Below are 72,089 nucleotides of genomic sequence, written 5' to 3'. Positions count from 1 at the left end.
TTGTCCCGTTTGAGCGCTGTTTTTTCTATATTCAGTGTGTTACTGCAGCAAGCTGCTCGTGCTTTACCACAGGAGCTACTCTGTGTGGAAGCAGGTGAGAGTAACCTCGTGCTTTACCCACAAAGTAACACTCAACGTCGGACTGTCATCCTAGTGGCGACGACAACTGATCGCGTGAAGGCCAATACTGTCAAATACCAGAAGACAAACTGCTTCCCAAAAACCTACTCTCTAACCCCTGAAACCACCAGAAACCGTCAGCTGATCGCCCGCCCAAACAGAGCTAACAAACTTGCTACAGTGGCTAGCGACTATCTGTATTGGCGTCCAAACAGAACAAAAGCAACTAACTGAATACGAGCGACACGTGCGGAGTACAAAACTCACAGCAAGAAGAACAGTCGGAAATGGTGCCATTGAGTGCTTTTCTTTTTTGGTCTGTGAAGCCGAACAAGTAATGTAGTACTTGGAGCAAAACAGAAAAAAGAACGAATCGAAAAAACGGGAAGGAAAGGCGACTAAAGAGCCCAGGAGCTAGCCTTCTGCCAACACGTACAAAAACAAGACAGAAATACGGGCTTCATGGCTCTCGAAAACAAATCGAAAAGATCGAGGCTTAAGAACAGAGGGAAAATAAGACATTCGGTCTCCGAGGACCCCTGCGAGGCACAATAGACGGTCTTGAAAGAGGAAAGTGAAGAGGAGTGTAGGACTCGGCTGAGGCGGATTAGAATTCGACGCACTGGCTGCAGCTAATGGCGGGTATCGCGGCGGCTGCGTACAAGATTCTTCGAGGAGAGCGAAATGCCCCGAACATTTTGCCTTACACCCAGATAGTAAAGTGGTGGGTGGAAAAAATATTATAAGCGTATAGCGAATGGCTGAGAATGGTTCGCACTCCAGTGCCATGATTTATACGCTGTGAATGAAAGCTCCCGAGCCCGTGCAATGAACTACCACCAGAACTGCTCGGAGAGCTATTCACTTATTCAGGCGAGAAACGAGGCCTATACTGAACAGAAGCGAAGATTTCCTTCTTTTCTTTGCGGGTGGGCTCCTTGTTTGAGGCTCTCAAATTTTTAACACAGCTTTTTCTACCTTTTTTGACTGACGTAGTAGGGCATCCGTCAACCTACTTCGACTTGTCCGCCCGGCATGAGCGGCCTTTGTGCTAGCAAAGCTTGAAAGCTTCCCTTAAAAGCGACGACACTAAAGTTTAAATTTACTTCTATTCAGTCTTTAAATAAATGGTTTTGAGATTATTAGTCGGGAATTTCTTATCTGAGAAAAGACAAAGCAGAGCCAAAATGATGACTGGCAAGGCTAAGTCCTTTTTTACACGTTTTTCTTGTGCGTCTCGTCTTGCCTTTTGTTAAACATGTCTTTCTGAGCAGTGTATGCTTGCTTAACAAGAACAAACCTCTGAGCACACTGTTCCTGCTCGCTTATTTTCAACTCACACACGCCTCTACTTCGGGTGCTATTTGTTCAAACACTCAAACAATTTTTATACCGTGACCTCACCCTCAAAGCGCTTTTAGTCCAGGCGCTGATATGTATCGAGAAACACTTATTTGCATCGAGAAAAATAAAGGCCGCTTGTCGTTTTTTTTTTGTAGAAAATAAAACGACTTAATTAGAAGCCGTCTTTCACTCTGGTATCTCCATTGACCGAATGCGAGTGGACTATTGCGTTGCCCGCACCCGTAATGACAGGGAGACGCGGACAGACAAAGCCTTGGCCATAGAAAGAGACCAGTAAATTGATTGTAGGTTTTCTCTTCTCAACATATTAGTACCTCCAAAAGGCTTAGTTGGAAACTTGCGCGGCTCGCCCATTGTGCAATATAGTACCGTAACAATGACAAGTGAGGGTGTTCATACGATTCATATCGTATTCATGGTATTCATCGTATTCAAGTGAGGGTGTTCATATCGCCGAGCGTCCACTTTTTACAACGGCAGCGGCACATGATTTCAGTCTTTCCCGCAAAACGTGAGCGAAAAATTATTGCGCCAAACCTTACTTTATTGTGAAAGCAACTTCAATGAAAAGCTAGGAGTCCTCCCGTGACAATTATATAACGAGCATGGTATTGTTCGTGCGTCTGTAAGCGACAAGTGCCTGCGCACGATATGACTAAATTAGGCTATGTAATAGGCGCAGTCAATGAAGCGTATTACCGCAAATCCAGCTTCGTAGCTGAAGCAGAAAGAAAACTTTAGCGTAAGGCCGCAACCAGCTGTAACAAATATGATTCAACTTGAGCCTGCCGCTAAAACCAGAGCAAACTATAAAAAAGTAGTACAGTAGAGATATATTAGCTTTTCTTTGCAATATCCCCCTTCTTATCAACCCAATACAATGTGAATGCAAATACAAAAGTAAAAACAACCTTATAGAACTTCAACGCAGTCAGTAACTTCGATGCAGACAGACCAGACGATTGTTAATCGACCAGATTTAAGGGGAGTCCCCAAGGTAGAGTAAGTTCTGCCAAGGAAAGTTTGACATCCACCTAAATGCAGCCAACGGCTACAAAGGAAAGCTTTACAACTTTCTGAGAGACTTCGCAGTTGAAAAAAAATTCGTCCTGGTCCAGGAATCAACCTGGTCCAAAAACTGTCTTGGTCCAGTTTCTGCGAAAGCTGTAGAGCTTTTCTTTGTTGCCGTTTGGCCGCATTTAGGTGGATGTCAGACTTTTGTTTGCTCACCGGACGATCGTACAACATAAACCTGCCTATAACGCCATTGTACCTGGCATCTGTTCATTTGTAAGCGGGCCTCGTGGAATCGCTTTGCATTGCGGCAAATACATTACACTGCGGCAAAAAATGCATTGCAGCAAAACCCACATTCAAAAGGCTCGCTTCAAAGCAAAGCCGTGACGTACTCTGGTACAAGTACTCATGTACTTTGGCTACACCTATGGCGCCGCCCATAGCCCAGGCGTAGCTTATGGCGTAAAAACACAAAAATAAAAGTTTTGCGGTACGCGACGTGGTGATCGATCCCTTTGCCAAGTGTCATTGCTTAATTGTTAGGATTGCCGGAATGGTGTTCAGGGGCGTACTCTAAGAAGAAATACCATGAAAACCTTTTCCGGCTGGTGGAGCTATTTTCATTATTATGTGACGCTCCCACGAAAAATTAGGGAACAGGTGAACAAGACAGTACTGATACACCACACGGAATGATAAACATTGTGCACTTAGTTAGGGTAGATTGCCCGAGAACCACCCCACGGGCCGAAAGATTACTCCTGCAGATATACTCAGAGCGCTGACTCACAGATTTTCCACTGAGCCGCAAAGAATAAAATATGCTTTGCGAACCGCGATACAAGCAGGAGGCTACTTGTTCAGTTTGGTGCTATATATCTTTTCATCGGGGAAGTAGAAAACATTTGAACCTCCTTGAATAACTTTGAGCAGGATGTTACCAAAGCTAGTGTTAAACCGGCGCCATCACTGCTTGTTATCCTTCAAAATAAAAGAAAAACTTCTTTTAAGATAGAAAGCGGGGCCAGTTCGTTATTGTATTTTTGTTCTGCACAGCGCAAAAGAGACGAACAGTGAAAGAAATAAGACAAGGAATGGCACAGGAGTACCCACACCGCGCTTGTCTTATACTTTCTCTGTCGCTTCTGCCCCAGCCCCTTCTTTGTAGAATCCACAAGGGGACTTCTTGTTCCGGCTTCTCCAAAGTAATTGTGTTCTACTGCGAAGCTGTTACCCTGTCGTTGATCGGGAAATTTTGTGTCGTAAATAAAAATTATAGTAGTGGCTTAGCTCTGCTATGCCAGGATATACGTAGCGTGAGCTAGGGTGAAGCAATCCAGTCCAATCCAGTCCAGTCCAGTCCAATTCAGTCTAATCCAGTCCAGTCCAGTCCAGTCCTGTCCAGTCACTGCTCCTCGCGCATGCTCAGCACGGCTCTTCACGATCCACTAGAAACGGCTTCAGGCGGCTCCGGTGGAGTGTCAGACGTGGCTACTGCGCAATTGAGGCGCACACCTGAGCACGCACCAGCGCCAGTGCGTCTGCCACGGCTATGGCGCAACACAATCCAACACAACCCACTTTATTCCAATTCAATCCAAATCCAATCCAATCCAATCCAATCCAATTCAATCCAATCCAATCCTATCCTATTCAATCCAATCCGATCCAATCCAAGCCAAGCCAAGCCAAGCCAAGCCAAGCCAAGCCAATCCAATCCAATCCAATGTCCCTCGCGCTTGCGCAGAACGGCCCTTCACGGCACACGCGAAACTCCTCAACCTCGGCCAGTGTAGCTTACGCTACAAAAAGCCACTCCGGATCGTACGTTGTCGCCCAAGACGCTGAACGCATGTGTCAAGCTAATCAGGCAAGCAGCATAGAGCTCAGTATGTGTGTAAGGCACCCGTGAACAATGGGATCACCCCCCCCCCCCTTAAGTCTTATGGCGAATATTAGTTTTTCAGCTGCTCTCAAAACGTGAACGGGACTTACGTAAGTCGAGGTTTAGCGCATGCGTCAGGACCCACCATATTTCACCACAGAAGCCGAGTGCAAGCGACAAACACGCCGATACAACGAGAAGCATTTCATAGCTTCCCCCATCAGCATGCGTAGTGGTTTACGACGGCTGCGTTGTACATCACCTTCCGCAGGAAAGGATGGCGTCCAATTTATGTAGGAACGAGCTCCTCCAACTGGCGCAACACCCTCCCAACAAACGTTGTGCCAGGTCATGTGCAGTGACAAGCGAGCTTTACCGAAGTCTCACTCCTGTAAAGGGTACTCCACCGCATTAAGAGAGTTGATGTGGCGAAACCCGCACACAGACATGAGCAAAAAAAAAGTGATAGGGCGTGCGTCGCAGGGCTCTGCTCAATCTTTGATATTAAATATTACCAAAACAAAACAGCAACGTTCTTACTTGTTATTCTAGAGCCCAGCTGGTAACAGCGCGTTTGTGAGTTTGTTCTGTGCCCGTGTTGCTGCAACGATTGGCGTAACCAAGTGAACCGATCATAGGGGAGAAAGACCGGTGAGCCGCGTGAAGAGTAAAGCAGATGGAGGTACAGGGCTATCATACGAGGAAAACAAGGGAGCAGAGTATAAAAAGCCGCAGAAGGAAAGCGGAACGCCTCACGAGAAGTGCCCCACAACGGTTCACTGCTAAGACATGCCGCCGCAGTAACGTCGCATAGTTCATTCGCTGATGACTGCATCCGTAAATATGCAGTGAACGCACCCACAAATACCGTAATTGATGTTCTTGTCACCTGGAATGCGGGACCACTTTCGCCTCAACACGCTGAATTTAAACTCTTTCACCAAGAACGCAGAAGTTTAGGTAAGCAGGCGAAAGAAACGCAGGTACTGCGCTCGTAATACGGACCGTAGCTTAGCCCCGAGACTAAGAAAGATCCCTCGGTTACGAGAATCGCCTACAAAAGTATGCCGAACGGAAGCTAGAAAGAAAATTCTGCAGCAACATCACAAAAGAGAAAACCTTCGAAGGAGCTAATGCCCAGAGGAGAAAGAAAGGGGCCTAGGGGTATCTTCAACGGGCCGATTCTAGATTTGTCTCCCTCGACTGCAGCGCTCACTGACTTCTCGGCCCAGCCTTGCCGCAAGCTGTGACGATCTTTCGTCGTCCTTAGCGCACGATCGCCATCATCATTCGTCTTCTTTGGCCGCATCCCCCGCTGGCCACGCCGTAGCGTCCCGCGAGCAGGCGGTCTGGCCACTTGACTTTTTATTTTGGAGTTGTTTGACTGTTTCCTTGCTTTGTTTTGAAAGCAGTGACCAGAAAACCCCCGCAATTGAAGGGAACCGAGTTTGGGCAATTGTATCAATATACAACCGATCTTTCATCTTGAATAGGTCGAAAGAAGAGACACTCTGAAACGAACGGAGCAGGATATTTTAGGGCTTCCCAGACACGCAGCCACAAAAAGTTCGTAAAAGGCATACGGGGTCGGGACACCAGAAAAAGAGGAAAGGGTTATAGGACTAGACGGACTAAGACCAACACTAGAAGAAGAAAGGAGAAATGACAACATAATGGCAGGAGATCGCTAAAATGACGGCGTGAAACTGGGGCTGCAAGGAAAAACAAGGCAAAGTTTCTCAGGGCACCGGATCAAGCGATTACGTCTCCGGACGGAAAGAGAAAAAAGCAGTCGATCCAATATGACACATTGAAAACGGCCCCAGGAAACCGCCTCTCTTTGCTGTATAACGCTCACACAGATGGGATGGACTAAACCGTTTCCTGGCAGAGAAATATAGTAAAAGCGGGCAGCTTTACACGCTGAACTGAATCGTAGTTGCGGAAGAAGGGGAGTGCCGGCCTCTGCGGAATACCAGAAATGAAGTGGAAATAAAGTAACATAATTGCAGCGAACTAGCGTTCAGTAACTCTAACTCTTACTTACACTTATATGGGCCTGTTGTGCGTTACCGCAACAAGTAGTAACTTTGCGTAAACAGCGTGACCGAAATGCTCAAAAACTTTCAAGTGGAAAAAAATGTTCAGCAGCAGCATTTTTTTTTCCTTTCACCTGTTTTTTTTTACCAACACGCCAACTAAATGCCCAAAGTTACACAAATACACTCATCCACAGTCCACGGGGGTACAGGCATGCTTGCCCACTGCTGTTTGCTGCCTTTGCCATCGACAATTTTTGCAAAAAACTACCCGTATCAATTCAAAATGATGGGGCGGTGACTTGTGGATTGTGGATAACCAAAAACAACATAGGTATAAAATTAGCGCCTAGATCTCGTAACTTTCAAGGCATCCTGCAACTCCTTGTGCAACTTTTTTCGATATCTTAAATGCTTTCAAAACGTAGACTACCAACACGTTCACTACACAGATGAGGGGGTCGAAAAGTACCTCGGCCAAAAATTACTGCTCTATGCTTAGTAAGTAAGTAACTAAGAAATTTCTCGAAATATTTTTCTCTCTTTCCCGGTCTTGGCGTTCTTCGACCGCTGGAATGATGTCATTAGAGCGGTGTAGCGGCTGCTGGTCAGCTTTCCTTTCGTTGCAGCAATGAACGCATTCAAAAGCCAGTTTAAGGAAATGTTCGCCATCCCGCCGTGCGAAAATGGATGTCCAGCGAAATTGTTGTAACCAGTACGAATGCTAACGGGGGAGGGTACGAACTGTTTCTCGTCGACTGGCGGTCTTGTCGCTTGCGTTCGGCATCTTTGGTGGCAAATGCTGGCTCCTGTCTTGCCTGATGCATGCGCTCAACGTGTTGGGCAAGAACTGCGCTATTTAGTGTCACTCGTCCTGCCTAGCCTTCAAATGTGATCTGCAAACATAATATTTACCGGGACACGTAGTGGTGAGAGGGGGATGCAGGGAGGTCTCATTGTTCTCATGCGCCTTATCATCCGTAAAGCGGTTTCTATGCTTCTTCTCTGGTGTTTTTAACGAATAATGAGCTGTGTGCTGTTAGTCTGATTAGCCGGACGCATGCGCTCGACGTCTTACGCAAGAACAGCTCGGTCCTGCCGGGGTTTTTTTGGTGCTGTTGGTTTGTTTACGACGTTAAATTTTCACGACAACAACTAGGGGCAAACAGCTTCGCTGGGAAAAAACAATTCACGAAAGCAAAGCCGAAACGCATGGCGTATTTGCTACGACGTGTAAATCAAGCAGTGCCGCTCAGTGCTTGCGCTAACTATAGCTTTCGCAGTGCGGCAGCACTGCGAAAGCTATAGTTATAGCTACAGACGGAAAGCTATAGACGGAAAGTAAAGGGTGAATATAGATGCGAAAGCTATAGATGCGAATCAGATCAGATCAGCTCAGATCAGATCAGATCCGTCGTAATCAGATCAGCGGTAATAAACAACCTTTTTTTTATCACGCGAGGCGATGGTGTGTTTCATGCCGAGAACGCTAATCCAAACGCATCTCGACAGCTGTCGGACATCTCAATTTACGCCTTTTCTAATGTCACTGCCGACACACCTGCATTTAGCTAGAAGCTTGTAGCGTTACCGAAGTGAGGTTAAAGTTGGTTGAAACGAGAAGGTGGGGTGTGATTGCTCAAGCTGATAACCGGGTCAATCAGAGCAAGAGTAATATGCAAGAGCGTCGCATGGTGGGTAGTTTAAATGCTTCTATTCGACGACATTTTTAGCTACGGTGGACAAATTTGTCGATTACTCCACTCTTTATCATATCCTCTCTCTCATCTATTTTCGACGAGAACACTTTCTTCATTTGCCCTTGAGCACGCCCCCTTCCCTCTCGTATATTTGGTTATGAAGTCCGCCCTTCAAACGCTGTCAATTCATTTATTCTGCGCGACGTAAAGCGTCGTGAAAGTGTTTGTTGATGGGCGTTCAGGAACTGCGCTGAGGCAACTTTCGTTTCCGACATCTTTTAGGTGAAACTTACGTGGCTAGGGTTTAACGTATCTTTTATGTCAGAGAACAAAAGCTCTGGAAGATTTACTTGTCCTTGATGGGCGATGGTTCGATAGGGCAAGCCGTTGAAAACCGAACGTCCCGGTGTGTGTTTTAGCAAAACATTACCACCAGTGCCCAACGCAGTTTGAGACGTCATTTCAAAATCGAGATTACACGTTTGTGAAAAAACAAGATTGAATGAATGAAATGAATGAATGAATGAATTAATTAATTAATTAATTAATTATTTAATTAATTAATTAATGAACAACGAATGAATGAATGAACGTTCAACCACTTGGATATGCATTTTTACTAGAGTACTTAGTAATAGGCACCATTTTCAAAAAGTATTCTGAGAAGATTAGTTATGAAGAAGCAGTAATTTCATGATGACTAGACTCAAAATAGAAGTATTGGCTTGTTCGCAAGTGTTTTTATAGGTGGCCACTGTGAACGCTCACAAGAAATAAACCTTGCTCATTCCTCTCACTTAATTTTGTGTCACCCCCACGTCATGGGCGGAAACGATTTGCTGGTCATCCACCTCCACACATCGGAATAGCTTACGGCTCTTTTTCTTTATTTATTATTTTAGTATACGCTTAGACGTGGCCGATGCTACCTACGTTTGTCGGTGCATTGAGAATCGCTTGGTCTTATTAGTGGCTGTAAGCACTAGAAAGTTATTGGTAGCCAAAACGCTGTGTTCGTGGAAAGGTATGTATAAATACAGAGCAAGTGTAACTACACAGAAAAATCTGCTACATGTTCCAATTTAAATAATATGCACACAAAAAATTTTCATAATGCGAGTTTACAAAAAAGTGTTGCACAAGTTGAAGTCATGTATAAGACAAAAGTCAAGGCACAGCTCGTGCAGCCGAATACAGAAACTTACTTGTAACACGCCTGCAGATAGTATACTTCAAAAAGAAAGCAACCAGTAAATTATTGTTTTCCTTAAGAAATATATAAAATCGTTCAGAGATAGGTCACACTGGTAAACCACAAAACTCAGACACTGTAACCATGAAACTCAGCTCATAAAACTAAACCAAAAAAGTGTGCAGAAACTCGGCGTATTTTGTACTACTACGTAGCATTCACAAGACACTTGTCTAGAGTGCGAGTTCTTTACAGAAAAATGTGGCTATAACTGCCAAGAGACGTCGGAATATTTTATTTTTATAAGTTTTTTTTTGTTTCTTTTCACCAACAAAGTAAATATATACCATAACAGCGACAAATGCCTTTATGTAGCTAAGTATTGATTTTTTCGAAGAAGCAAGGCGTACTCCATAGTTGTCCCATTTGCGATGTCTTTATACACATTTCCAACGTGCCTTTGTTAACTTGTTTTGTTTTGTTTGTTTGTTTGTTTGTTTGTTTGTTTGTTTGTTTGTTTGTTTGTTTGTCTGTTTGTTTGTTTGTTTGTTTGTTTGTTTGTTTGTTTGTTTGTTTGTTTGTTTATTTGTTTGTTTGTTTGTTTGTTTGTTTGTTTGTTTGCTTGTTTGTTTGTTTGTTTGTTTGTTTGATTGTTTGCTGGCAGGCCTAAACAAACATGAACACAAATGGGCATGCCTACGCTGACACGCGCCATTTTGTTAATTTTGGTGGTGGTAATTGCAATAGTTCTTGCTCTATTTGTTAGCGTTGATGTTTGGTGGAGTAACACTTCCTGTTGTTGCATTACTGTTGCCGCCGCCATTGCGCCTAACAAGTTTATTTCAGTCTACACTCTCCGAAGTTGTGCCCATCAGGGAGACAGGAGAAGGATAAAAGATATGTTTAATTACGACCTCGTTGGTGCATGATGGCGACAGCGATTGCTTGGCTGTCCCTCGCAAAGCCAGTTTTTTAAAGTGAAAGCTTTTAAGTGGGAACGATGGCGTCCGTTCATAAAACTAAGGCATTTCCCTATCGACCGGTTGGTCAACCGAAAAGCTCTGACAAGATCTCTTGACATGCGGCGCTTGTGTGAAACCTGGCTTCCTTTGTGTCAAAACCAATACTTGAAAACCGCGAAAAAAAAGGTTCTCCATAAGACAATACACGCCTCAATAATGAAGAAGGAGTACAATAGTACGCTTTTATCTAATAAACCATGTATCGGTATGCGTTTAGACCGTACGTCGATGCGTTTGCTTATTGCGCGAGAAACCATCGCATGCGTTCTTTTGGGTCATTAAAGGTTTGATGAACGATTGTGCGCCCTTTTGAAGATTCTTTAGGCCCATTTTTGATAGTTTTGATTTCTCACATCAAAACATTGGTGTTTCATTCAACTTTTTTTAGGAAGGAATGGAAAAGGTTTTTTGCTTTATAAGCACGCTAGACCGCGTCATTCGCCAACTCCACAAATTTTATCACGCTGGTTGGTCTTTCTGGGGTGTTGTGTAAAGCCCACTTGCGGCGATTTTAAGAGTGTACGAGGCTTGACCCTTCCTGAAGGCCTTCACGCGGGTCTTTTGGTGTTACTTATTTATTTATTATCTCGAACTAATTCCACGGGGCCTAAATCCTTTTGAAGGCTTCCGCGATGGCTTATGCGGTTTTATTAATTAGAGGGAAAAATTGGGGATAACAAGCAAATTCCTGAGGGTGCCACCATAAGTGTAGCCTGTAAATAGTCACGCAGGAAGAAAGCTATATCAACGACGTAGGCGGACGAGGAACGTAAGAACACGTAAGAAAATTTTTGAGAGTGCCTTGCCTTGCAAACGACGCTACGCATATAATAGACCTTATTTAAATAAATACTCGCATGATGGCGACACTTAGTTTCAGCTCGCAAAAATAAAGAATAATTGAGATTATCTAAACAAGGCCACGATAAACATAAACTAGGGTTTCCTTGTTGTATTACCAACCATAGTACAGATCTTAACAGGGTCAAAACTTCTGCTATTTGACCGAAGGTCTTAATTCACGATACTCGCGTTGACGGTGCGTGGTGTAAGGACGCAAGCTAAAGCCTGAGCCGACCACTTGCAAGGAGATATTAACGCAAAGGCTTTCTTAGTGGGACCTATGGCGTCTTGTAAAAAAAACGAATGCACTTCCCCATAGACCGTTTGGTAGACCGAAAAGCTCAGATGAGACGTGTGGACACACGGCGCGTGCGTGAAACCGAGCTTGCAGTGTTTCAAACTGGTTACTTTGAAATCTCAATAAAGGAATGGTTAGAGATAAGACATACAGTTGAAAGAGGATTGATCGGTCGACAAAAACTTTCCAGGACTGTCTTAGAAATTAGGCGATGCAACCCCCAAACTTAACACACACACTCATCGATCCTGAAGAAGGAACACGAAAGTACAGCTTTATCTCATATACCCCAGCCAAGGATATTAGCTGTCTGCATTGCCAGAAGTTTTGTCTTTCGAAACTTTAGGCAATGGAGACAGCCAATGTCCTTCCAGCAGGGATCGTCATGTCGGCGTAATATTCTGAAGGCAAAACGTTTTTCGCGTCGTGCCAGTGAAAGCACGAGAAAGTAGCAAGAAAGTACCAAAGTAGCAAAATAGCCAACAGCAAAGTCCTATCGCAATACAGGAAACGAGATTCAAGTTTGAACCCAGGGTGTATGTGTTTGTTGAAGGAAAACTAAAACAGATATCGATCACGCTTGCAAGCGCGCACTGAAGCGTAAAAATCTTCTTCGCTTGCTTCAGGTGACAAAATGAAGATAGTCTTTCGACAGGGAAAGCAGAATGCAGAAATGGACGTAGTCTTTACGTATTTCTTCGCGGTCAGCTGTAGTCGCCTTTCGGACCATGGCAGAATTTATCGACCATTACAAGCGATTCGCTCCTTGGAGAGCCCATCAGCGTTTCGCCAGGGGAAAAAATGCTTGTCCCTCTCCGCATCATCGGCTGCAACACACCAGCATAGGACAGATTTGAGGTGGACAAAAGTGGTCACGGTAATGCGCTGGTGTCAGCAACGTTGTCTGCGCTACTGCACGGGGAAGCAGAGGAGTTTGATATTGTTTTTTTTTATGGGCGTAGCTCACTTTTTTTAAAAAAAAGAACCTATAACGTGCGTCACTCAATGTTCCTTCCAGTTCAAACATTCCGAAAATTTCCTGGAAGGTCGGTCTCTGGTCATGGTTGCCCGGCCACGCCTTGCGCTATTACAAGAGGTGTGCGTTTCCCCATTATTTAAAAAGTTTGCCGCGATAAATGGCCCTATTTTATCGTCAAATAAAGCCATTTCACCAGAAGGCCGATTTTCCTGTTACGTGGATTTCTCGCTTCACTCACTTTCTTTTAAAGGTACTATGCTCGGGAACAAGTTAAAAACGGCAATAGCACATGTATGGTATTACTCCGCCAAAGCGACGGACCCGGATGTCAACGGGCGCGCGCGTTTTGAAAGGATATTGCTATGAATTCGTGATATCGCCTGCTTTTTTCTCGCCTAGTTTATTTGTCCTCACTGCAGTAGTTTATAAGCACATCAATCCATAAAATGCGGGAAACGGCTCGTGCCATGTTCAAAATACTCACAGTAACGCACTACTTGCGCCGCGCGGTGTAACATCCGGATGCGGTGATGAGGCACAGCGGCAACGTTATCGTGTTTTGCGGTCTGTCGGATTTTTTGTTCAGTTTCCAGCCGTTGGGTGCCAACTTGACCTTCGATTCAAAGTTAGTTCAGAGAGCAAATGGTGGGTAAAGTGGGGAGAGTAATGGCGATCAGATGGGGTAAGGAGGGAGTAAATGGGGGAGTAAATGGGGGGAGAGTAAAGGGGGGACTGCAGTGATGGAAGACGGAAAAGCGAGTGGGAGACGAAAAGGGAGTAAGGGAGATGATGGGTCCTTCAAATGAAGTGGAATGGAGGTAGGGAGGAGTATTGATTAGGGCTACGGAGAGGGTAGGAAATGGGAAAACAGGAGGGGGCAACCAACGGAAATCAGTCCCGATTCCAAAAGAACGCTGATGGCGTCACGCCGACAGTGGTCCGAGAAGAGTCTTGCATGATACTTTCCTGTTTCATACGGCTCTTCTTCCATACGGCTCTTCTATAAGGCGGAACTACAAGCTTAAAACAACTCTAGTGTTAAAAATTATTTGCTCTTAAAACTTCCGCCGTCGGGAATCGAAGCGGCGACGCCGTGGTTGTATGTTACTGTGCGGGTAATGATCGTGGGTTTGTTCATTTGTAACGTCGCTTGACTCCATACTCAAATCCAGATGATAGTTGCAACAAACCTGGGTTAAGAACACCAGGAGCTATCATGCTGCGCAACACTGCGCCTAGGAGACGCAAGAATTACGTGTAACCGCGGGACAAAAAGTGCAAGGACAGCGAGAGACCAGATAATTCCTAAAGATATGATTTTGTTCGCAAGGGAACGCAATGCCAGATGAAGGGCCTCCAGATAACCAGCGTTCCCGTCGCTTTCAGTCGGCTATACGGGGAAGCAGATCGGTAATGCCTGACACGTTACACATTGAGGTGTATACGCCCGTGGTCGTAAGGTATCACCACCAAATCTTTTGTTACGGCGCCGCGAATTATTTCATTTATCTCTGTACGTCTACCAATAAATGGAGAAATTTAGCGAAAACTCTAATACAGTCCTGATATCTCAGCTGTTAGCGCGCCATTTTTTAAAAACTAACGTTCAAAATCACGCATAGCACGCTACATATTTAGCCAGTTTTTATTTCTTCTCACTCCGCTTATTTGTTTATCTATTAATTGTTTTTTATTGTTTTTAAAGCCTACTTATTTATTCACTTACTCTCACTCCGTGAATTGTATTACCGTATTTCCGAACAAACATCCTAAATAAACGTGTTAGCGAAAACAGACTCCTGGCATTTCACGCGCGTGGGCGCCATTTTTTAAACCAGCGCACAAACTCACGCAAGGAGCATTGCGTATTTAGGCCTAGTACCGCGGTCGCATTGTATTACCGGCCATTCATTTATTCTCGAAAGCGTGAATTATTTTCATAGTGTCGCTGTAAAAACATCAATTAATAGACGAATTTAGCGAACACCCACATCCTATTTCAGGTCCGATAGCGCCATTTTTAAAACCAACGCAAAAAGTCAAAAATATTCCAACTGACAGACAAAACCAAACAGACACCGACAAAGCCAAAGCGGTGCAGAACAAAGTACAAGTCCATAACGCAGTGTAGTCCGCGCACAGTACGCAGTGTGAACGAGTCCGTGGGCCGATGATCCCTCATAGAGTCAACTCGGAACAGAGTTGATGGTCGCGGACGTCGGCCCAGCCACCGCTGAGTTTCGGAATCCTGTAAAACTTGGGTGGGGCGGCTTGCAGCGCCTTGATGCCCTCCGATCCGAAGCCGCCCTGAGGGATGGAATTGAGGGCCCTCTGCAGCAGTGTACCGGGCTTCCTTTTGGGTTGGGGGTGCATCCCACTGGAACCAAAGAGTGGAGGGGGCGCGTTTCAGCAATCACTCCAAAAAAAGTGGCTCAGATTTAACGCTTCTAAAAAAAATTAGCAGTGGCTTAGCTCGGCTATGCCAGGGTATACGTAGCGTGAGCTAAGGTTTAGCAATCCAATCCAATCCAGTCAAGTACAGTCCAGTCACTGCTCCTCGCGCGTACGCAGCACGGCTCCCCAGGTGCCACGCGAAGCGGCTATCAAGCGGCTCCGGCGCACCGTCAGACTTGGCTACTGCGCAACGGAGGCGATCAGCTGGACATGCGCTGGCGCCAGTGCGTCTGTCACGGCTATGACGTCACTCCTCCGAAATGCGCAGACTGGTGAATGTGCAGATCCAATTCTACACACCCGTACTCCAATACAATCAAATCTAATCTATTCCAATGCAATCAAATTTAATCCATTCCAATACACTCCGATCCGATCCAATCCAACGATTCAATCTAATCTAATCCAATGCTTCTGGCGCTTGCGCAGCACGGCCCTTCAAGGTCCACGCGAAAGTACTCAACCTCGGCCAGTGTAGCTTACGCTACAAAAAGACGATAGTCGACTGGTGCCCCTGCCAGGTAAATACCTCCCTTTTCTTTCACGCTTACCTCTCATGCCGTTCCTCTCCCGTCTCGTTCCTCCCAAGATGAACACGCTAGAGGTTTGCTCAAGTCAATTTAAATTTACCGCGTTTTCACTGCGCCAAGTCGGGTGCCTCGATGCCAGCGCTGCCGTACGGCGGAGGCGCGCGTGAATCGAGGCACCCTACTACGAAGTTTATGGAACCACGAGGCGCTACTCCACGAGCGTTCCAAGCGGAACGTGGAACCTATCTAGTGGAACCTTTCATTGCTGTTGCCGTTTGATTTCTGAAATGTCGCCAGGAGCTATAGCGGGGCGGACAGCCGCAGGCGACGGTTTTGTGTAGTTGATGTAGCATTTTATTTGCTCTCGCAAAAACCAAGCATCCGTGAATTTTTTAATAACGAAACAATGCAGATATCGCTTATGTATTGATTTGCTGCCTCATATTTGCGTAATGTCTTGTTCTTGCTCAACAATGTTGACAAGTATGAACATTCACACCGGACTTAGACGTTTAGATTTGGCTGTGGATATATAAGACTATTGTGCAGCTTCTGTTTCAATTTGGCCGGGTGACTGAATCAAGTCACAGACAGACAGGCAGACAGGCAAGCAGACCACAATTTCTGCGTTTAAGTAGCCCAAGAAAGACTGTCGTGTTTAATCGCTATCCCGAGCAAAAGCGAAGACTGTGTACAGAGTGTTTCGTGCAAGCTGGCGAAGCATTCCACGGTTAACATTATAACAGAAATACAATAGAATCTCGATGAACGGAAACAGCTTAAACGGAACTGCCGCTTAAACGAAACAGCAGCCTGTAAAATGTTTGGTTTTGTATTCAGATAACGTAAAAAAAAACTTTCGGTAATCGGAACTAAAATTTCCGCGTCATCGCGTAAACGGCACCGAAACTGGAACTTCTTATCAGGCCGATTGCTGTGAGCGTCAGCTGCTGAAGATTGTGATCTTCAAGTTGCAGTTTCAAGGTCTCAAATAAAACAAATGGATGCCTTTTACCGCGCAGTGACTAATTGTTGTCAAATAAACTTCGTGAATGCTGTGCCTAAATCTCTTGTAGTTTTTTTTTTTTTTTTTTTTTTTGCTTTCTGAACTTCACCTGCTCCATTCACCTTCTAGTGCTTAGTGTCCCATGAAATGGTATTATAACAGTGTGTATGCACATAAATTTACACTTTTGCAAATCCCTCGCAGTAAGCAAAACTCCTGTTAAATGGAACCAATTATTTCGGTCTCTTGAAGTTCCGTTTACCCAGAGTCTAGTGTATGTGGGTTAAACGATTGACAACCAGAAAGAGGCAAATGGCGAAACCTTCGCGCCAAATATTTTCAGTAAAACGCCAGAACTTTTCACAGCCTTTCCGGCTACTTCTTTCATTCGGGGTATAGCCGCAACATGTCGCAATAGTTGCCCGCAGGCAGTGCAGCAGCTTCGCGCGGCAGGAAGAGATCATGTCTGCACAACCCAACTTCCTTCTCGTAGCACGCCTTGTTGACTTCATTCGGTACTGACACGAAATCATATCATCATCACATTTTATTTTCTCAAGGACCCCGCAAGGGGGTATTACATAAGGGGTGGATATAACGAGTATAAAAGAACGTTTGCCACATAAGCGGTTGATACACAGGATATAAAGAACATTTGCTACCTAAGGGGCGGGTTAAGTTTGAGAAGCCAATTTTTACACCACTCTTGAATGCTATTCAGATCGTTTTTTAGGGTTACTTGATCGGAAGCATTAGCTATTGTATGGTAAATCACGCAATCGTCGACGAACATGAGGATTTTGCAAGACACAGTTAGCGGTAGTTCATTTATGTAGACGAGAAAATAAGGGGACCGAGGACACACCCTTGCGGTACTCCTGACGTTACTTCGAGAGGTTCAGAGGACTAGTTATGTACGTGCACGAATTGAGAACGATTAGCCAAAATGATTTAATTCATTGTAGCACGTTAGCGTCGAGATTTAGCCCGGATAACTTCTGTATTAGTTTACTGTATCAAATTCTTTTGCGTAGTCAAGAAAAATGGCGTCAGTCTGCAAGTTTGTGTCAAGATTTGTATCTATGTCGGGAAGAAGAAAAAATCAAATGGATCATATTACATCGCTGCTTTCGCGGTGGTGCTGCTTCCTGCCATGACACAAACAAACAGCACGCGCGAATAGAGTCGACATCAGTGACTGCGCCGGCGGCAGTCTGCTTAGAAAAGAGAGCAAGATTTCCCTGTTCCTACGGTGCATCACTTCGTCATACCATGTATTTGGGAACACGCGGGAAAAAGTGGCATATTTTCTCGCCTGTCTCCGATGTGGTAGACCCTGCTCACACTCAGGCTCACGGCGAGGCTTCCAGGTGGAAAGCACGTGCCCGCTATGCCAGTCAGCGTGAGATCCCAGTTGTAGTCGTCGTACGTGCAGAATGCCTGCGACCATTGGAAGCCGGGCAATGAAACTCCTTGGAACAGCGGTCGAAATATAAAAAAGAATTGCAGAACAGCGCTAAAAAATACGACCATGCACTCCATACGGATGGTTAAAGGAGCCACGTAAACTAAAGGCAACTTTCTTTAGTTTGATATACGTAAGCTTCACGACCTCACTCAACTCTATTTCACCCACGAAAGACGTTTGCCCCTTCTGGGCTGGGGCTGTTGGCGTCTCCTGCCGTCGTCGTATATATAATCGTCGTATCACGTAGTCACGGCACTAACACACCTTGAAACTCGTGTACGCCTCGCGCTAGAACGTAACGCCTACTACAAAACACCGGAACGCTCGTTTACGCCTGCCGCTGGAGCGCTTCGTTGATTGTTTGTAGGGTTTAACGCGCCGGCGCAACGCAGGCGATGAGGCGCGCCGTAGTGGAGGGCTCCGGATTAATTTGGACTACCTGGGGATCTTTAACGTGCGCCGAAACCTCGTACACGCCGGCGTTTTTGCTTTTCGCCTCTATCAGAAAAGCGGCCGCCGCGGCCGGGAATCGAACCCGCGACCTCGTGCTCAGCAGTGCAACGCCTTAGCCACTGAGCCACCGCGGTGGGTTGGATCGCTTCGTGACGCGTACTTAAACACCGGAACACTCGTTTACGCCTCGCGCTAGAAAGCTTCGTGCTTCAAAGACAAGTGACTGTTACAGCAAAGCTGTATACCTCTAACCCCCAACGGTTTCATCTCCGTTGGCAAAAACGCCAAGGCGCCAAGAATACACTTGTACACGACATGCTTCGCCCCTCCACAGGTTTCTCTTTAGTGGAGATGGCCGTGGTTTTTTTTACCGAAAAAATGCAAGAAGTGTTAAAAAAACTTTTAAATTTCGTGGTACAGTGACGTGTTATGGGCAGGAGTGACATCATATGGGCCACCACTGTAAACATAATTTGAAGTATGCTAACTGCACGTTGACATTCAAGTGATGCGATGAAACGAGGCCACACTTCAATCTTCCGGTCATGTGTCTTATACGCGATGGGTTAGATCGCCAATAGCACAGACAAGATTCTGTGACATCATACCAAAATTGCTATGACGTCACAGTGCTCTGACATCCGTGCTATGACGTCACGGAAAGTGGCTAAGGAGTCGCCACTGCTTCGCACATTTTCTTTAATATCCAGTATTTGTTCGAAATTTGCGATGAAATTGGTATCATTGTTTTTGGGACAAAGCAGTTTTGTAGTGAACCAAACTTCTATTTTGTCTTCACTTGCCCCTTTAACCAGCGAAGATGTAACGTGCTGCCGCTGTTTACCAGTGTGTTTCGCTCTCTACAATGCGCCGGTTCCACTTCCAGTGTCACCAGTGGCGGTATTCTCGTAACTGTCCCTTTTGAAAACGTCCCTTTTGCATCCCTTTCATCGTGACGTAACTTCCGGTTAAGAGGTGGACGTTAGCAGCGTGGAGGAAGGTTGGCAGTAGGTTTGCCGCACTTGCGTTACGTCACTTCCGGTTGTTGGCTTTTAGCCAATCAGGGCTCGCCAAAATGGACACTTTTGAAAGGGACGCAAAAGGGACAAAACTCGAGAATACCGCCCCAGATGCGAGCGTGCATCTACGTCGTTTATAAACCTAGCCAATCCATCTCTCCTCACTTCTAAATCCTCCCCAACCTGCTTTTTTACGCATGCGCATGTGGTTGCGCAGGAGCAGTTTTCTGCGTACACGAAGCTACCGCATTTTTCTTTGACATGGCCATTTAAAGCTTCGCTTTAAAAGACAGGGACACAGCAAATGCAGGAAAATGCTGCGAAATTCTTCGTGCATTAACAAATACGTTGGCCTGATCACACCTCTGAAGGTTATGCACCGGTCCCCACGCCCAAAAGCAAGATTCGCCAAGAGTTTCAACACATAAACTGTGATGTTATTGCTAGCCCGGGAGGTGGCGCCCCATTGAAGTTTTAAGAAGTGGGGGATCACGAGAGAAAAGTTCTTTGATAATACCAAAGGGAGTGGATTTCTTTTTGAAGTCCGGACGGGCTACGTGCGAACAAAAACGCTTATCCGCGAGCCGGCACTGGAAGAACGGTGCGCAGGTTGCCGGCAGGGAGCCAGAAACCATGCGACATATCGTAACGGAGTGCAAAGGTCCAGTCCTCGGTGAGGAAGACATCCAGCTTCCCGAAGCCCCTGGCTTTAAGGGTAAAGGGAAAGTAATTTGGACAGCAGTAGCGGTTAGTAAAATAAAGTTAAAGTGTTGGTGGGAAAAGAGCAGAGAAGAATCCGAGAAGACATACGAATAAAGAAGTCAGACTAACATGAAAATTTCAAAAAGGTTTTTTTTTTTTTTTCAATGGCGAGGAGATTGTGCACTGGCGTTACGACTAAGGTCGCTGTGTAACGCCACCCCGTTACAAAGGAGAAGCCAACAAGCATAGTCATCATCATCATCATCAGGTAAATGCAGTTTCAGTGCATACTCACGTTGGAACAGTTCCGTATGGCCTGCCAGGTGTCGCGGGTTATGATGATGCCTAGGTTGTTGGTGTTGTTCTTCCACAAGCGGAGGTCCACCTGCACATCAATTGTAGAGCTGCTTTCAGTAATGTCTGTACAGGGCATGCCAGAAAAGCGATAGAAGGCACCAGACGTCTTGCCGCAACCGGTGCCTGATGTGTTGTGTGCGCGTGATTCGGCCTCTTCCGAGAGGAGCGCGATGCATAATGATGATGGTGCAGGGCAGCCAATGATGGCGATGGGCGTTCCAGTGGTGATGATGATACCGCTACAAATGTACTTTCCTCTTTGATGGAAGCTATCAAGTTAGTCCTCAACGCGATATTGCAAAGTCAAAAAATATAGTTCCAGAAATGGACCATCAATACAAGTTTGCTCGAGTCAAAGGTTGCTATGGGGAATAACAAAAATGAAAACTGCGCGTAATTATACTATTATATTGTAAGAAACGCCGATAGGGATTCATTGTCTAAAGGCTCTTCCTAGGTTCATTGTACGCTGTTACCGGACGGTGCAAGACGCCGGCCCGTACGGATTGTCTCGAGTTGGCTGATGCTATCCAAAAAGCACTACATTCACAAGGACACAGCGTCATTTATTTTTCTCTGGTAGCAAAGAAAACCAAAAAACGTTGCTTATTCTCATATTTAACTATGCGCTGGAAAATGAAGGGAATGCAGGAAACATCGGATCACCTCCTCTATCTGGAACAATGAGAGCCAATCCCAGGCAATTCTAGCCAGTGAAAACCTAAGCTTGCGATTACTGTCTGAAACAAGTGTGAAAGTAACGACAATATACGTTTCACAAGGTTTAACACGGAAGCCAATTTTCAGTTTTTGTCGGACTGCGTTAGTGTTAACACGGAGTCAGCATACTGGCAATCACTTTTTTTTTTGTCTGGATTAAGCTGCCTCCCCAAAAATATTGGATTTAAACAGGTTCATGTAGCGAGCGGGTAATTTAATAGCTGTTCCTTTCCATCCCCGCTGCGCTGGTCACCGTTATTCTGACTGAGGAAAAAAGCCAAAACATTTCCGCATCGAAATTTCTCCGCACGTTAAAGATGCCTTATATAGTGGTCCAAATTGATCGTGACCCTTCCCAGCGACACGCCCTCATAGCAAAAGTGTACGTTCGGAAAGTAACAATTCAAGAACTTTAATTCCGATCATCTAAATGCAACTAAATCTCTAATTATTGCATTGTTTCCAACCAAACAACATTAAAGAAACCTATGAATTGCACAGCCTTTCGAAGAAAGCAAAGTTGGGTGTTGTCTTCAGTGCTACATAAAGTCTACATGGGCTGCAACTTATGCGTTAAAATGGCAAAATAAGCCCGAAAACCGGCATTTTCCCAAGCTGAATGGTTAGCATGAAATACAATATGGCGATTTTTCTGACTGTCACAAAAAAATTGTCATGTTCGAACGTTTGCCGGAACGTTGTGTGCTATGACGTCGTATACTCTTCATCTCGCGAAGAGAAGAAATTACCAGTGGCTTAGCTCGGCTATGCCAGGATATACGTAGCGTGAGCGTAAGGTTCAGGTGGTTATTCTTATCTTTCTTGGTTGTGTAGGATTAGCTTGATTATTATGCCTACTGCTGCTTCAATGACACATACACGGTATACGCATTATGTGACACATGTTATCAAGCGACTTCGGCCCAGCATCAGACTTGGCTACTGCGCAACGGAGGCGCACAGCTGGGCACGCGCCGGCGCCAGTGCGCCTGCAGCTGCTATGACGTCACTCCTCTGGAATTGCGCAGACCGGCGAATGTGCAGACCCAATCCTCTACACACATGTACTCCAATTGAATTGGATTTCCAATCCAATCTAATCCAATTGAATCCAATCCAATTCAATCCAATGCTCCTCGCGCTAGCGCAGCACGGCCCTTCAAGATCCACGCGAAACTACTCAACTTCGGCCAGTGTAGCTTACGCTACAAAAACCGGTTTTAAATTTGGCCTATGACTCCTCTTCGTCCGAACAAAGAAAACTCTCGCCTGCAAGCATCTCGCCGGCTATTTTGCCAGGATACGGGAAAATATCATGAGCCCATTCGTAACACCGTTAATCTTGCTCTTGGCGCATTATGAGAAAAATGCCATAGGGCAATTCGGCGAGAAGATGTTGGGTAGCGGTGTTGCGTAAGTTTTGCCAACATGCCTTTTTCTAGCCCGACTGACCGGAGTGCTGTTAAAAAAGACACTAAAGGCTGAATAAAACGTTGTTTTAAATGAAAGATCATACATTTCTTAGTTCTCTCGGTGTTTTTTTTTAACGAGTCACGATGCTTTATTTCCTGAGAAATAAGTAAATAAAGCTGGCATTTCTTTCCCTCGTTTTTCTGTAATATTTTTTTGTGACGTAGTAGACATTGCGTCACAAAATTGGAGCGACGCATGCCGGTGCGGCCCAAAGAGTGAATGGTTGGCGCTGTGGCACTCTCACGCCGACAACGGCGGCTTTTACGTCTCCAAGTCATGGCCGACCTCGACAACATTTCCCCGTAGAAGAGGCTGGCTTGGACTTCTATTATTTGCCACCTATGCTTTTAAATGCTTGAGCGGCGGGTATGCCTGCCTATACCGGCCTCCCAGATCCTATCGAGCCGGCTGCGAGCAAAGCCTCTTCTGAAGTGACAAGCCAACAAGTAAGCATAAAGGCACAGGACGCGGATCGTTCAATGTTCCCTCCCCCGGTCATTGTACCCTTGTTTAAGCATCGTGCTATGTCTATGCCCATTTTCATTTGATTGTAAGCGATGAGGCGCGCCGTAGTGGAGGGCTCGGCATTAATTTTGATCACCTGGGGATCTCTAACGTGCGCCGAAATCTCGTACACACGGGCGTTTTCGCTTTTCGCCTCCATCAGAAAAGCAGCCGCCGCTGCCGGGAATCGAGCCCGCGTCCTCGTGCTCAGCAGCACAACGCCTTAGCCACTGAGCCACCGCGGCGGGTTCTAGGCCCATTTTTGTTTGCAACTCGACAAATGATCACCACTCCTCCGAGCTGCGGAAACGGTTTGAAAATTTATTTCACAGCTTCCGAGTAAAAATATAATCGCTCCTAAAATCCACTTAGCTCACCTTGTCAACCATGTGGCTAGCGGTGGCTCCTCTCATGTTTCCCACCATGCAAAGGCACAGGTTTCGGCCACATAAGCTGCGAGCAGAGAAGGAAGCAAGGAACGCCACCCTTACTTGGTGTACTAACTTACTAATCGACAAACTTACTTTCAAAAGGTGGCCAACCAATCGCTACGCACAATTTCCCTGTACAGGTCAACTTAGGAAAAGCCTGGTGCCCCGCTTGTAAGTGGTCCTTAAAGGGCCCCTGAGATGAGGTTTTCTGGGGGTCGATGGTATCGGAGTGCAACGGCTATTTCTTGAACTAATCTGTGACGTCCTAGTTCGCCGTTGATTTAAGTATTTTTTACTAGCAATAAAAACATCATAAAGCTACAAAGAACATCTTTCGTGTCCGTTTCCGTTTATGCAGTGCAGATATTTGCGTTATACCGAAGTGTAAAGCGATTACACACTCGGCTCGACGCTCACCTGTTCTTGGTGGAAGGATACAGTGAGCGCTGGAGCAACCAACGGCTCAGCGCTCCGTTTCTGTACTTGGCTGCTGTACCCGAAAGGATTCTTTGCACCCTCATCTGTGTTTCGAGCGTAGCCTCGACGTTGTTTCAGTTATGAGGAATGTTGAGTGGCAACAAGAAGGAAATGAAAGCTACACATTCCAATGGATAAAGAATATTCACAAAATTCCGGACCACTTTCCCACCAACTACTACACGTCACAGTTTATCACCGGACACGGTAGATTCCCGTTTTATTTTCATAGCTTCGCCATTATTAATAATAACATATGCAAATGTAACCTACCAGCAGACAGTTTTGACCACTATTTACAGGACTGCCCAATAACAAACAAACACAGAGAACAACTTCTTGTTATCCATAGAAATCATCTCGTAAGAAGGAAACCAGAGCTAATAAAACATACAGAAACATTAAAAACTTTAGAAGAAATGACAATACTAATTAACGCTAACATTCAACAAAATTTCACCATGCCGTAACTGTGGGCAGGGGCAAATCAAGACGTGAGCGTGAGTTACTTGAGGCGTTTTTTATAAGAAAAAACAAGAAGACATGTGTCAGCGTTCCTTCGGTGGTTCTAACAGATAAAGAATTTCACTTCCTAGATGTATAAAGTTGTCTCTTCATGCTGTCAAGGTGTGCGCGTGCGCGTGGTTTTTGCATATAAGTGTATCGTAGTTTCCCGATTAAATCAGTTGGTAGTCCAGCGTTGTGTTTGTGTCCCTCCTTCTCTTGTCCTGCGTGTGCTTGCCGCTGGTTTCTTTTTTGCAACAGTATGAACCAACAAGCCCAGCATTTCACTCTCTTGAACAATATTAACCCCTCAAATATTTTGTCACAATTTCACTCACACGCAGAAACAAATTCAGCGGCAAATAACGCGATAATAGTTTTTAGATCTTTTGTATTTATCATTGTTCTGTAGTGAGTCATTTTCTGCGTAATTATCATATTAATTACCTTTTTACATTTTTTTATTTTAAATCCAAACATCCATATTCAATGTATTTAATTTACCCGTTATACCTCGGTGGAACGGGAAGGGTTTCAGTTCATGAGCCCGTTTAATAAAGTTATGAGGTTGTAACGAGCGGCGCGCCAAGAGAGCGCCGCGCCGACGATGAAGGCGGGAGCTCCTCACGCAGTGCTTGGACGACGCTGGGCACTCACTGCTCGTTATCACGAGGCGCACGCTCACGTGCGCTCACGCTTGCTGAATAAATCAGTTCCAGCCTAACGCTGTCGCGGCTGATTGTCTCTGCGCCGGTCGTGACAAGGTGAAGAGCATGCGCAACGCGTAACGACAGCTCCTGCCAAAGAGTCATTTCATTGCTTGCCATTAAGTCATGATCGCAGGAAAGTCAGGTTTGGTGTGCCCGGCCTTCTGAATGAACTTTGCTGCCTAGTGTCCTTAGCGCGCTTTACCGATTACCGTGTTAGCGGAAGCAAGGGTAGCCGTTTACCGCTGAAAACAAAAGAACTGCACTCTGCGGTTTCTACATTACTGCTTACCGGCTGCCAAGTAGAGACATCTGGCGAATTCGTATCAAAGTAAATGACACAAAAGTTTGTTGCCCAGAACTGTTAAATAGCTTGAAGCTTGGACGTTTTAGCTAAAACTCTTATAATAGATATAATTTCCTTTCAAAAGACTCATATACTTCTACTTAGAGCTTAAAAAAAGAAAACATGACGTCGACGCTGCCATATTGTGGGAACAATTAGCACCAAGTAATGCATTAACCTGAATTCACGCCTACGCTAAATATTTCGACATAAAATGAGTAAGATATATCGTAATAATTCCGCAGTTACCTATATTACCTTGCCCAACACGATTTTAAAAGCGTAAAAGAGCTTTGCTAGTTTATAAACGCATCTGAACCATTGGAAGCGTGGGAGGCTAGGGTAGGGGCGGAGATTTTGCTTGCTCTTCTGAAAAAATTGTCATTTATCGTACTCCTGATCATCATTGAGCAAGAACGTAAGAAACAACATCAACTAATATTACTTGTATGAAGCGCCGAGCGCAGTGCATTTGCTGTACCATAAAGTTCCGAAAGAACGCCCACCCAAAGTACAGTGATATCAAGTGAAAATACGACATGGGCGAACTTTCGGGTCAGGTTGAAATAATAAACTTCATTTGATTTGATTTTGATTTGATTTAGGTGCGCAAAACTACGAAAAGGTTACTGCGCACACCTCTACTGCGCACACCTCGGCACGCGCCGGCGCCAGTGCGTCTGCCGCGGCTATTACGCAACACAATCCAACACAATCCACTTTAATCCAATCCAAATCAAAATCCAAATCCAAATCCAATGCAATTCAAGCTAAGCCAAGCCAAGCCAAGCCAAGCCAATCTAATCCAATGCCCTTCGCGCTTGCGCAGAACGGCCTTTCACGGCCCACGCGAAACTGCTCAACCTTGGCCAGTGTAGCTTAGGCTACAAAATTAAAGCCGTTCCCCTCAACGTGAACGCTGCCGGAAGTGCAGAGCAGTGATTTGCCATAATGGGCTCTAGCGCCGTTATCCGCTCACTGCTGCCACCCAATGCAATTCAGACTTCCCTCCTCCGCAGTGCTCGCGCGCGCCCTGCCTGAAACAGCGCCAGCGTGAGTTCTTTTTGGTGCTTGCTTTTCCTCCCGCACGTGCCGGTGTCGCACGAGTTGCACCGCAACTTTTTTCCGCTTACTATTGTAAAAACCAACCCAACGAGCGTTCCTAACTGAATGAACGCGGACGCTGCTGATTAATTACGTATATTTGGCCTCAAATGTACCTGCAGTTTTCTTTGCGCCAAACAACTGGGATATGTATGACAAGCACCAGCGATTCATGAGTTTCGAACGGTTATGGCTATATAAACCGCTAGGTCTGCGGGACGCCGTGACGACAGAACGCCGTGTGGCTCTACTTGGGTCCAGCGAGCGAGCTACAACGGCAAGGCGAGCCCCTAGAGTGCTCTTCACTTAAAATTCTCCTACAAAGAGCTGTCAGAAACAGTCAGAAAAAGGAGCGTTGGAATCTCTTATCGAACTCGGTAAAAGATGTCAGGGCGTTCCACTGTCCCCCAACTCTAGCTCACGTGAACTCTCAGTATCTGGTGAAAAAACGACGGGTGGATTTGTTCTTAAGTATTGCCGGTGGAGAGCCCGAGGAGCCTGAAGAGTTGTGATTCGAACTGCCTTCCTTGATCGGTTGTGACCATACCTCGGCAAAGTTGGCGCGGCTCACTCAAACTCACTCACATTTTTTTTTTCGAATCACCACTCACTCAAACTCATACTCAATGCTGAGCAGCACATCTGCGCTCACTCAAACTCAAACTCACATTGAGCGCAAAACTCAGAACTCACTCGGACTCAAACTCAAAATGTACTCAAACTCAAAATGAATTCAGGACACAAATGGCCTCACAGAGATTGAGGCAGTGAGAGAGTGAGAGTGAGAGTGTGAGAGTGAGAGTGAGAGTGAGTGTGAGTGCGAGAGTGTGAGAGTGTGAGAGTGAGAGTGTGAGTGTGAGAGTGAGAGTGAGAGTGAGAGTGAAAGTGAGAGTGAGAGTGATAGTGTGAGTGAGAGTGACAGTGAGAGAGAGTGAGAGTGTGGGTGTGAGTGAGAGTGAGAGTGAGTGTGAGTGAGAGTGTGAGTGAGAGTGTGAGTGTGTGAGAGTGTGAGAGTGTGAGAGTGTGCGTGTGAGTGTGCGTGTGAGTGTGCGTGTGAGTGAGAGTGAGTGAGAGTGTGAGTGTGAGTGTGAGTGAGAGTGAGAGTGTGAGTGAGAGTGAGAGTGAGAGTGTGAGTGAGGGTGAGAGTGAGAGTGTGAGTGAGAGTGAGAGTGTGAGTGAGAGTGAGAGTGAGAGTGACAGTGTGAGTGTGAGTGAGAGTGAGAGTGTGAGTGAGAGTGTGAGTGTGAGTGTGAGTTAGAGTGAGAGTGAGAGTGAGAGTGTGAGTGGGAATGGGAGTGGGAGTGGGAGTTTGAGGTGAGTGTGAGTGTGAGTGTGAGTGAGAGTGTGAGTGTGAGTGTGAGTGTGAGTGAGTGTGAGTGAGCGTGTGAGTGTGAGTGTGAGTGTGTACCTTTTGCTATATCCTCATAATTATAACCAGAAAGCATTTTTATATTTGTCCCACGTGATCCCCCTCGACGAGACCTTTAATTTGATACCCCACACACCCTAGCAGGGTCATATGGAATTCAAACCAGCCAAATTAACCATGACTCTCATGACTAACCAGGACGCATTATTTAAATGTCCGACATGATTCTCCTCACTGGAACCTTTAATTTGACGCCCCAAATGCTTCAGCGGCCACAGCTTGAATTTAACCCAATCTATGACTCATAATGACTATCTCATGATTCGAACTACGAAGCCTTTTTTTATTTGTACCACGTGATTCCCCTCGTCAAGACCGTAAATTTGATACCCTACACGCCCTAGCGGGGTCACTTCGAATTTTACCCCAATATAAGACTCGCCATGACAATCTCATGGTGATGATGATTATGATGATTGATGATTTCTATTGGTTTCCCCTTTGTATCGGGGTGATGACATGTCATCTTACCAAAAAAGACTAATATACCTATGTTTTACACTTTTGGTTCAATACTAGCGCTGCTTAGGGCAGGCACAAAAAGCTTATTAGGCACAAAATACTTTTTTTTTTCTGTTACAAGTGGTAACTGTCCTAGGCAATATTCCCCTCTCTGCTTTTCGTCCACCAGCATTCTAATCTTCTTTTCGGCCCCTCGACAGCCTTGAAGTTAACTTCCTCTGTGATACCTTTAAATCCTAGGGCTTCTGACAGCCCAATATTCCCTTCATGTAGATTTGGATGGATACCCTCACATTCTAGCACGATGTGCCGCATAGTTTGTTTCTTTTCAGCAGACCACGCATACCCCATCATTTTGTGAATACTTCCCCACAAAACTCTTAGTTCGCAAGCAACCTGCTCTAGCCTCAAAAAGCAAAGCACTGCCCTGGGAATTATCGTAGAAATTTTCCTTTCTGATGTTCATCTTCTCAGCCCTGTACATCTCTAACGACGTTTTGGCTTCCATTTTTCCCTCCATTTATTCGTTTCAATCTGCCTTGCCTCTTTTTTGGTTACCTTGGCTGTTTTGGATTCCCCACTGTTCTTTCCGTATTTCATCGTTAGCCTTCTAGTCTTTCTTAACCACTGCGTGTCCACGCTTTTCAAGTATAGGTACCTAAAAAGCTTAGCTGCCCACCTTCGTTGATCCATTGCCCTCAACCTCTTCTCAAAGCATATTTTACTCTGAGCTTCTCTAACTTCAAACGACGCCCAGCCCATATCTCCCTGAACTGCTTCGTTAGTTGTTTTTCCATGCGCGCCTAAGGCCAGACGTCCTACCGTTCTCTGGTTTACTTCAAGGCGTGATAGAACGTCTGATTTTAAGCAGAGTACAGCATTCGCAAACGTGAGACCCGGAACCATTACTCCTTTCCACATTCCTCTTACTACTTCATATTTGTTATACCCCCACAGAGCTCTATGCTTCATTATAGCTGCGTTTCGCTTTCCCTTAACCTTAAGTTGCTCCTCGTGAGTACTTAAGTAGCTATCCCCTTCGTTTATCCACACTCCCAAATATTTATATTCCTTGACTCTAGGTAATTCGCCTTGCTGGATAGACACTACGTCGGTGGTAGCGTCATTGAAAACCATTATTCCTGATTTTTCTGCACCGAAATTTAACCCGCGGTCAGTGGCTTCCTGGCCGCAAATATTTATTAGCCGCTGCATATCGGTTTGGTTATCAGCTAAAAGAACAATGTCGTCTGCGTATAACATTCCCGGAATATGCTGTTGTACCACTTCGCCTTGCAGCATATGGGTTAGGCTAAACCCTACTTGACTTTCTTCCAGTTTCTTTTCTAACCCTGCCATGTAAAGCATGAACAGTATTGGGCTCAAAGGGCATCCCTGTTTCAGTCCCCGATGGATGTTGACCTGCCGGGCGCATTTCTGTCCTTCCCAAGTAAGGTGCACTCTATTGTCTTTATAGATTGCTATAAGGAACTGTACTAACTCGTCATCTAATCCCTGGAGTTTCAACATTCTCCACAGCCGTTCTCTGTTTGCGTTGTCATATGCCCCTTTAATGTCCAAGAACGTAATCCATAGTGGTCTATTCTGTGCTTTCGCAATTTCAATGCATTGCGTTATCACGAACAGATTGTCATCCAGTCGCCTGTCTTGTATAAATCCATTCTGCAGTTCCTCAAGTATTTCATTTTCTTCCATCCATGCTTGAATTTCTGATTTTATCGCCTGCATTACGAATCTATACCCCACTGACGTTACTGTGAGTGGTCTGTATGACTCAATACTGGCTTTGTCTCCTCTGCCTTTATATATTAAATTCATCCTACTTTCTAACCAGTCCTCTGGTACTTGTTTGGTTTCTATTACCTTATCTATTGCCCTCATAAACGATTCCTTACTTTTAGGTCCAAGTAGGTTTATCAGTTGCATTGGTATTCCGTCCGGGCCCACCGCTGTCTGAGGGGAAACCTTTTGCTCCGCTTTTTTCCAATCAAGGTTGCTCAAACTTATTTCCCTTTCCGCAGTCTTTTGTGGCGCTGATGTTATCGGTGCAGGTTTCCCTACCACTATTATCCTAAACTTCTCACTAATCACTCGATGAATATGCGCCAACGCGTGCTCTCCTTCTAAATGTTCCCCCTCCTCATCAATCAGGAATTTTTGATGGTTATCGTTTTTTGAGCTTAGTGATTTTACATGGTTCCAAAACTTCTTGGATGCGCTTTTGTCCTTCTTCCGTATTTCTGCCATCCATTGTTCGCTTTTCTGCTTGATCTTCGCTTGCACCATTTTCTGCACTTCTAGTTTTTTCCCACGGTAGACATCCCACTTTTGCTTCACTACCTCCGGTTCCATACTAGTTCTTTTTGCTTCTCTATGTTCTCTCGACGCCTTTCTTCGCTGGTCGATAGCCTCTTTTATTTCCTTATTCCACCAGCTTCTCGGCTTTCTCTTCCCTTTCCATCGGTTGCGTTCCTTTTCTTCATTAATCTTACCCTTTATGAACGCAATTATTTCATCGTAATCCCAATTTTTGCCTGGGTATTTATTGATTTCATCTTCCAATCTATCAGCGATGATCTTTAACTGCTCATTATTCAAATTATTTCCTCCTATTGTACCTATTTCTGCATTTGTCCGGGTTGCGCCTCCAAAGTGCAAGCTAAACCGCTTGTGGTCGCTTCCTAAGCTGTCTGTTCCATTTTCATCTATCCTCATTTCCCGCAGCCTTCCGTATACTGTCTCGGATACTAAACCGTAGTCTATGCTGGACTGCCTGTTACCGCTTTCCCACGTTATTTGTCCGTCACACTTGCTTTCCGTGTTTACTATTACAAGCCGGTTTTCCTGACATAGATCTATCACTAGAGAACCGTTGTGGTCTGTGTATCCATCCAAACCTTCTATATGGGCATTCATATCTCCAACTATGATTATTTCGCCCGAATCTTTGAACTCGTTTATATCTCTTCTCAAACAGTTTACCATTTCCTCATTTTCTTCCTTAGCACTACTTCCGGTCCACAGATACACCACTCCTAACCATGTATTTTTCCCCTCTATGGTGCCTCTAACCCATAGATGCTCTTTACAACTTTCATGCACTCTCTGCCAGTCGGTCCCTTGTTTAATGAGCATGCCAACACCTCCCCCTTTCTTCATTCCTGTGGTCCTGTTGCAACCTTCCCAGACATAATTGTCTATGATAGGTGGGGCTTCTAGGTCCCGGAGGTGAGTCTCGGCTAAAGCGTACACGTCTATTCCTTTCAGTTCAAGTTGCTTTTGAATTTCCACCCACTTATCTGGCTTTCTGCCTCCCTGCATATTTATGTAGCTGATTAAATATTTATTGCATTTGTTTTTCCCTCTCCGCTTACGGGGTCTGTTTTTGTCGTTTACAGAGTTGTTTGCTCCATTGTTTCCACTTAAATGGCTTCTGTCAACGCTCTCAGTTACGTCCGTAGGTTCTCCGTTTAGCTCTAGGCCTGGCTGCCTCCCCGCGTTGAGTGTGCATGTGTCTCTTGCTTCCCCTTTGTCTCCTAGTTTGCCTTCCTTAGCTGCGCGGGGCCCCCTAAAAAAGCTACCGCTCTCCCACCTAAGCGCCACCCAACCTCGTTTCCTAGCCTGGGGCTGAAGTGAATCCCGTCCCACTGAAAAGCTTGCCTATGTCCGATGCTGCCCACTACCCTGTTCACGTCTATGGTTATAACCAGGAAGCATTTTTGTATTTCTCCCAGGTGATTCCGCTCATCAAGACCATTAATTTGATACCCATCACATCCTAGCGGAATCAATTTGAATGTTAAACCAATCAATGACTAACCATGACTATCTCATGATATAGCCCTACATTTTTGTCCCACGTGATTTCCCTTATCGGAACCTTCAATTTGATGCCCCAGACACCCAGTGGCATCATTGTGAATTTTAACCTAATTTATGACCCATTTTGACTATGTCATGATAATAATCAGGAAGCACGTGATTACCCTAATCGATACCTTTAATTTGATACGCCACACGCCCTAGCGGCATGAACTTGAATTTTAACCGAATCTATGACTTACAATGACTACGTCATGATATATCCATAAGTCATTTTCGTCCCGATCGATTCCCCACATCGAGACCTTGAATTTGATTCCCCACATGCCCTCGCAGCGTCATTTTGAATTTTAACCCAATCTATGACTCATTATGACTGCCTGATGACTACAATCAGGAAGCATTTTTTTATTTACCCCGCGTGATTCCGTTAATCCAGACCTTTAATTTGCTACCTTACACGCCTTAGCCTCATCAGTTTCACTTTTCACCCAATCTAATGTGGTCATTATTCTGTCTTAAGGGGCGCTGCCCAGTCAATTCAGCTAATTCATTTGAAACAGCAGAAAGGACAGTCCCCGCCCCCATTTCCCCCCGGCTCTCACCTCTTCCTTTGTGACCCCTAGTATATCAAGCCGTTAACAGTAGCAGGCGAACAACCAGCACGCCAGCGCCGCCGTGTGCTTTCCCACCACCCTTTCCCACGCTCTTAGTGGATCCGTCAGGAGGAAAAGTTAAGACAACCCTTTTTTGTGACCTCACCAGTCAATTGTCATTCACGCGCCCAGCCGTGAAAATTAGGTATACAGGAAGTGCTTATGGCCATGAAAATTCAACAAGAAAGTAAAAAAAATCAGACACCCCCTCCCTCCCAACCGATCATGCAGATCGCGATTGGTGTCGTACCCGCAGGTAACCTGAATTCCGAGCCCACAGTGACGCATGAAACTTAACAGCCGACCATAGCTGCCTGCTAGGCTACTCATATGTACTCAAACTCAAAATGGACTCAAAACTCCGATGTACTCCGAACTCAAAATGTACTCAAAACTCAATATGTAATCAAACTCAAAATGTACTCAGAACTCAAAATGGACTCAAAGTCAAAATGTACTCAGAACTCAAAATGGACTCAAACTCAAATTGTACTCAGAACTCAAAATGGACTCAAACTCAAAATGGACTCAAACTCAAAATGTACTCAGAACTCAAAATGGACTCAAACTCAAAGTGTACTCAAAATGGACTCAAACTCAAAGTGTACTCAGAACTCAAAATGGACTCAAACTCAAAATGTACTCAGAACTTAAAATGGACTCAAACTCAAAATGTACTCAGAACTCAAAATGGACTCAAACTCAAAATGTACTCAGAACTCAAAATGGACTCAGAATTTACTAGGCCTGAGGCGTACTCAAACACAATCGGACTCAAACTCAGTCGGGAACACTCGGCTCAAACTCACTCAAGCTCAAACTCACCATGCCACACTAGCCTCGCGCTCACTCAAACTCAAACTCACGCGTGAGTTTGAGTCCAAATGAGTCTGAGTGAGTGGACTCATGAGTGAGTTTGCCGACCTCTGGTTGTGACTCGACGAGGAGTGCCAGCCAGAGAAGAAGGCTGATGCGACGTCTTCTGCGGTGATCCTTTCGAGCGGCCACACCTCGGGCCAACGAGTGTAACGATCAATGGCGGTGAGGCAATAACGGTAAGGGCCGGCCGGTGGGAGGGGTCCAATGATGTCGATGTGGACGTGCTGAAACCGTTCCGGCGGGAGGGGGAATTCTCCGAGTGGCGAGGTGACGTGCCGGGTGATTTTGGCGCGCTGCGCCCGTCACCAGCGGCACGCCACACCAAGCCGACCCCGTTCCGACGAACGTGCACAGTTCCCTCTTCAGGTGTAGGTATCGGTCATCAGCCGGGGGACTTGCAAGGATATCGCGAACCTCAGTCGCGTAGCGAGAGTCTAGATGGGCGACGACGTAGTCGTAGCGCGTCCGGTCCTGGGTGATGCGTGCCGTGGAAAACTGCGCCTCGACTTGAGCGAACCACACGTCAGGCGCCTCTGCCAAAAACGATGGAAGTTTGACGGCGACGCGACAGACGTCCGTGTCGGTGGCGGCCGCAGCAATGGAGGCGCCCGAGGTGGCAGGGACCGCTGGAGCGAAGTTTTGGGGGGCGTGGCCCAAGCGGGGCGGTGCACGGTCGTCGGACAAGAGCGCTTCATTTTGATTGCGCTGCTGCTGTTCCCGGAGCTGCTGCTCTTGGTTCTGTTATCCCACACCATTTTAAAACTGTTGCGAGAGCCACTCAATAGAAGGCGCAGATCGTCACAGATGGTGTGCCGCTCATGACTATGGCCTCCGATCCATATTGATTTCTCTGACGTTGTTACACTGTAGACATTCACTAGTCGCCTCGTCGGCACAAGAAAGCTCATCCTTATTTCAACTGATATAAGCTGCAGCGGCAGGCACATATAGCTATTTCGATTAAATGTGATTGAAATTCGCCGTCAAGCAGGCGGGACTTTTATTCAAACGAGGAAAGCTTTCAATTGCTCAATTGAGGTGAGTTCATAGCTAAAGTTCCCCGTGACATGCATGGGAGAGCTGCCAAAATTGGCCAATAAGAACACTGACTCCACTTAACGACGCAAATGAACCAAATGAGGCTTGTTTGCGGAGTAAAAACCAATCCGCATCAGTTCGCCCAATAATTTCGTTCAACGCTCGCGTAAAAATGAACATACGTGTGTAATTCCGATAAGGTAATATTTCGATTGAAGTAAAGGCCAGCCCCCGTCAATATGAAGCACAAAGGTATACGGTCGCAGTAACCTCCCCCTCCAAGAATTAGGGTTTTAATGTCTCTAATATATTGAACAGTATGTTCTGAATAACGCCAAACCCCATAGAGGATTAGCTTCCCATGGATTGTGCTGAGCGTTGTGTACGCGCCCACGATTCAGTTTCGAACTTTTCGGGCGGACGCACTGACATCACAGCGCTCAGGTCATTCAGCGGATGCCGGGATCAAGCATGGAACGGTGGCGCTACCTGTGAAACGCGCTGCTTACTAGATACGCAACCATCGAATATCCGAAGTGCTCGCATTTGTGCGCCAAATATGAACGCCGAATTTCACGTCTGTGTAATTCTATTTAAAGCTGAACATAGGTCCGCTTCTGCTTGTTCTTGTAACATAGGTCCACTTCAGCGTTTTCTATAGGGCGGAGATGAAAAATCCCGAGTCATATCCACTAATGTGAAACCTGAGGAAGAGCGAAGCATGCAGTGTGCGAGTGTATTCTTGGAGCCTTGGCGTTTTTGCCAACGAAGATGAAACAGTTGGGGATAGAGGTATACAAATTTGCTGTAAAAGTCTCTTATCTTTGAAACATGAACCCCTCTAGCTCGAGGCGTAAACAAGTCTCCCGGTGTTTTTTTATAACGCGTTACGTTCTAGGGCGAGGCGTAAGCGAGTTTCCCGGTGTTTTAGTACCATGACTACATGAGACGACGTTTACGACGACGACGACGACGACAGGAGACGCCAACAGCCCCAGCCCATAAGGGGCTTCGCCCCTAAAAAGTAACCCGAAACTCCTAGTTACGTACATTATCTCCTACTAAATTCAAACTACAAACCGCATCCATGTACATTATGTTTTTGTTGTTTTTCGCGTCTTCTTGTCTCTTTCAAGCAGCATCCAAGCATGACAATCAACCGCTTAACGCGGAAAAAACCGTAACAGACATTGCTATTATTATGGGGCCACAAACGCCTTCTGTAGCGATTACTCTATTCGACCCGCCGCGGTGGCTCAGTGGCTAAGGCGTTGCGCTGCTGAGCACGAGGTCGCGGGTTCGATTCCCGGCCGCGGCGGCCGCTTTTCTGATGGAGGCGAAAAGCAAAAACGCCCGTGTGTACGAGATTTCGGCGCACGATGAAGATCCCCAGGTGGTCAAAATTAATCCGGAGCCCTCCACTACGGCGCGCCTCATCGCCTGCGTTGCGTCGGCGCGTTAAACCCCACAATCAATCAATTTTTTTCTTTTTCTTTTCGCAGCAAGCACTTTTTCTTTTCGCAGCAAGACAACTCTCCTTATGTCATGTTGTCACCTGACCTATAATCAACGTTAACTAGCGTCCAAGCAGCGTGGAAAGTGGAAGCGAGGTGTCAGTAAAGGTCTCTTCTTAATGTACAGGATTTATCTCAATGACATAGTTCCTCAAAAATTTTAGGTGTCTTGAATTAAAATTTAAACATTCTTTTAATAGCGGCCAGTAGTAGAACATCCAGGGTTAACGTTTTGTAATGTTTCATGCGGCTTAATCAGATGCACACTCACGCGTTACTCTCAGTGAAGCGAACCAGTAGGCTTAACTGGGAACGCAGGTAGGCACAAAGACAAATAAATTTACCGCTAACTCAGGTGACGCATTTCGTTTATACGTTATATCGAGATAGCCAATGCTACATCAAAGTGAATTTACATAAACATTACTAAGCTAAATCCCTAAGGAACATGCTGCAAGTAATCGCACCGGTTAGTTCAACACCACAGCAGTATACAACTTTTTATCCCTTAATCTTTGATAAGATCAGGACATGCTCTAGACTTGTACCAGAAATGCGCAGGTAGGTAGTAATCCTGTCGACTGCGCCAATGGTAAGGGCGCTAGGTTAGCCCACTAATACTACGGCTGCTCTCAGGAGAAATAAATTAAAACCAAAGCCCTTTTCTTCAGAGAAAGATGTTTAAAACGCCAAGCTTTCTCCCATGCAACCTGACTCAAAGTCGACGTCCAAAATCCAAAATGTTTCGACCGTGTCGGAATGGCGCAAGCGAATAGATGTCGGCTTCCTAACGGGAGGGATCCAGGTTCTTCTAACCACGAGATCCGTTTTTGTAGCGTAAGCTACACTGGCCGAGGTTGAGCAGTTTCGCGTGGATTTTGAGGCTCCGTGCTGCGCAAGCGAGACGACCATTGGATTAGATTGGATCAGATTGGATTCGATTAGATTGATTTGAATTGAATTGAATTGAATTGGCTTGGCTTGGCTTGGCTTGGCTTGTATTGTATTGGATCGGATTTGATTAAATAAAATTGGATTGGATTGGATTGGAAATCCAATCCAATTGGAGTACGGGTGTGTTGACAATTAGGTCTGCACATTGGCCGGTCTGCGCATTTTAGAGGAGTGACGTCATAGCCGCGGAAGACGCACTGGCGCCGGCGCATGCCCAGCTGTACGCCTCCGTTGCGCAGTAGCCAAGTCTGACGGTGTGCCGGAGCTGCTGCATAGCCCTTTCGCTTGGCTCCTGGAGAGCCGTGCTGCGCATGCGCGAGGAGCAGTGACTGGACTGGACTGGACGACTGGAAATTGTTTTAGCAGCAGTAAGCATGATAATCAGCTAATCCTAGACAACCAGGAAACCTAAGAATAACCAGCTGAACCTTAGCTCACACTACGTATATCCGGCATAGCCGAGCTAAGCCACTGCTAATTTTTTTTCTTCTCTTGAGGCGCTTGACGTGCCTTCCCTTATCCTCATCATCGTTTTGTGATAGCCACTGTTTAAAGTTGGCTTTCCTGCAGTGCCTTTTGGTGACGGGACGGTCGCCATCAGTGAAGCATAGAAAGCTTCGCTTTAAAGCATCAATACACCTTTCTTTGACTATTCTAAAGCAAAGCGAAATAGATCGAAATGACGTATTTTTAGTGGAAATGTCTGGTCTATCATTACGAACCGAAACAGGTCGAACTCGTGAACGAGACAAATATTTTGTTCCGCCGCGTCGCACTGACTACTTTCTACAATCGCTTAGTCACAGCATACCTGTGATGCTTAACCGATTACGTCCACATATTGCTGATTGTGCCCGTATCAGTCGCAAGAAATTGCATTCTATAATTATCAACGACAAATATATACAGTGATGTCTGTATCAACAATGTTTTGACGTTCTTCTAAGGAATGGCATTTTGTGTGGTATGTGTTCGACCCCTTGTAAAGTTGGATTTCCACGTGATTGATTAATAATGGCGAAATATTGTTCAGTGTATTTGTACTCTGTATTGTATAACTTTTGTTTTCAACAAACTAAAGTGTGCAATGTGTTGTTTATGGCCAAATTTGTCGCAGCTGCACTGGCGCTCTGGCCCCGTCAAGCTGTCTCTACAGCTTCTCGTCAGAGCGACCGTCAACATTGTCGACGCTGTACCAATGTTTAAATAAAACTTGATTTGATTTGACATGATTTGATAGACGTAGACTCTTACTTTGGCTTGCTCTTCAGCATCAACGCAACGGCTGAGAGGTAGTCGGGAGACACGTAGTAGTCTTCCTCGAGCAACAGAAAAGGACCACTGTGGTTCCGGGTGGCGTTCATGCCCTCCAATACGAAGTTGAGCTGCGCACACAGTCAAACACACACGTCAGGGTAAGTTAAGTGTTTCAGCAGCTACACGGGAAGGAGTCGGAATGCGAAAATATTAGGTGCGGAGTACCTTAGTACCGCACAATGCCCGTCCTCGTACGCGCGCATAGCATTTACAATCGCAAAACATCACACTGGCACAGGCAGTATCCGAGCCTGTGTCTGGTAGACCAGACAGAGTTGTTGTTAGTCTTCTTACCCACTGGGCTACGACCGTGAGTTAGTACCCGAGAGTCAAACGGCTTACTCCATCGCCTGTAACGGTGCGGAGTACCTTACGACCTCCCAGTTGCCGTCCGCGTCCATCCGTGCGCACACCCCTACCAAGCGAAAATCAAGCGAAATTTGATTTGAGCTGTGAGTTGCCGTTTCAATTAGGGAATAATCAAGGTGCAACTCACGGCTAAAATCGAATGACGGTCGGGGCGCAAATCGGATGACACTCGGGGCGCAACTTGGATGTCGTTTCGAGTCCCCGTACTCCGCACCCTCGCCATCATCCACGGAGTGGAGATGTGGCCACTTTTTTGTCCTTTTTGAACGCGGTTAGACTAAGGTGCTTCTGAAGGTAAGTTGCGCTTGTTGTGAACACAGAGACCGACACGGGGAAAAAACCTACACTTTCACGAGACCTACACTAGCTCGCTGAGTTGTCCAGAATTTGAGTTGAACCCTTTTTGAAACCTACACTTTCAAGTTAAAACCTACACTTTCTCGTGAAAGTGTAGGTTTTTTTCCCCGTGTCCGTCTCTATGTTCACAACAAGCGCAACTTATTTTCAAAAGCATGTTACACCAGCTAGCCCGACATCAAGCTTTATTAAACTATGGGTGCGTTCCAATTTCCCCTTTAGACGTCTTCGTTGCCGTCTTCGGTGACAGTTCGCCATGTTAAGCCCCGTTCCAATTCGAACGAGGAAATCAACGAAGAGGGCTTCGAGGAGACGGCATCGAAGTCAGCAACTATGCAGGCTACCTTCCTGCATAAACTGATTGATTGATTGTAGGGTTTAAAGCGCCGACGCAACGCAGGCGATGAGGCGCGCCGTAGTGGAGGGCTCCGGATTAATTTAGACCACCTGGGGATCTTTAACGTGCACCGAAATCTCGTACACACGGGCGTTTTTGCTTTTCGCCTCCATCAGAAAAGCGGCCGCCGCGGCCGGGAATCGAACCCGCGACCTCGTGCTCCTGCATAACCTGATACGTAACGTGAGCACCAGCTTTTTGTGTATTAATGTTGTTACAAACCCAACTTTTTTTATTTGAATATTTAGTATAGTGTACTAGTGGTATATGGGATTTTGTTTAATATTAAAATCACGTAATGTTTGTAATAGTAACGTTAATATTATTTACGAAACCTGCGGCTTGCGTTGTTCAACATGTCTGCTAAGCGGTGGTCGTCTGCGTTGGTGTTGCGTTCGTGACCCCTACGTCGTTCCAATTCATATTCCTTCAGGCGTCTAATTATACTTATTCGTAAGCTGTCTAGCAATTAAGCTGTCCGTGAATTGGAACGCAGCATACGTTTTTTGAGCGAATTCTCGGTTTTCCCGCCGAGAGGGCGCAGCTGGGGCGAAGTGGCGAAACGCACTTCGCAGTCAATGCTGCAGGCGCGAACACGCTGTGAACTTGGATGCAGCCAACGTCTCCTTGCGTCATTTTGCGTCAAAAGAGATAAAATAATTAAAATTATAATTGGATAACTTGAGATTTCCGGTCGGCATTGTCTTCTACTCAGAATCAAATGAACGCCTGTAAAAATGCTTCATAAACTGCAATAACTGCAATGCTTCAGAAGCTGCAATGCTTCAGAAACTGCAATACTAAAACTGCAAATTTCAATAATAGGGTTAAATATAATTATCAGCAAATCGAGAGTAATGTTAAACACACGCGTAGAAAGCCTCATCTTTAGTACATATAATGGAATACTTATAGAGGTGGATTACTAGAACACACTTTGGCAAGACGACAGTGCTGACCCTATACACAAAAACAAAATCAGGAGTAGGATTACTAAAGGCTGGGAGATATTCTGCAAGCACTGTCAAACAACAAGCACCAGGTAACTTCGGTGTCTGAAAAAAATGGTATACCACCAATTAGCACACCGACGGCAAAGAAATAAGGGTCACAGAACTTGGCAATTTACGCGACAGCTCGAAGGAAACATGAGGTTTGCGGAACTAGAAGGGGTAACAAAAATGACAAGAGTGACGTTTATAGATACGAGACGAGCACCCCGGACAAGGGAACAAAGTGAGGAAGGGGTGTGAGAAAAATTATCGTAACTCAATTAATGAAACAACCCGCTGAAGCAACAGAAAGACACTCGACTCCGTGGCGGGATGATTAAATAAAAAAATTCCTCATCAAAGAATGGGCTCCGGCATGGAAAGGAAGGAATGGTAGGACGGTCGTGGGAGAAACCTTCGCCCGGGAACACCGACAAAAAGGCTAATAATATTTCAATAAAGTTAGCTCTTAGATCGCGCAAAGAAACCTAAGTTATGAATGAAATTTTCATTCTTGATGCTTACGTTAATCTGTCGATAGTGCACCTGCACAGCGTACCCACCTTCCACCACCAGTGGTGCTTCATCGTAGTGAATTTGCTCTCCCTGTAATGGCCGTAGTGATCCGGGAAATTTGCGTTGTTGCACTTGATCTTACGAGCGCTGCAAATATGAAAGAACCAAAATTGCGCGTCGAAATCTTGTTCAGTGAGACAGCTACTTCTTGCAAACATAGCCGCAAAGGACTCCAAAAAATTCGCATTTGATAAAGGTTAGTTCCAGTAACTGCCCCGTTTGACATGCGTGTTGAATGAAACAAAGGGAGGCTCACAGACCCGCTATATGAATAAGCCACGAAGAATTAGCTAAAAAGCAATGGTGCCCTGATGCTAACTGAATAACGGCAAAACGTACATGCGCGTAAGTAGAATAACAAACTTCAGAAATTAATTATTCCAGTGTATTTAGCTTAACATATACATCAAATACAGAAATGATGGTTTCTGAACAAGAATATTCATTTTTGGAGCGCTAATCAGCGCTGTGTTAACGAGCATTTTGATTGATTGTAAGGTCTAACGCGCCGACGCAATTGACGCAGGCGGTGAGGCGTGCCGTAGTGGAGGGCTCCGGAATAATTTTGACCACCTGGAGATCTTCAACATGCGCCGAAATCGCGTACACACGGGCGTTTTTGCTTTTTGCCTCCATCATAAAAGCGGCCACAGCGGCCGGCAATCGAACCCGCGTCCTAGTGCTCAGCAGCACAACGCGCCTTTTCCACTGAGCCACCGCGGCGGGTCATTAACGAGCATTTTGATGCTGTCCCCACTGCACTTAAGGGGGGGGGGGGGGGGGGAGAACACGATATATAGAGAGATTGTCATCAGATAAAACTGCACTTAAGTGTTCTTATGCGACCGGGAAATATATCAGCGAGTTCAAGAAAAACTTTACGAGCCTACGTGTGGTTAATTAAAATGGTCTGATAGGTATATAATCAGACGGGTATTCGTGCAATAGATCACACTGTATGCGTTTAGCGCTCAAGAATTTTGACTGCTAGCTATATGGTGTCAGAAGAAAAAAATTCTTGCCTATTTAGTGGAATAAAAACACAAGTTCATAAGGACGAGGTACTAATATAGTACACATACCAATCGACATCCTGGAGAGTGTATTCCCCACCAGGCTTAGTGCTTATAATGACATCTTAAGCAGCAAAAATCAAAAACCAGGAGCGCAAATTCCCCCTTGAACTTTTAGCCAAGAAAGCATACCCCGCGGGGTATGCTTCTTGGGGCGTACCTTGGGGCGTACCTTGGGGCGTACCTTGGGGCGTACCAAGGAGCATTCCTTGGGGCGTACCTCACTCAATCCGCGGATTGAGTGAGGTACGCCTCAAGGAATGCTCCTAGAATTACAGCCCGTCGCTTCTTTGCAGTTCGAGTAAGTGAATACCGACTACAATTTACCTATTGCGTCTTTCGGTCAGCTAAAGAAAAACAAATTCGTTCCACCAATGCGATTTTGTTCAAGTTAGTCTTCACTCTGTGACGCCGGAAGGATGAAAAGGGCTTTCTACACATTTTAAAGGGACTGTATAACACGTTCGATAAACACTTTCCTCCTTTTCTCCGCGTCTGGAAGCATTCTGGAAGCTATAGTTATCGCCAGCAGGTTGCGGCCCTACGTGATTTGCTCGTCGCAGAAGATCCGTCTTCTGTCCTTGCTTTCCTTTTGTGGCGACATTTTTAAGGCAGCCGCCAACCCATTTATTGCTGCAACTGAAACGAAGCCGGCCAATAGCCGCTACACCTCTGTAATGACGTAATTGGAGTGCTCGAAGAACGGCAAGACCGGGAAAGAGAGCAAAATATTTTGAACAAGTTTTACAGGAATCTGATGGGCATGGAGCAGCAATTTCTGCTGATGCAACGTGCGACCCCCCCCATCCTAAGTTCTGAATTTGTTTGTTACGCTCAGCAAGCATTTAAGATTTGGGGCAGTGTTGCAGGGTCTCTTTAAAATGCCGTCGTGGTGTGTTGTGCAGTACACGATATAAGCTTGCTCCCCGCAACACGTTTCTTCCAGCCTCTCTGGAAACTGGTTCGGAATCCTTTATCGGACGCTCTGCACAGTTTAAGTTATCCCCTTCCTGTTTCGAAAAGCTACTTACGTTTCAGTGGGCGTGTTCCTCGGGCAGTCGTTCGGATCATTTCCGGGAAATTGGTACGGGTAGAGCTGCGTCGAGTTTGGGAAGAATATCTGCATCACCTGCGACATATAGGAGGACAGGGCAGCATTTAAGCGTGAAGCGCACCTTTTTATGCGTAGCATTCTTTGGCGAGTATACCCCCACAGCCGCAACCTTGAAACGCCCTGCATTCCTACAAAAATTCAGATTTGCCACAAAAATCCAGGCGGAAGTTCCATCTTTATAATAACGTAAATAGCGGTAATGAGTGAGGCAGAATTTTGAAAAACGTCAAAATAAGAAAAGTACAAATAAAGTAGCGAGAATGGCGAACAATCTAACGCCCTACATTTCCACAAAAACGCAGATTTAGCGGAATTAACACCTTTAATCATTATAATAGCGTAAGTGGGGATAAGTGGTGGAACCGAATTTGGAAAAACCAAGTAATAAGAAAAGTAGAAATAAAGTAGCAGCTAGAATTGCGAAACGTCTAACGCACTGCATTTCCTCAAAAATGCATGTTTGGCAGAAGTAACACCTTTAATCGTTATAATAGCGTAAATGGAGATGAGTGGTCGGACAGAATTTCGAACAACCAAAAAATAAGACAAGTAGAAATAAAGTAGCGACAATGGCGAACCGTCTAACGCCCTGCGTTTCCACAAAACTGGTGGTTGGTCCCTCTTTCATGGGGATCGGTAAAACATGAAAGCGATCGGGGCCTTCACAGGAGCAGTTGTCAAAGGAACCTCCTTCATGTGCGAAGAGTTCGTGAGCCTGACCCCGGCAGACGAAGTGACGCCGACACTCAAGAAACAAAAAAAAAACCGGTTTATTCCGGGACAACAAAACCAAAAATGACGCGCACAGAAACATCAGCTTGAAACACATAACGGTCATGGGAACAACGCGAAATCGGAGTGTGCCCCCCGTACACGAAGGCGCTGGCATTGAGGCGCCAACTGCGGGCGCCCATTAGCGTCATGATGCGATACTTCGCTTCGCCTCTCCTAGACGGCAGCACCATCTGAATGAGTCATAGGGGAGGACGTAAGGCGCGTTCGTAGAGCTGCTCACGTCTCAGTTCATAGCGCACTGGGCAGAGCGCCACGCACCTCCCGTTGTGGCGAGAGGCGAGACAGATCGTGGGCTCGAATCTGGGCGCCGCCGCGTCAATGGCACTGTTTTGTGGCGACGTCACTTCCGTGAGGGATATGACGTCAGTGAAATCTTGGTGTTCCCGGGCATAAAACACTTTCGTGTTAAAATGCAGATTTGGCGGAAATAACACCTTTAATCGTTTTAGTAACGTAACTGGAGATGAGTGGTCGGACAGAATTTTATAAAACCGAGAAATACGAAAAGTAAAAATGAAGTAGCGAGAATGGCGAACCGTCTAACACTCTGCATTTCCGCAAACATGCAACTTTGGCGGGAGTAATACCTTTAATAGTAATAATAGCGTAAATGGAGATGAGTGGTCGGACAGAATGATGAAAAACCGAGAAATAAGAAAAATAGAAATATAGTAGCGAGAATGGCGAACCGTCTAACACTCTGCATTTCCACAAAAATGCAGATTTGGTGAAAGTAGCACCTTTAATCGTTATAATAGCGTAAGTGGAGATAAGTGGTCGAACAGAATTTTGAAAAACCAAGAAATAAGAAAAGTAGAAATAATTACCGAGAATGGCGAACCATCTAACACTGCATTTCCACAGAAATGCCGATTTGGCGGAAGTAACACCTTCATCGTTATACTAGCGTAAATTGAGATGGTTGGTCGAAGACGATTTTGGAAAATAAGAAAATTACAAAAAATACAGTTGCAACAAAAGAGATCTGACAAAATATAAAATGTGCATCTTATACATATCCTCCAAAAACCCGACGACAAAGCGAAAGAAGCCCGAAAATAACGCTGGAAATACGAATAAACAAATAGCGTAAACGGACCAACTCTGCAGGACGCCTTGTATCTTCGGGGGGAAAAACTTCATTGGCGAAAATAAACAAAAGAAAACTTAACATAATAGAACATCGTTCGCTAGTCATAGCCATATTTGGGTGTAAGGAACTCACCCTATAGAGAAGCGGCATAAGAATGCTACGCATTAGTAGACAATGCTCTCGATTTCCGCAGATTTTTTTCGATTTTAAATTTCGCATGCACTCTGATGCAGGCGGAATATGAACATGCGGAGTAAATAAAAACCCTCTCCAGTGTCATTGTTGCTGGCTACGCGGAGTTTCCTTTCTAGACACAGTTAATAGCCCATTTTAAAACCAGGAAAAGGTTCCCCCATTCGTACTTTCGGCTAGCTCCTGTAACGGACATTACCCGTAAGTGGCGTACGGAGGATTTTGTTTCCGAAGGACTGTGGGAAGGAGAGTGTGTGTGGTTCCTCCGATAGCCGTATAGCTTGTGATCAATGGCGAGGCACGCATGCAGCAACCACATGAGTGCGCCGTCAATGGGCGGGATGGCGGTACTTGTCCGAGCTCTACCCCACCGAACGTAAAGTAATGCCTCGACCCCAATGTGAGTACTATTAATAACATCTCTGTTGACACCACCGTTGAGAATCGGGTTGAAGCGAAGCAGACGACGAACGGTTGTGTTTTTCATTTTCTGCGGCGTGCGAGCGCAGTGGCACAAGCCACTCCAAGTTCGCGGGGCTTAATTCGGCCATGTCCGTGGCCGTTTCCAGTGTCGCCCAGCGAACAAATTCACAGCTAAAGTTTTCAGTGAATACCATACAGGAAGCCCCAAGCATGCATCTGAAAACGGAACGCCGCTTGTCTTAATGACGCAGTTACGTAACTGCAAAATAGGATACCTAAAATTCAGCGCCATGCAGGTCGGACATTCTGCAACCTTCCAACCCTACCCGCCGCGGTGGCTCAGTGGCTAAGGCGTTGCGCTGCTGAGCACGAGGTCACGGGTTCGACTCCCGGCCTCGAGCGGCGGTCGCTTTTCTGATGGAGGCGAAAAGCAAAAATTTACACCATCTTCCCGCGAGGGGAACCATGGGTAGATGCGACACATCGTGTGGTTTCCGTTGCGTTTCCATAATGTTGTTTCCATTTAGCGTGTCAATTTGTTGTTGTTTCCATTATATTACGTACGGTTGCGCCGACTATCGCGATAGCAGGCCTGTTATCTCCATTCAAATCATCGGTGGTCATCGGATATCATCGGAGCGGCGCAACGACTGATTGATTGATTGATTGTAGGGTTTAACGCGCCGACGCAACGCAGGCGATGAGGCGCGCGGTAGTGGAGGGCTCCGGATTAATTTTGACCACCTGGGGATCTTTAACGTGCGCCGAAATCTCGTACACACGGGCGTTTTTGCTTTTCGCCTCCATCAGAAAAGCGGCCGCCGCGGCCGGGAATCGAACCCGCGACCTCGTGCTCAGTAGCGCAACGCCTTAGCCACTGAGCCACCGCGGCGGGTGGCGCAACGACTGAGCGGAGCGGCGCAGTTACCGCGTTTATGTGTACCGCGCATTAATGGTGATGGGAATGAGAGAGAGCAGCGCATGCGCATGTGTTAGATGTTTAACAGAGCGCTAACGCGCGCTGACGCACAGCTGGCACGGCGACGGGAGCGAGCGCTAACACGCAGATGGCGCTGCGGTGAGAGCGGCGTTAGCTCAGCTGGCGCGGCGAGGAGAAGGGGGAGGGATGCGGACTACGGACTACGGAAGACGCCGGAGGGACAAGGCGAGTTAAAGAGATGCGTCGCATCTAAAATGCCCGTGTGTACGAGATTTCGGCGCACGTTAAAGATCCCCTGGTCAAAATTAATCCGGAGCCCTCCACTACGGCGCGCCTCATCGCCTGCATTCCGTCGGCGCGTTAAACCCTGCAGTCAGTCAATCAACCTTCCAAGCGTACGCGTAAATCCCGACTCCTACTCGTCACAGCCACAAACGATGTCTAACATTTACCATTTTTAGGCTACGGGCTATTATATTTCTTGAACAGCCGCACTGACCCAAATAGCGCTCGCTTCTTTTAAAGAGGCCCAGCGCAATGCATCTAATAGAACGAATGCTTTGCTGGACTAGTTTGTTAAGATCTTACAAAAGGGAACAAAAAAAATCCCTGGACATCTCCACTAACGTACGTGAAACCTAGGGAAGGGCAAAGCATGCAGTGAATAAGTGTATTCTCGGCACATTGGCGTTTTTGCCAACGTATATGTAACCGTTGGGGGTAGAGGTATACAGCTTTGCTGTAAAAGTCCCGTGTCTTTGAATCACGAAGCGTTCTAGCGCGAGGAGTTGGAAATCGAGTGTCCTGGTGTGCTCCTTTGGTACGCGTTACGTTTTACGCGAGGCGCGAACGATTGTCCCGGTGGTTTAGTGCCGTCACTACATCAACGATGACATGAGACGACGACATGAGACGCCCTTCGCCCATAAAACAACGGGGTCCAAATAGACACGTAGACAGGACGACCAGCGCTCGTCCTGTCTCTCGGGCCCACTTTGTCCCCGCCTTTTTTGTGCTCTGTTTTTATTTACGACGATGCATCTACAGGTGTCTAAAATTTTTCCCGTCGACTTTCCTCGCAAAGGATTGACAATCGCCGACGGACGCACCTTGCAGAAGTTGGCGGACTTGGAGACGCCCAGCACTTGTTCATCGTAGTGGTCGTGGCTGAGCACGAGCAAGGCGCGCTCGATGCCCCTCACTCGGGACAGACTGTGCAGAAGGTGCTTCAGGTAGTGCCACCGGTCGTGCACTTGCACAACGATCACCGGGTCCGAGGGTGCCAACGCGCCAAACTTGGACGCGTGGTGCACCGACTGTGGGAGTTTGAGGGGAACAATTGAAGGCGAAAGCCGGGCGTACTATTGTGACGGGTACATTTTATACGCACGTACAACCGTCCACACAGCCACCACGCTATCTACTTGGAGTAGTGTCGCACCATTTAAGAGAGTTTCGGGTGAAACATTTTTCGGGGCACTCAAGTGTGCTTAGGTACGTGATTTGAAGGCGAACGCCCCTTGTTATTGATGGGTACATTTTAAACGCACGTCCACCCATCGAAACAGCTGCACGCTATTTACTTGGACTTAGTGCGCTTCCTCAGAGAACTTCAGGTGAAACCTTTATCGAGGCACTTGAGGTACCTATACATGCTTTGAAGGCAAAAGTTTGGCGCACTATTGTGACAGGTACATTTTATACGCTAGTACGTCCGCCCGTCGACACAAACGCCAAGCTATTTACTTGGACAGGTGGCGCACCTCGTAAGAGAGTTTCGGGTGAAACATTTCTCGAGGAACGTAAGTCTACCTACATGTTTCGAAGGAGAACGCCTGGCCTACTGTAGTTACGGGAAGATTTCTTACGGAAGTCCACCCGTCTACACAGCCGCCACGCTGTTTACTTGCACTCGTGGTGCACCTACTGAGAGAGTTCCGAATGAAATATTTCCCGGGGCGCTTAGGTCTGCTTACATGCTTTGAAAGGCGGAAGGCAGGCTTGTGATGGGTATATTTTATATGCACGCCCAACCGTCGACACAGCACAACGTATTTTAACGTCCTTAACCCATTTTAGTTCCCCTAAATCCACCGTTAACATCTTCGTTTTAATGAAGCGTGAGATCTTTTTCTTAATCGTAACCACTCGCAATATATTTTTTTTTGCCCGTGTCGGTGAATATTTTAGTTTTTCAGTTTCTTTTCCCTGATTCCGTATAACGACGAAGGCATAGAGATTACTCTTCTAAGAACTATCACACCCTCCGGTGCAAAAAAAAATCGCTAATCTTCTCACCCTCGCACGCCTTCGTCTTTTAGGCTCTTTAAATTGTTGTAGGCTACAGCGGTGGTTGCAAATCCTGCCTCGCCCTTTCTCCGCCATTTTCACCGCTTCTAACTCCTCCCGCTGCGTTGTGGTTGGCCATCGATGCCTAAAAAGGGAGGAGTTCCCATATTTCACTCAATGCTGAGCTATCACACAGGAAGCCGCGCATGTTTTTCTTGATTAAAAAATGTTCCTCGCCATCCCCTTCGCCTTCCTCTTGGCGATCCGTCGCCCTCCTTCGTTAGCCGTGATATCAAAGAACGCTAGAGACTTATTGTTAATAGCAGTCAATACCAATTTCTGGCCGCGCAGTAGATCAATTTAATGGACCAGTACCCGTCCGTGTATGCGTTCCGGTATTCTGTCGCGGCTTCAAATTTAGAGGCGCTACTTAAAGAGGCCATGAAGACAAAATGCAAGTTTGTTTCATTCAAAAGATTTCCTCGTTAGAGTCATTCTGACACCACTTTTAACGCAAACTTCGCTCAAATAAGCTGTACAGTTACGAAAAAATGAAATGGCCATGCGACCCACTAGCTCACTTCCCGCAACAGAACCTATGATGTCATACCAGACAGCTCTGCGATTGGCGAAGGCCGGTAAAAGCAAACGCAAATTAGGCAGAACTGATAAGCTTGCCGAACGACCTAGTTGCGCTTAAATTTAGGGCGAATTCTTTTTATATCAGTAAGAATGGTGGGACAAACAGAGAAAGTTACGAAAGTACAAGTAAACATAAAAGTATCGATGCGTACTGCTGTTAGTACTGCGCGTACTATGCTTCGTTTGAATGCACAGCACTGCGGGGCTTTGGGGTTGTCTCAGACGACTCTGGTCGATTAACGTAAGCGGCGGTGTCTTACGTGACCATATTTGTCGAGCGAGCATACATGTTTCACGAAACGATTATTTTCTCCATGAACAAAAACAAGGCAGGTTTAAATACGGTCACAAACCAATGACAGAAGACAGCTTGCCCCGGTGTGGTGGCGCCATCTAGGTTGACTAATAGTAAGAAAGTCTCCGCTGCACACCAAGTTTAGCTGAGAGACCTGTTCTTATGATGATGTCATTGCAAACGTCGTTTAAACACACGTTTTGGCACCAGAATCAAACTTTTGAGGTAAATTGATTAAATTAGCAGTGAATAAAGCATCGTCTGCTTCCGGACAAGTGCTGGGGGCACCATAAAACACGAAATCTTCCGAAGAAAACAAACTTGCATTTTGTCTTCACGGCCTCTTTATGTTCCGGTATGATCCTAAGCATAGTATGTACAGCTGGCGAATCAGCGTACCAACGATGCAAGCAGATCATTGCAGCTGGCCTCTTTAGAGTCCTGTAAAGGTGCCCCAAAAATTAAACGCAGCACGAGGTTGGAGTTTTTAGAGGGAATTTCTCCGCCATGTGCCTAGCCGGTAACCTATACGTGACTCTTCAAGAAAGTCGTTCTAGAATAAAATCCGGCTGCACATATTCTATTCATGCTGGCAGCCACATAAAATCGAAATTATTATAATTTCCCGAAGCCATACTTCGTTTACTTTTTGGGGCACCTGCACACCCTGCCAGCTAGCAAGTCCAGGAGAGCCAGAATTGCTTGTGAACACCGGAAAGTGCGCATCAGGTGGACGACAGATAGTGTGTTTATCTCAGCAGACACGCATATACACACTAGAACTCGCACACCACGAGGGGTCGTTACCTGCTCCGTGTTCAGTCTCTCCGCGATGCGCCGCAATTCCTCTGGCTGTGGAGTTGCTGAAACCAGTAGCCCAAGACCTGCGCTCGCAGCTAGAATCAAACCGTGTCTTATGGGTGGTGATGACAACTTGTTTATCAAAGAATTGCTGATTGAATACATTATTCCTCACAAATTCGCAGAAGTCGAACTCACCTAAGCGTGTTCTTTGCTGTCTCCATTGAAACTAGCGCCCAGCCCCGCCTTCTGTTAACCCTTTGATGTCCAGTGTTGCTCAGGAGCAGGAACTCAAACAGAATTTTTTTCTCTCGCACCTTGTGGGTTTTTTCGACATTTAACACCATCTATCGACAGGCAAAGGATACCGGACCTTCAAAAATTAAAGCAGAGAGGGCCGCATGTACTTCCATGTGCTAAAAAAATGCTGTTTACGCGTGTCAACTCGCGTCGAGCCCCAGTGGCTTAATGAGCTAGTGACAAGTAACCGAAATTGTGCAATTTTGTCGTTATTACAAATTATAGCAATACAAAGTCTTCAATTGAACCATAAATCATGGTGATCAAGGTAGCTTTCTTGTTCAAGTGATATACGGGCAGCCAGTGTCCAGTGTTTCCCAGTGCCCAGTGCGTTCTAGTGTCCGTCCTAATCAACCAAACTTTTCGGACTTCATATTTGCGATGTCGGAAGTACTTTTAGATCATAAAAAACTCCTCACACGCTTGAGCAAAATAATAAAGTTTTGGGCATCAAAGGTTTACGTTATAACTTATTTAACTCTAGCCCGCCCGAAGCTGGAACATAGATGTGTTTTTCCGAACAACTGATTTTCGCTTGAATTAAGGGTTCCCCACCAACAAACTCTTACTAAGACACTGGAAGCCATATCAAATCGTGCGGCCAGATTTATTTATTACGTCTACTGCTGCCATACAAGCCTCAGGGAACTGGAGTCTCAAGCTGACCTTGCCAGCCGGGTTTCGCGTCGCGGAAGTATACACTTCGCCTATCGATCACATCCTTCTTTGCAAAAAAAGAAAAAAAAAACACGCTACATTTTTAGCTCACCGACTTGTCAATTAAGCAATTTCAAAAAATTTTTATACATCTTACACCACCCGTATGCACATTGCCACTAATAAACCTGAATTTTTTCTCCAAAAAGGGTGTACCGGTATGGTCTGCCTGCTAACACCGTGCGCCACTCGAGCATCCAGCATTTCAAAGTAACCATTGAACAAATCATGTGTATGTTGTTTTCATGGTTTATTTAAAACGAGGGGGAAAAAACCGCCCACTATTTTCGAACGTCAGAAACGCTAGGAACAGCTTTCGACGTAACATAAAAAATTGTTATCCAAGATTCGCTGACAACACGGTAGTGTCGGTACGTACTATTACGTGGAGAAAATGTAGGGAACGTGGCTTTGTCAGGTGGCGGGTGGATTCCGCTTAAGCAGCCGCTGGCGAGCAGGAAGAACATCACAGAGGTGCCGCACAGGATCAACTGCGCGCGGCCAGAACGTGCCAACCACAGCCCTGCAGGGGCGTTAGAGAGACGGGCATTTCAATGGCGGTGCGAGAAAAACACTCAAATTGCTGTAATGATCATAATACAGGCCACGCGAACACGACCTGCATCCCTGAAGGTCAAACCCATAAAACAGCTCATTCCCGTGGCGTACATACGACCTTCACGCCCAGCCAATGTCAACTCGGCGCCTCGTGCGGTTGTGCAGTGGGGCTGTCTAATCGCTAGTTGGTTCCTAGAGGGGTGGTGCGCAGAGTGGGATAAAAGGGAAAAACGAAAGGCGCGCGCCATCAGCAAATGATACAAGGGGGCGCCGGCTGCATCTAAGTTCACTGGGCGTCCGCTCCTACAGCACTGACTGCGCTGACCAACGTCTGTGTTTTGTCTTGAGGTGCGCCTTTCGCAGTATTTCAAGTATTTCGCAAGGCACGCTTAGTTGTTCAATTTCAACCCAAACCTCGGAATTGTGAACATTTACGGCTACGAACTGATAAACGTTTTAAGCTACAGCCTTGGGACTTTTCGTTAGCGTCATCGCATCCGAAAACTGAAGATTCTTACAAGGAACACTAGCATTCCGTTACGCTCATAATCCAGCTCTAACATACACGGGTAAACAAACATAAAAGGCTGTGTCTAGATTGCCGTTCGCCAGTACTATAAGCACTCCACTACATCTACGTGCACCGGTGTCGCGCAAAAAAGTGCCGCGTCCAGAAGTAGCTGGCACTACATCGCTGTTCTTAGCCTAAGGTTAGGTAACCTAACCTAAGCTAACATAAGATGACCTAATGAACGCAAAGCAATATTTTAAAACACCAAAAATTAGTCTAGGTTATGACATACTTCAATTTAAATGATGAAAATTGGCTGGCGATTACGATACTCCCTAATGCGATATTTTAGCGCAGCCGCAGTGCGCTGAGGCAGCATTCACTCATGTTCTTCCGACGGCAGCGATGATGAGCCTCTGCGTCGGCGGCGCGAAGTGAGTCTCAGGAAGGGACCGCGAACTGAGTCTTAAGCGAGCGCACATCAGTCAAGCGAACTGTGGTGTAGTGGCGCCCTCTAGTGGAGCGCCCGCTCACTGTGGGCGCTTGGTTGTGTTAATTGTAACTAGATGTCGTTGCTGTGGTCGCACGTGACGGGTCACGTGCGTATGCGTCTAGGTGTCGTCCTGTCGAACAATAAACGTTCTCTTTGGGCTCTGATCTTGGTACGAGCAGGCCGCACTCCTTCTTCTTGGGCTTGTGCGTGGGCCCGGCGCGCTGAGCCTTCGCTCCCGTCGCTGCCGAGGCCGCTCGCCGTCGCCCACGACACAACATCTTTTTGGCGACGAGGATGGGATCATTTTCTTCTGCTGCGACGACGTCGTCGACGGGTCCGGCAGAATGAAAACGTGAGTGCGTTTGACCTCGCTCGAGTGTGACTGTCCGGCGCGTCTGGCGTCGCGAGGCCTAGCGTTCTTTTGTGCTGACGCTCGTCGAACCATCGCTTAGGCCTCGCCCTACTTCGTTCTTCTGCTTCTGCTCCTGCATCTCTCTCCTTCCTGCTTGGCAGCATGAACCGTACGTATACCCCTTACTGCACATATTCGCGAAGCCACTGAGGCTGCTTAGTCTTACGGCGCGGACGCGTAGACGTTGAACTTGCATTATTTGACGATCCAGAAACCCCCTCATTTTCCCTTGTGTTGTCTACATGGCTATTTGGATCTGTTTGTTCACTATTTTCTTCCTGACATTCTAATGGTTCCCGATTTCGAAATTCGACCAACTTTTGGAGCAGCTGGACCGGCTCTTCGCTGCGTCCACAAATACGCTTGTTGAACGACATGAGTTCACAAGCCGTCGTCAATTTCGGGGGGAAAGTTTTTTAGAATACGTGACCGCTCTAAAGGAGAAAGCCGTACGTTGCAAGTTCGGGCTGACGTACGCGGAGCGCGTCCGAGATCAAATCATACATGGAACGTCTAACCCCCAGGTTAGAGAAAAGCTGCTCGCACATGGCGAAAGGTTGTCTTTGGAGAAAGCTGAAGAGATTGGTCGGAGTTTTGAATCTTTGTCGTTGGCGAACCAAGCCTTCGGTTCGCATCAAGTACAAGCAGTAGGTCGACGAGGAGAAGGTGGCGTCGCGGAAGATGACAGTCGGGGAAGCCGCCGCGCTCAAGATGGCGGCGTGGAGAATCAAGATGGCATGGGCCGCCGGGGAGGCCGGCGCGCTCAAGATGGCGGCACAGGAATTCAAGATGGCCTGGCCAGCCGGGGAGGCCGTGACGTCATTCCACCGGGTTCGGGAAGGCAAGATGGTGGCCTCCAAGATGGACGTTTCCATCCGCAGTCAGCTGTAGAGTTCCGCGGTACAGTTCAGCAGAAGAAGTTTGCAAGCAAGCTTCAGTTGTGCGAACGATGCGGAAATAAATGGCATAATTCAGCATTTCAAAATTGTCCAGCCCGAAATCGGCGCTGCAACTCTTGTAATAAGTGGGGACATTTCGCATCGATGTGCCGTAAGCCGGCACCAGTGCATCGAGTTTCTTCGAAGGAAGCTACGGGATCCGCTTCGACACCGGAACCTGTAGAGCATCCAGCATCCGCGGAGATCAACGCACCCGCAAGATCTTCCGTCTTAACAGTCAGCACTTCTTCTAGAAAGGACTTAGTCGTCCAAGCGGAAGTCAGCGTCAACAATCCTCCAAGAAAGGACTTAGTCGTTCAAGCCGAAGTCAGCGGAGTGACCATGCAACTCTTAGTCGATACCGGAGCATCCGTGTCGTTGATGACTGTCGAAGATTTCAAGCATCACTTCAGTAAACAGCATGCGCTGTCCAAGGCTTCCGTCAACTTGTGGAATTTTTCCAAACAACGTATCGGCATCCGCGGCTCATTTCAAGCTCCTGTTCAAGTCTTGCAACGGTCTTGCTCCGTCACATTCTACGTCACCGACAAAGGGACATCTCTTTTGGGGCTCGACGCCATCCAGCAACTGGGCATTCAGATCGACGGTGCGTCTCTTACGTGTCGACTAGCATCGGTGTGTGCAGTGCAGTGTCCCGTGAACGTGCCCCCGGGTTTCGAACATCTCTTCAACGGCGACTTGGGTCTTGTCAAGGACGTCTCGCATAAGATCCAACGGCGGCCAGGTGTGACTCCAGTTGCATCTAAGCTACGAAGATTGCCTCTTGCTCTCCGTGATCCAGTGTCCAGCGAGCTGCGACGCCTCGAGGACAATGATGTCATTGAGCGTGTCGACGCCTCGGAGTGGGTTTCGCCACTCGTCGTCGTCCGGAAAAAGAACGGGGACATTCGGCTGTGTGTGGACCTCCGGGAACCGAATAAGGCAATTATCATTGATGGGTATCCTTTACCGCATGTTGAAGAGCTGTTGCAGATGTTTCATGGTGCTGTTTGTTTTTCTAAGCTTGACTTGGCGTCGGCTTATCATCAGTTGTTGCTGGAAGAGGGCAGTAGGGACTTAACTACTTTCGTGACTCATGAAGGTTTATTCAGGTTTAAGAGGGTGTGTTTTGGTCTGGCGTCGGCGCCTGCGGTTTTTCAAAAAATGATGTCTCAGATCTTAAAAAATTGCAAAAATGTTGTTTGCTATCTTGATGATATTCTTGTGTGGGGAAAGACTCAAGCTGAGCATGACGCGAGCCTGGTTGAAGTCTTCACATGTATAGCAAACAGTGGCATGAAGTTGAACGACAAATGTCTTTTTTCGGTCAGGGAACTTGATTTTTTGGGTCACAAGATTTCGGCTGAGGGCATCTCACCTTTGGAGAGCAAAGTAAAAGCTATAGTTCATGCTCCCGCTCCTACGGACCTAAAGTCACTGCAATCATTTTTAGGTCTTGCAGGATACTATGCTAAGTTCATAAAGAACTATGCAGAGATAGTTGAACCACTTCGCCTCATGCTCAGGAAGGGTCAGACGTTTTGTTGGTCTGATGATGCTCAGCGCAGTTTCGATCAGTTGAAAGCGTGCCTCACATGTTCTCCGGTTGTGAAGGTCTTTAATCCTGACTTGCCTGTAGTAGTAATTACCGACGCATCTGATGTGGGAATTGGCGCGGTACTACAGCAGCGGTATGGTTCTCGGCTTGAAACCATAGCCTTTGCATCTAGAACTTTGTCGGAGACTGAGAGAAAATACTCTGTGGGAGAGCGCGAAGCGCTGGCTTGTTTGTTCGCGTGCGAAAAGTGGCACATTTTTCTTTGGGGCAGACGGTTCACACTTAGAACTGACCATCAGGCTGTAGTTGCTTTGTTAGCCGCAGGAGACTCAGGTCGGAGACCTTTAAGAATTTCACGGTGGTCAGCGCGTCTGCTGTACTACAATTTTGACATCGAGTATTGCAAAGGGTCAGAAAATCTGGTGGCTGATGCTCTGTCAAGATTACCCATTCAGACCGGTCAGGAACTTCAGGAAGAAGAGATAGTGTCGCTGGTAACATCAGTAGTCGATAAAGAAACCGTGCAGCTGGCAACGAAGGCCGATGTGACGTTGCAGAAGGTAGCAGAGTATGTGTCAAAGGGTTGGCCTGATAAGAAAAAGGTACACAGTGACTTAACAGCTTACTTTCATGTAAGGGATGAACTTTCTGTTGTGGACGGATTACTCATGCGTGATGACCGTGTAGTCATTCCTTGTGTACTGGTACCTACGTTTCTCGAGTTGGCACATGAAAATCATCAAGGAATAGTACGAACGAAGCAACTTCTCCGGGAACGTTACTGGTGGCCTCAAATGGATCGCAATGTTGAAGAACATGTAAAGCATTGTCACGTTTGTCAGCTGGCAGACAAGTCTGCTAAGCCTCATGTAGCTCCGTTGCAGCCAGTGGAATGGCCTGAAGGGCCTTGGCAAAAGTTGGGAATGGACATCGTCGGTCCGTTAGATGTGTCGTACCCCCGATTTCTTGTTACACTAGTCGATTACTACTCTAAGTGGCCTGAGGTTCTGGGCACAAATTCCATTTCAACTGAAGATGTCATTAAGTTGTTGGACTGGTCTTTCAGTCGGGAAGGGCTCCCTGAGGTTTTAGTGACGGATAATGGACCCCAGTTTGTCTCCAAACAAATGCAAGAGTATCTAAAGGAGAAAGGTATCCGCCACGTGTTCTCGTCGAATTATTACCCTCAGGCTAACGGCCAGATTGAACGGTTTAACAGAGTTCTCAAAGAACATTTACAGGTAGCCAGACTTGAAGGCAAGGATGCTTCGAAGAGCATTACACAATTTCTTGGGTCGTATCGGGTCACACCACATTCAGTGACAGGTCTTTCTCCAGCTTTTTTGCTGCATGGACGTCAGCCTCGTTCCAAAGTGGATATTAGCAACTTCAGGATACGTAAAAAGGCAGCAGAATCGGACAATTTCCTGCCTCATGTTCGGAATCAGGTCTTCACGAAGCAGCATAAAGCTAAACAGTACTTTGACAGAAGGAAAGGTGCGCAGCAGACCCGCATAAAGGTGGGAGATGTCGTGAAAATAAAATTCCGTAAGCAAGGATTTCTGAAGTATAGTAAGCCGTTGACAGTGCAAGCTCAGGTTGCACCTTTCACCTTTAAGCTCAGTGATGGAAAGATCTGGAACGCTTCAAAACTCACAGTCGTTCCGAAGGGAATCGAGGTTGGCTCAGCACCGTATTCCTTTGACAATGTTGAACTCTCGTCGAGGCATAAAGAGTTTTTGTACTCTTTGTCTAACTTGGACATTTGTGACAGTCAGTCCCCTAGTCTACAGTTGTCAGAAGGGACAAGCCCCAGTGTTCAGACAGACCCTGATCTGTCGGAGGTTTCTACCAGTGCAAGGTCTGAATCCATTGTCCCTCGGGAACCATTAGAATGTCAGGAAGAAAATAGTGAACAAACAGATCCAAATAGCCATGTAGACAACACAAGGGAAAATGAGGGGGTTTCTGGATCGTCAAATAATGCAAGTTCAACGTCTACGCGTCCGCGCCGTAAGACTAAGCAGCCTCAGTGGCTTCGCGAATATGTGCAGTAAGGGGTATACGTACGGTTCATGCTTTGCTTCATGTTGAACGTGTCATGTCTGTGTTGAATCGTATATCATCATTGAAAGTGTTTTGGACGGGTTTTTTTTTTGGGACTTTAGAGAACTGTCGTGAGCGAAAATGTTTTTTGGACGGGTTTTTTTTTTGGGACTTATAGAACTGTCGTGAGCGACTGATAGCCTGTTGTGTGAGTCAAGTGAAAGGAAGATGCAGACATTCTTCAAAGCGCGGGAGAATGATGTGCAGTGTGCATTTAAGATGCTGTATGTATTTCGCAGAGTGTGCGAACTTCTTTTGCACGGGAAGATGATGTGGTGTAGTGGCGTATTTCGCAGAGTGTGCGAACTTCTTTTGCACGGGAAGATGATGTGGTGTAGTGGCGCCCTCTAGTGGAGCGCCCGCTCACTGTGGGCGCTTGGTTGTGTTAATTGTAACTAGATGTCGTTGCTGTGGTCGCACGTGACGGGTCACGTGCGTATGCGTCTAGGTGTCGTCCTGTCGAACAATAAACGTTCTCTTTGGGCTCTGGTCTTGGTGCGAGCAGGCCGCACTCTTTCTTCTTGGGCTTGTGCGTGGGCCCGGCGCGCTGAGCCTTCGCTCCCGTCGCCGCCGAGGCCGCTCGCCGTCGCCCACGACACAACACGAACGACTTCCTCCCGTTCTCGCCAAGCATCGCGCCGTCGAGCGCCTCGTGCGGGCACTGCATACTCCCCCTTCCCCTCCCCCACCGCATACTTTCGGAGAGCGCTGGCTCACGCCGCAACGGCGAACCACCCTCCCCTCCCAATTTCTCGACACTCTCCTCTTTTTCTTTCTTTCATAGTTCGCTTTCTCTTTTACTCGCCGGTCTTGCCATCGCTCACTCGGTTACGCCGACAGCGCGGCTTAGCCCACAGACGGCCGCCAAAGAGCTGCGCCCTAAAAAAAGAAAATCGAGGCAAGAGCCGGTCTCTACCACCTTCTTTGGCATCAAGACGCTCTGACGGAAGCCCTACACCATAACGACAGAGCCATGGGGCGGTGATAATCTAGTCCTAAATATTCTAATGTCGTCGGACGGCATTCTAGTCATGTGTAGTATCGGTGTTTTTGCATCTTGGAGTTTCGGTTGTCTGCCACATGGAAATAGGACGCCATTTTGAATAAAGCCTCGTCCGTTCTGCCCCTTCAACGTAAACCCACGTCTCTGTGCTTCACCCCTTCGGGGCCGTCGCCAAGGAGACAATACGCAATGCCTTGAGTGCTAAGCTAGAGCGCCGTCGGACAGCACAAAAATGCCTCACAGAAAGCCCTGTACAGCCTTCGAAACGTCCATCCATGTCAGTACAAGCACAGTCACTTCCTTTTGTTTTGCTTGTGTGCATGGCCCAAGTGAATTCATGCCACAGGGTTCACTGTTTGAACGAGCGAGTTATACTTGACCCCGCACACTTTCGAGCAAATCTCACCTGGAAGTATTCGGAGCTTCATCTTCAGTATATCCCCCACGCGAGCTATGGAGCTATATCAACACGCTGAATTTGCAAATGTGCAACGCCGTGGTGGAGGTTGTGGAAGGCGGTGCTGTTAGTGGTCTCGCGGTAGAAGGCGTTTTGTGAGCACCCTGACAGCAGACTTCTTCTTCTTCGTCTCGCTCCCGCACATACGATGATGATGATGATACCCACAAAGCTTTTGGGACGTACCCACAAGGGGGGATTGGCCAGGGCTAAATCAATTGCTGAAATTCACGAGGACCTCAAAATACTCATTTATTACCGGAAAGAGCGAGGCCGTAAAATGAAACCTCGTTATGATTAAAACCCGAACTACCTATTAATTCTTACCCTTCAGCAATTCAACCAACCTGAAGCTGAAAGAAAAGCTTGAATACAATTATATATGTATCCCTTTTTGCATACCCGAAATTTATTCCGTCAATAGATAATATAAGTGGAACCGATAAAGTCAACTCCAAATGCTCAATGGGGTCCTTCAAAAGTAGCTCTCTAGCTGCCGAGAAGCGGCGACAGGCGAGAAAAAAATGTTCGATTGTTTCCGAGATCTGGCACCGCACACATAGCTCCGTAGGCGAAAGCCCTGTTCTGAACAGATAGAAATTTAGTCCTGGAATCCTGCAGCTCAGCTCGGTGAAGGTCACTTCGCATTGCCGAGAACCACAAAAATGAACATTACACCCGGAATTCAAATGTTGATACTCTTGAAACTATAGGAGTGCGTCTGAAAGTTGGCTACCCTGCAGTGCGTTTTGGAGTGGATGGTCGCTATCACATTGGGAAAGAAAGCTGCGCTTAATATTAAAGCGCAGCTTTGGTGTCCTCACTGATGGCGTTTTATGCCAACGCGCCCTGCAGGAAGGCCAACTTTCCCTGACGATGATGATGAATTACCGTGGGTGAAGTGAAAGAAAAATTCCCGCGCCTTCCCGCGAGGGGAACACGAGTAAATGCAGAGCATTGGGGCCTCAGTACTGGTTGAAGGCAGTGTTGCTTCCATCGCTTCTTCCGTGATGCTGGAGTAGCAGACACGAGTAAACGTGGGAGCGAGCGTCAACCAAGGAAGGAAGGAGCAACGCAGTGACTGAAGCACGAGCGACCGCTAGCGGCTTTATATTTGCAGCGCGCGCAGTAGAGGTAGAGCGGTACGGGGGGGAGAGCGCGCATGCGCAAGCAGCGCGCGCTCTTCTACGCCCCACCGCGCTGATATCACGCACGTGTTACGCCGAGACACGGCCGGACTGGAGGAGCGGCGAGCACGCACTTTCATATGAAAGTGCGCGCCCGCCGCTCCTCCAGCCCGGCCATGGCCGAGACCGCGACGGAGCGTTCCGGGGGTGACGAGCGAACGGGCTGACTACGACGCATGCGCGCACCTGCTGCGGACGCGGAGCTGTGGACGCCGTCCGACGCAGGAAGAGGCGAGGCTAAGAAATGCTCTGCATTTAAAAAATTGCATCATCTTCCCGTAGGGGAACACTGAGTAGTATGCGAAGCAGCCATGGGGTCGATTCAAGTGCCCATTAGTGTACAGTTCGTCGTTTCCGTTAGGTTGAGGTACGTAGCTACCGTTATATTTACCGTTTGTTTTCCATTGTAACTACCACACTTTTGACGTACCGAAACAACGAAATGGGAAATTGCGTTGACCCCATGGCTGTTTCCCATACTACTCAGGGTTCCCCTAGGGGAAGATGGTGTAATTTTATTGGAGGGGGTGGGGGGTGTTAGAGTGGAGAGGCATTAAAGAGAGAGAGAGAGAGAGACGTTGTACGTGGTATGAGTTTGTCTTTATTGAAGCATTATGCTCATCATGTTCAACGTAGGTGACGTCGAGCTGTGGTTGGTGTTCGGCTTTGATTATGACCGCCTTATGGTCTTTGAAATGTAAAGTCAAGGGCTGTTGTAGTGGATGAACCCTAAAGTTGCGGAAGATGAGGTCGATGCACGTTCCCTGGATGGTTGAGGGCTGCTTGTAATCACGGCCCGCCGAGACTCGCGACGTACGCCGCTGCCGATGACGATGAAACGTCGAAGACGCGTGAGGCGTGCTCGTCTCGTGCCGGCCCAGGAAGACACCGGCAACACTGTCGCTCCAGGAGCCATTAGAGGGTAAGACACCACCGGGCGTTCAGCAAGCCGAGCATGCGCAGTGGGGGTGTGGACGGCGCAACAACGACAAGGGAAGGACATGGCCCCGACCATGAGAAGCTTCGCATCTAAAAAGCGCTTCCGGCAGCCGGACCTAACCCGGCTGCCTCGCGTTCTGAAGCCGGTGTGTATTCGACTGCTCCGTTTCGACACGGTCGAAGCGAACGCCAAGCAGCAGGTATAGCGATTCGCACCGTATACCCTAAACCCAAACGTCAGGCCTACGGAGTGCACACCCGAACGTTTCTAGAAAAGCGGTGGTTACCTCCAGAGTAGCTCAGACTCACAGTGGGGGATTGGCCAACCAAACTATTCATTACGGGAAAGCTTCGCGTTAAGCCATATCCGTCGTTATAACAGAGGTGTGCATTATTGTTGAATTATGTGACCAGCAAAATAGGAAGCGGGACACCAAGGGACTTTATCGTTTGATGTATTGGGAGGCAGGCTTGAATGTACGATTAGTCCAGAGCTGTACGAATGTATACGACGAGTCCACGAGGTTAAAGGAGCCATGAAGAGAAAACACAAGTTTGGTTCATTCGAAAGATTGCCTCGTTAGAACCATAACGACACCACTTATAACGCAAACTTCATTCAAATAAGCTACATAATTAGGAAAAAAGTAAATGACCATGCGACCCACCAGCTCATTTCCCGCAACAGAACCTATGATGTCACTCGAGAATGCTCTGCGATTGGCGGAGGCCGGCAAAAGCAAACGCATGTTAGGCAGGGCTTACAGCTTGCATAGCGAGCTAAATGCCCGTGAAACATACTGCACATTCTTTCTATGACAAAGAACGGTGGAGTAAACGGTTGAAGGTCCGAACGAACTCGCAAGCGTGTGCGCCAATGCGTACGAAACTGACGTAACTAGCGCCGGCCGAGCTCGACATCTCGCCGTCGCGCAGACGAATTTTCGGGTTCGAGGCTCTTCGGGGCCAACGAACCGTTCAAGCACGCACAGCCGCGACCTTGCTTCGTATCGTAATCCCTTCACAGGAGGTTGGCCGTCATATCGCCAACCAGCAAAGGTAAAAATAGAAACGAGGAGAGTAAGGAACAGCAAGAAGCGACGAGATAGTGCCAGTCGTCGCGTAAGTTTCGAATGGTGTTGGCTTGCTGCTGTCGTTACGAGCTCGTTTCCAGTTTACAAACACTGAAAACTTCAGTTTGTTCAGTTACGGCAGGGACCCTTACGTTAGCTCACTCCTGGGACATGCTGGCGCTCGTCGCCGACTTCGTAAAATCGCTCTGACCTTGGGGAAAAAAATGCCGTAAACACCGCGCATTGACGCTCGTATCTTTCTGGTCGAAGCAGAGAGCTCGCGCGAACGGCTTTCCATACACGACACCGGCCAACTGACATAAGTGATACTGCTACTGAAATTGAACTATTATTAACCGTAATCAAAATACGGCACATACGTACCAGTCTATACGCCTCGAGCGCGGCCTGTAGGGGCGCCACTGAAATCCCCCTAGCGGCCCGTTTCGAAAGCAGGCGCGGGAGTCTCCGTCCCGCTCCCCACTGTCGCCGCTGCTTTTGTGGCATGTTCACGACTGAGATTTAGCGTTTGCGGGCGTTGGAAATCCATGTTTATGTGGAGCAGTCACTCTGTTCGCAAATGGGATGTGTTTACGAGAGTGTAAATGTTTCTGACGCGATCTTAGTGTGGTATATTTGGTCTGTAAAAGCGCCAGGTGTGTGTCACAGGCCAGCGTCGTGGAACTGGCGTATGCATGGAACTGATCGTAGTTACACTGCCCTGAATTTACTAGCAGTGTCTCCATAACCACCGGTTCCTCTGATGTTCATGCTACGGGTATACGACTACGATGTAAATCAGTTTTGTGCGCTTACATATTCAGCGGAACACTCATACCTGACAGCACGCCAGTTACTTTTGACAATAATATACCTCAAATATTGGTCACCACCATTTACAAGCCAGTGTGTGTTAATTTCGGGAATATTCAACGTAAGTACGACGGATAATGCAGAATTATACTCGGGGATCAGCACACGACTAAGAGTCGTCTTGTCGTGAGGTGAGCGCCCGCAAACATTCGTCTGCTACATATATTCTCTGCGACCAGCGCTCAGACTGACATAGAATATAATCGGCGTCCGCGACTAAACGCTTCTTCGAAATATCGTCACATGGCACAGGGAACCTGCAGAATAAAGTAGAAACTGAAATCAGAGGGCCGTATCACATACCCCACTCTTTCATCGCTTGCGAACTGCCTACCCTGTATACTTCCAAAAATGTGTCCGCCGAACGATCAGGTGTTCGTTGAAGACGAAAAACAAAACGACAGTGAACGCGAGATTTGCGTGTGTGATTACCAAAACGTTATTTGCTTGATTCCGCTCCGCATTTGTACACAGCGTCCTCCTCCCCTACCCCCAACATATATGTCTCGCGAAATAGCGGTGAATTTCGCGTTAGTTGGCCTGGTGAGCCCTACCTGGCTTAAGTTTTGGCGAACGTCTTTAGCATGTCAGAAGCTGCACTGTATTTTTTTTTTTTTTTTCATTTCTGTTAGAGCTATTATTTTTCTTCCGCACTTGCACAGCACGTATTTTTCGGTGGTTTCATATTAGATTGCCTTGGTTCTTGCTATAAGGCATGTGTGGGCATATATTTAACGACGTACAGGCTTGAAATATACTTAACATTTTGGCACGGCTTATATTCTTATAAAATGCATAAGTTATTGTCCGGGATTGGCTAATCACATCCCCGAAACATATTTTTCTGGGACGTATATATTCGAAACAAAGCCGCATTCGTTGTCCACGCTGCAAAATGAAGCCAACCTCTCACTGTGCCAGTATCAGGTCTAAACGAGGCGACAGTAGAATTCATTTGTATCTGACGTATTTGGTCGTGACAGGGGTGATATGCTGCTACCGTCGCCGACGCCCGGAAGAGCGGTGACGATGCGCGCAGAACCGCGTCCCCGGGTAGCTCTTGCAGGCGCTCACGTGCTCTACGAAGACGCAGCTGCTTTTTAAGTGACCTAAACGTACTCTTTGCTTATAGACGTCACCATAACAAGTTTTTTTAGGGCGCGGGAAGGTGAAACAGAACCAAAACACCGCACGCGCCCCTATCAGCCACGCAGCGCACATCCCGTCAACGCCTCGGAGAAGCGGCGGCAGGCGGCGCAGCGATCGCGAAGCTCGAGGCGTATATTCGTCCGTCGCGACGGGGCTGATGAGGCAGCGGTGCCGACGGCTGGGCGTTCGTCTGTTGTGGCTATCGCGGAATGGTCGCTTTCCCGTCCACTGCGTATCCCACAACTCTTGCCGCTCGTGCACTTAGAAGCATTGAGCGTTTTTGTGGTGTGAGGTTGTTAAATGCAAGCCCGAGCTCCTCGGCGAGAGTTTTGTTCTCCGGATCAGGCGATTCCATGACTAGGGCTGCGGGTGCACTAGGTTTTACTAGTATTTTTAAAATGGCCGCCGTCTCGATCGACTCCCGCGTGTGGGTGCTATGTGGAGTCGACATACTAAGTATCTGTTTCATGGACCGGCTCTATGACGCCATTGTACACGTCACGGAATGTTCAATTTTAGCGGGAGATTTAAAATTTTGGCTTAAATTGCCTTATTTCTCAGTGAATAAAGCATCATTTGCTTCCGGGAAAGCGCTTGGGGTACTATGAAACACCTAATCTTTCGAATAAAACAAACTTTTGTTTTCTCTTCATGGCTCCTTTAAACTGACTTTTAGAAAAGCGTAGGAAAAACGAGGAAGCATAAACGAGAAACTTAATGAAAATGAAAAACGCAGATTATTCTTACAGTGTTCTAGACGAACAGCACCGTCGCGGCTCGGGTGACGACGATGACGACGATTATGATGATGATGATTACGATGATGCGCATGCCTTAGGCACGTACCCACAAAGGGGATTCACCGGGCTTCTTGGTTCACGCTTTTCTCCAGTTATACTCGGCTTGAAGAAGAGAAACGCTTTTCTCGCGCGCCCAGTCTGCCCCGGCGTTGATACAGCTCAGGGATGAAAAGGATTCATTTCTTAGTGCGAGCGTTATGCTGTCGTGCGGCGGGTCAAGGGGAAGTACTATAACACAAAGGAAATGAAGTGCAGGTTTCACTGGCTGGCTACGCTTTAAAATTTACTCATTTTTGTACATTTTCCCGGTGTCAAGACGGACCGATGAGGGCACTGGGAACGGCGCCGAACGAAGGGGCTGGGGGAGCGGCATGGTCGGCAGATCTCAGCTGCGCATAATCGGCTGATCTCGACTTGACATCGTCGTCAGTGACGGGCTGGGGACACGGGGTGGGGGAACTTGGTCTAGAGCTGGTAGCGGCGGGGCTGGGGCTTGCACACGCGGCAAGCATATACCCACGACGATTGCGTCGCAGCTGTGACGCTACGAAGCTGGGGCGATGACAGCGATGACGACGACACACCACCACCAAACATGTTACGCGGCGGCAGGACACGAACCATGAACGATTACGAAGGACCTATTTACACAACAGTTGAAACTCGATTTTACGAAACCAGATTTTGGGAATTTTCCGATTTAACGAACAAACTCGGATTTCCCCCGCAGTCGCCCATAGCCTAATGCTTTTGAGAACTCGAAGTAACGAAGCAAACTCCGCCGCCAAACTCGATTTAAGGAAACATTCCCGCAAAATCGTGGAGACCAACGCGGCCCTTGATCGTTCTGAACTGCTTCTGGCATGCTAGCTTCCACACTTCTATTTCCGAGGTTGCATCGGGCTCCACAAGACAGCCACACGAGCAGAAATAAACATCGCCCAGTTGTTCGGAAGAGATTCCACGGCGTGATGAGGTGGCCGCAGATCACAACTTCGGCGACTTCGCGAACTCCGACGCAGACAGACTTTGACACAACAGAGGTTCTCGACCACGAGGAGATAGTGCAGCATGTTTCCAACGCACAAGAGGAGTCTGAAGATGCAAACGATTCAAATACTGTAGCAGCTCCCGTGCCCCCACCAAACGAGGTGGTGGGCGCCGTCGACCTTCTGATACGGTTTGTTGGGGCACACGAGGGTGCCGCGGACGCTTTGAATTCACTGTCCAGCAACGAGAAGTGTGTGATCACGCTGCTTACAACGCGCGCTCAGGCGAAAATTACGAGGCTTGTCAGTTGGCAATGAATTTGTCGTTCTCTCGATTTTACGAAGTTCCCGATGTAACGAAATAATTCACTTGTCCAGGTGAATTCATTCAATTGAGGTTCAACTGTGTTTAAAAGTGGCAATGGCCGAGTCCGCTCAGTCTACACGCACGCCTTTTCCTCGTCGTCTTCGACGAATGGCTATTGCACCATGGGGCATTGTCCATTTGTCCCGTGACACTATATTATTCTGCGTCGCAAATAGCATTCATTCCGTGCCTTCTTTTCCAGGTGCGCAAGCACACGTTTATTTTCATGTCGTACTTTCTCAAGTCTTTTTTTGTTGTGTTATCGCTGTTCAGAAAAAAAAATTTGGAAACGGCTCAGCCATAGTTTGCTAGCGATTTCTCGTGTACTAACTCAACGGGTACCATGGCGTTGAATTACTCAGTGCTGATGATAGTACACGTGCTCTGAACCACGCGCCACGAGCGAATCCAGGCCAAAACGCCCCGGTCCGGGATCGTCACTTTGCCATCCAGGCCGACGTAGCCATGATTTCGATCCAGGACTGCCGCATCCTCTCCATACAGAGCCACGTCGTGTCCGGCTATGTGGGCAACAAGTGCATCGCCTTCCCACTGCAGATCCTGGGATTCGACGTGGACACCGTGGACACCGTCCAGTTCTCCAACCACACGGGCTACCCGGTCTGGAAGGGCCAAGTCACCGACACCGACGACTTTGACGCGCTACTCGGCAAGCTGGACACGTCCGTGTACACGCACGTCATGACGGGATACGTTTCCTCGGTGGCTCTGCTCGAGCGCATCCGGGACCTCGTGGCCGAAATGAAAAAGGCCAACCCCGAAGTCGTCTACGTATGCGACCCGGTGATGGGAGACCACGGTTTTCTGTACGTCCCCGCGGAGTTGGTGCCCATTTACAAGAGAGACCTCCTGCCGATGGCCGACATCGTGACGCCGAACCAGTTCGAGTGCGAGCTGCTGACTGGACTCACGATCCGCGACGAACCGGCGGCGCTGGACGCCATGGAGCAACTGCACGTCATGGGAGCCACGTCCGTCGTCATCACGTCGACCACGGTCGACGGCAACGCGTCCCTGCTGGTCGTGTTCGCCAGCAAGCGCACGGGCGACCGGATGACTTCGCTGCGGGTGGACGTCCCGCGAATGGACGCTCACTTCTGCGGCACTGGTGACTTGTTCTCGGCCATCCTTGTGGGCTGGATGACCAAGTCGAACAACAACCTGCGCGTCTCCGTCGAGAAGACAGTCTCCACCCTGCAGGCGGTGCTGAAGAAGACCTACAGGCACGCTAAGAACACGCACCTGGAGCACGACCTGAAGTACGGAAGCCACGAGCTCGAGCTTCGGCTCGTTCAGAGCAAGGACGAGATTGAAGAGCCACCGCCGAGCTTCAAGTCTGTAGCCCTCACCTGATTGCCTGCATGGAACAAAGTACCTTCCCTTGTCCTTCCAAAGTCGGTCTCAGGACACCGTGGACAACCTCCGCTTGAAAAAATAAACTTCTTTGACACGCACAGTCTAAAATCTCATTTTAAGAGAACCGACTGAGTTTTCTATCACGCGATGGCGCCTTAAATGCGAGGCGCTTGTTCACTGTTTCATCATCATCATCAGCCTGTCTACACCCACTGCATGGCAAAGGCCTCTTCCACACATCTCCAATTATCCCAGTCCTGTGCTAACTGCGACAAATTTATCCCCGGAAACTTCTTGGTCTCACCTGCCCACTTAACTTTCTGCCGTCCCCTGCCACGCCTGTCTTCTCTAGGGATCACTGTTCACTGTTTATTTTAGGGGCGAAGCTCCTTAAGGCGTGGGTCTGTCCATCCTCGACGTATGTATGTAGCCACCTCTAGTTTAGTTCTTGGATTGTTTACTAGATGGCGGGGAGCGTTGTAATAAAATCCGTTCGCTGTTGGCGCGCGCTCGGAGTCGCCCGATGGATAAAGGCCGACCTCCATGCAGCGAAATGTAGGCGAAAAGGCGGCGAACGTCGCCCGGCGGCGGCCGCTCCGCCGCCGGCGTCGAAAATACGGCTGTTCGTCGGCGATCTACGCGAGCTAGATGTCGAACGCGCGGCGGCGAACGCGACCGGAAGCGGCAAACTGCATTTTGAGGCCGCAGCCAATCACAGCCTCGTACTTCGTTGTACTTCCTGTCGTGTCTTCCATCGGCGGCGTTCGCCGGGTCACGTTGCATGGAGGTTGGGGTGGACGAAAACTGAGCGGCGCGTCAAACCACGGCGTCCGCCGCGCCAAGTTCGCCGAGAAACTTCGCTGCGTGGGGTTGATTTGTATATATACACACACAGTGTTTCTCACGTCTTTCTTGATGATGTAGTGGGCGAACTTTCACTGAAGAGTCACGGTTTTACCGACGTAGCGGAGGCGGCGGGGGTAGGGTGGGGGGCGGAGGGTTTCACTCACGGATAACACTATATAGATGGCGCGGCGAAATTTACCCAGTGTTCCCCGCGCGCCGAAGCTGCTCACTTCGGCGGTCACGTCGGCGGGACCATTCCGTCAGCTTTGTCGTTTGCTTTAGCGACGGTTGTTTTGGGCGTGTTTTGGCGCAGATTCACGTCCATTGCGCACTTCCTTTGCACGGCTTCATTAACTTGTTCCACAGCACCTCCTCAGTAACCCGGACCCGACGGAATTATATGGTCGTACGGCAAGGATACCTTAAGATTGGTTTCCAGGGCGGAAAAGCAAAATATAAAGACCACATACAGACATCTGGCCGCTGGATAAACGCTAGAGAAACGCACTGCTTGCCATGAATGGTACTCCGTTTTCTACATTGGTGAATCGAAAGGAGCAGCTGATTCTCATAAATAGCGATTACAAAATGTTCCATCAGCTTCCTCGCAATTCTCAAACTTACCAAACTAACTACTTTAAATCAGTATAAATGAGAATTATTAGCTAAGCTCACATGCCGCATTGTTTCGGTTTCTGCGTTTGTGTCGCGTGGTGGTGTAGCCCCAAGCTAGCGCATTAGGATGGCTAGGTTCCGCTGTCTTCCCCTTCGAAAGACGCTCCTCTCCGTTTTCTTCCTCCCGACTCATGGCCAGGCTACAGCGCGCGGCCGTGGTCGACGCTGCTGCTGCGTTCGGAACGCCGCCCCAGCAAATTCCAGGTAACGGCTGGCAGAATGTCTGGTTTCACTCTTTGTAGAGCCACGTGTGTGAAGAGCACATGTGTGAAGAGCATGACGTAGCATGGGCAATCGTTGAAGGTGTTGGTTAAAGCTTTGCTTTCCAACCACCTTCACAGCGTGGAATTGGAGGCAATTTTTTAAAGACAGAGCCTCACGGGGATATTCTAAACCCAATATGCTGAAGAACCCTGCTTCTATGCAAGCACAGTTTAAACGCGATATAAGGAAGTTACCGGATATCTCGAAATATTTTGTCAAATCGAGAACTTCGTACAATTAGGAGTCGTTTTACAAGCAGATAATTCCAGAAATTCGATGACTGAAGGGAGACACATCCTAGCAGCTATCATAACATCGTAATTGGGCGGCCACGACGCTCGCCTGCCAATAATTTAGCAATGCGCTCAAAGTCCTGTGTGACAAGATTGAGCCAGCCAGGACTTGCCTTGAAGTCGTCGCACCTGAGCAGACGCGCGAAACAGAGCACTTTTTGTTGTAGCAGTTCCCCTTGAGCGGAACGTCCTTGGAGGCCATGTCTTTGAACCACGTAAGCAAGGCTTCTTCTAAATTCTTGTGCGGGCTGGTCTTGAAGCTATTTTTCTTTGCCGCCATTCCAGACGAAGTGACATGGATGATGGCGTCCTTTCCCTTCAAGATTGTGGAAATTGTTCCAGCCGGGATATTGTGGTCTGCGGCAACGGGACTGCTACGTGGATCTCGATCGTAGAGCTTGGTCAAAACGACACTAGGTGCCTTGCATTTTTCAATGACGTGGTGCAATAATTTTCGCGGCACACTGATGAAACACATTCAAAATTGCTCTTTTTTAAAATCTGTTTCTGGAATACTTCGTTAAATCGGGAACGCTGCCGAGTCTATTTCGTTAGTTCGAGTTCATAAAAGCACTAAGCCGTAATGCGAATCGGTTCGTTTGATAGGAAAATTCGTAAGATCGGGTTTCGTTAGAGCGAGTTTTGACTGTGCTACTCATTGTTGAGTGTGCCTCACTGTGTGCACGTCACCAGTGTCATGACGCATGCGCTCCAAGCACAATTGTGAAGGGAAGTTTTTTCGACATTTTTTTGCCCCCTGGAATTTCAAATCCAGGCTTGTTAGCTTCTATAGTGAGAATCATTCCTATAAGGCAATGAGCCCGCACCGAAAACGAGGCATAACGGCGCGTTTGTGTTTAGGCTGGCAAAAGGCAAACTTACCAAGACCATGTAAACATGCAACAGGAAATGTGAACAAAAAAACGGACTGCCGTTTGACAGATCTGACGGAAGTTTCTTTTTTATACTTTTTCTGATGACTGGGGTAGACAGTGAGCGACATTCACGTCGTTATCATATGGCCTAGGAGCTTCCAACGAATGCCAAGG

At 47.2% G+C, this 72,089-nt stretch overlaps 2 protein-coding genes across 2 annotated transcripts; one reads left to right on the top strand and one right to left on the bottom strand.

Moving 5' to 3' along the window:
* Nucleotides 1-14,245: 14,245 nt before the first annotated feature.
* On the bottom strand, nt 14,246-48,918 carry LOC144160049 (alpha-1,6-mannosyl-glycoprotein 2-beta-N-acetylglucosaminyltransferase-like). The gene is made up of 9 exons (XM_077691669.1): nt 48,892-48,918; nt 48,238-48,489; nt 43,603-43,700; nt 41,486-41,585; nt 38,745-38,875; nt 23,524-23,599; nt 20,388-20,477; nt 17,766-17,890; nt 14,246-14,837 (listed from the first exon to the last, which is right to left on the bottom strand). Exons 1-9 carry the CDS (start codon nt 48,916-48,918, stop codon nt 14,639-14,641), a joined length of 1,098 nt encoding a protein of 365 aa, XP_077547795.1. The 3' UTR covers nt 14,246-14,638.
* A 19,132-nt stretch (nt 48,919-68,050) lies between these two features.
* Nucleotides 68,051-68,959, top strand: LOC144157925 (pyridoxal kinase-like). The gene has a single exon (XM_077688641.1). The coding sequence runs from the start codon at nt 68,051-68,053 to the stop codon at nt 68,957-68,959; it is 909 nt and encodes a 302-aa protein (XP_077544767.1).
* Nucleotides 68,960-72,089: the final 3,130 nt, after the last annotated feature.

The sequence above is a fragment of the Haemaphysalis longicornis genome, unplaced genomic scaffold (assembly GCF_048455015.1).
Source record: "Haemaphysalis longicornis isolate Haplotype H1 unplaced genomic scaffold, Haemaphysalis longicornis Haplotype H1 scaffold_10, whole genome shotgun sequence".
Taxonomy (NCBI): Eukaryota; Metazoa; Arthropoda; class Arachnida; order Ixodida; family Ixodidae; genus Haemaphysalis; species Haemaphysalis longicornis.
Note: the sequence above shows the minus strand (reverse complement) of the source record. Positions and strands in the feature narration are given on the sequence as shown.

Coding starts and splice junctions, on each gene's coding strand:
- LOC144157925 (XM_077688641.1), top strand. CDS start 68,051: ATGATTTCGATCCAGGACTGCCGCATCCTCTCCATACAGAGCCACGTC.
- LOC144160049 (XM_077691669.1), bottom strand. CDS start 48,918: ATGTTTCACCCGAAACTCTCTTACGAG. Junction 41,586..43,602: donor AGGAACACGCCCACTGAAAC/GTAAGTAGCTTT, acceptor TCATATTTGCAG/CGCTCGTAAGATCAAGTGCA. Junction 20,478..23,523: donor CTAGCCACATGGTTGACAAG/GTGAGCTAAGTG, acceptor ATTGATGTGCAG/GTGGACCTCCGCTTGTGGAA.